The sequence below is a fragment of the Uloborus diversus genome, chromosome 10 (genome assembly GCF_026930045.1).
Source record: "Uloborus diversus isolate 005 chromosome 10, Udiv.v.3.1, whole genome shotgun sequence".
Lineage (NCBI taxonomy): Eukaryota > Metazoa > Arthropoda > Arachnida > Araneae > Uloboridae > Uloborus > Uloborus diversus.
In genome coordinates, this window is record NC_072740.1 from 99,057,523 (window position 1) to 99,129,611 (window position 72,089).

At 32.2% G+C, this 72,089-nt stretch overlaps 3 protein-coding genes across 3 annotated transcripts in view; all 3 read left to right on the forward strand.

Moving 5' to 3' along the window:
- LOC129231104 (kielin/chordin-like protein) overlaps positions 1-9,814 on the forward strand; it is a 136,171-nt gene extending 126,357 nt beyond the window's left edge. Inside the window, exons 39-42 of the mRNA XM_054865350.1 lie at positions 800-964; positions 2,057-2,167; positions 2,930-3,110; positions 9,592-9,814. Coding sequence (XP_054721325.1) covers positions 800-964; positions 2,057-2,167; positions 2,930-3,110; positions 9,592-9,788 — 654 coding nt within the window. The 3' untranslated portion in view covers positions 9,789-9,814. The remainder of the gene's footprint in view (positions 1-799; positions 965-2,056; positions 2,168-2,929; positions 3,111-9,591) is intronic.
- A 23,737-nt stretch (positions 9,815-33,551) lies between these two features.
- Positions 33,552-53,235, forward strand: LOC129231848 (uncharacterized). Its single transcript, XM_054866230.1, has 3 exons — positions 33,552-33,667; positions 48,779-48,814; positions 52,979-53,235. Exons 1-3 carry the CDS (start codon positions 33,589-33,591, stop codon positions 53,158-53,160), a joined length of 297 nt encoding a protein of 98 aa, XP_054722205.1. The 5' UTR covers positions 33,552-33,588; the 3' UTR covers positions 53,161-53,235.
- Positions 53,236-67,890: 14,655 nt separating this feature from the next.
- The window catches only part of LOC129231204 (uncharacterized), a 31,413-nt gene continuing 27,214 nt past the window's right edge, over positions 67,891-72,089 (forward strand). The window contains exons 1-2 of the mRNA XM_054865452.1: positions 67,891-67,999; positions 68,206-68,343. Of these exons, the coding sequence (XP_054721427.1) occupies positions 67,945-67,999; positions 68,206-68,343 (193 nt within the window). The 5' untranslated portion in view covers positions 67,891-67,944. The remainder of the gene's footprint in view (positions 68,000-68,205; positions 68,344-72,089) is intronic.

The window sequence follows — 72,089 nt, forward strand, 5'->3', positions numbered from 1 at the left end:
CATGAGTGGTTCTTAATAATTCAAACTTGCTTTGCCGGTAGAAAATGCGATGAATATTTAAAAATTATTTAAGTTTAAAAATAATTATGTAAAAAAAACTCCAAGGGAATAAAAATTGCACTTGTTGCCATTTATTGCATTATTTTTTTTATCACTCTTACTATTAGTATTACTTAATATTTACGCTTAATGTGACGTTTTGCTTCATTAAGCGTTTAAATGAGTCATTAATTCGATCAAGATGAATTTAATACTTGCTCCCTAGCTATGGTAAGGTAGGAATAAAAGTGACTCTCGTACGGGTTAATGCCCTAATGTCTCTGGATCGTGCTCTTGAAACTGGAATCTCCTTTCCCATTTCTCTTATGGCCTTCGTAAACTTAATCGCGATTGTTTATCGGTCAAATGCTGTTTACAAACAAAAAACCGCTTTCATATTCAGTTATTTCCTAATTTACTTTTAAATTTTTAGTTTCCTATTTTTCTTCATTTTGCATTTAATTATTTAATATCACGTTTTGATTAATTGAGTGTTGAAGTATTTAGTTCAAAATCATACTTTATTGAAAATTTAAATAAATATTTTTATAAGAAAATTAAGCGTAAGCCTCATATTTCGCTTTGTTGGGCATTTAAGCATTTAGTCTAAAGTAGTTTCGATTAAAATTATATTTAATATTTAAATATTTGTGTTCGCACACACATTCTGAAGATTTGAGTAATTTGGCTTGACTATGCTTGATTTGATATTTAAGTACTAATTTATTAAGTACTTACTAATTTGAATCATTTGTTTCAGGTTTTATGGAATGGCGATGGTTATGTTGAGGTAGTTGTTTCTGGCATTTATAGGGAAAAGACTTGCGGTCTTTGTGGAAATTTTAATAATTTCCAGGAAGATGATATGCGCACACCTACCAATGAAATTGTTACATCAGAAGCTCAGTTTGGTAACAGCTGGAAAGTAAGTTAATGCTTATTACATACATTCTTAATGATTAAAATTTTCAGAAGAAAAAAAAGTAAAATTCAGTTATGAGTGCTCTTTTTGAACTATATACGAAAATATTTTATGCAAATAACCGTGTGGGGAATAAATATTTGGCTTGAATCTTTTTGCACATGCTGAGAAAGTATAAAATATTTACGTATATTTTTGTATACGTTTAGTTAGTCCATGGATTTTTATAGATTACGAATGTAGTCTTTCCAATATTTTATTATTAATACTCATTGAAGGCATGTTTGGTCTCAAAGTAAAATAAGAAGAAACAATATTAGAATAAAGCCTTTAGAAGATTTTAACGTTAAATTTCGAACACATTTTTTAAACTAATCAATAAAAATTAAAATACCTGTAATTATCTCGTTTTGCCTTCTCCTATTTGCATTGAACGCATTGAAAATGTAGCTTTCAAAGACTTGTAACAGCAATTTAAATTCATAAACGGAGACACCCCGAACCTAAATGATTAGGAAGTCCTAATTTACTAAATAAATTCAATTTTCCGAATAAAATTCCGAATTTCCCCCAATGATGAAACTCGAGCATGGACACATACCTTCATGTAATAAGAAGATGCTTCCTGCCCATAGCCCCATAAAAAAGCAACATTGAAATACTGTTTACTAATTTACTTAATTGTCATTCAAAATTTGCGGAATAAGGATTTTTTTGGGGAAATAATAATGACCTCTTCGATATCCCATCAGAGCGCTGTCTGTAAACTTTCAGTTTATATACTACATTTATTTCTATGTTATCCTCATTACAGTTTACTAGTCAAGGAGATCAGCAGCAGATTCTGTCTATCGATTTAGTTAAACATGGCACCAGGTTTGCTTACTAGTAGCCAATATAACAATAACGAATTATTCTGCTTCTTGAATGGAATTGCTCCATTTTTTCGAAGCACTGAATTATACTTCTGATCTACTTCAGTAATCGTTTGTTATAGGACAAACTCAGAGCATTAATTTTTTTCCCAGGCTGCAGTATTTTTTTTTTAATCTTTTAATTTATAATTGGTAAAATAACTATGCTTTTTCCTAACAGCATCGAGGGAGTCAAACTGAGAGCTGCACCGATTCTGTCGATATAGACCCTTGCTCAAAAGGTGGCTACCGAATCCGGAAAATTGCAAACAGCAAATGTTCAGTCTTAAAAGTAAGTTTTCCTGCATTTGAATGAACTAACTACATGCTTTTTTTTTTTCATGTGCCGCAACAAAATAATATTTTTAAAAATAAAACGCATCGCTCACCAACGGCAATAGTAGTACATCTCAATTGCTTGAACAGATGTCATATTTGTCATTATTGACTTACACGCAGTTTACATAACTGGTGCATGGAGGTACATAACCAATAGTGACACATCATTAAAGTTTCTTTATTGAAGAGAAAATGCTTCAAACTTTAACCGTTCACTATTATGTTTACTAATTGGATTTTGTACTAAATTGACTGCAAAAACGAACCAGTAAACATAACATCGTAAATGTTTTGCATTTCGTATTGTGGTATTAATAGTATATCAGTAAAAGTACCGATATTGCGTGAAACCTTATTCTTCTCTAGTACTGTATTTTTTATTTATTTATTTTGTGGTATGTCCTTTTTACAAATGTATAAATATCATAATGTTTGCAACATACTATTGCTAACTGTTAAACTAAGGCAAAATTATGCGAAAGTAAAAGCCTTATGTTTCGTTTTCTCTCTCTCTCTCTCTCTCTCTCTCTCAAAGGAAAAACTTGCTTTAAATAATGCTTTCATACACTTTTGCTTGAAAATTTTGATGTGATCTTTTCGAAAAATTTCGTGAAAAGTGCATTACTATTTTTTTATTTTAATATCATTAGGATGTTCACAATTTATTTTATGAGTACCGAGGTGTTTGACTTTTTTTCTATTGTTTGCATTTCAGCAAAGTTTATTTGCCTCTTGTCACATCTTCATTCCACCGGAACCATATTTTGCGGCCTGTGTTTATGATGTGTGTGCCTGCTCAGAAAATGATGAATGCTTATGCGATATTTTGTCAGCTTATTCCCAAGAGTGTGCTAAAGCTGGAGTCATTTTAAATTGGAGAAGCGAAGGACTTTGTGGTTAGTAAATATAAATAGATTCATAGCTCTGAAGATTGCCTACTATGTAAATAAAATTACGTTTGTTAAAATTTTCTACAAGCGTGCTTCCAATTGGAGTCGTTCAAGCTGAAACGAACAGAAGTAGAGTGATTTTTCTGTCACAATATGACTGAAAAACCAAGTCGAATAATTTAAGTATTCCGACTATGAAAAGTATTTTTTCTACACACACGCACACAGACACACACACACACACACACACACACACATATATATATATATATATATATATATATATATATATATATATATATATATATATATATATATATATATATATATATATATATATATATATATATATATATATATATATATATATATATATTAGGGTGGACCGAAAAAGGGATTTTTTCGAGAAGCAACTTCTAATAGCAAAAAAAGTTGTGTATTGCCATGCTAAACATGGGAAAAATAATTAAAGAAATTAATATTTATGTCTTCAGATCGCGCATTGTCAACAAAGTTTGAAAAAAAAATAATAAAAAAATGTTCAATTTTCATACATATATTTTTTTAAATCGTAATGTTCAAAATTTTTGTTCTAATCCCGTTCTAGTGCTTCCTTTTAATAGTCTTTTAATATATCTTTGAAAATATATAATTCCTTTACAGTTTTAAGTTCGCGCGTAAGCCGCAAAGTTACTTGAAATCAACCAAAAATCGACGTTTTAAGCTTATTTTGTATATTGCAGTATTTCCTCTTTTATATCATTGTTATGCATGTTTTTTTACAGTAAATGTGCACTATACAGCTCTTTGCTGGAACTGCAATGAAATTATGTTGCATTAACAACCTAGAACTCACCCCAAGTAGGTGTTTGCACTTTCTGTTCCTCCCTGCAATTCCCAAGAAGACTGGACTTATTGACACTGACCTGTATACTAGCTGGACTGAGCATCGCAGTTTCCGAGCTGAAGTGATTTGAACGCCATCTTGCTCACCCCCAAGTCAGTGTTGATCGAGCGTTCTGCTACTGTTATCGCTTTGCATTTTTTCTCAAATTCACTTTTAAATCAAGATTTTCTTTTGCCATTGTTATTTTATGTTGATTTTATTAAGTTTTTTGTTGCTTGTTGTTTCATTTCTGCCACAGATTTATATTTGCTTGTTGCTTTTTCTTATTAAAGTATGCCTACCTGCAGTGCAATAAATTGCAGTTACAAACATTGCAGGCAAAAAACTCCAGGAAAATCTATTCATAGGTGAGTGATATAGAAGAAAATTATAATTTTACACTTTTAATTGCAGTAGCTAGGAGTTTTCAAGCTATTTCATTGATTCACTCTTATTTTTATTTAAATGTGCTCGGGCATTTAAACTTTTTGCAAAAACTTCGGGCAAATTGACTTTTTTGAATAAATTGTAACGATATTTCAAGCAATATCAATTTGTTCAGAATTGCTGATAAACATATTTTATTTTTTATTAATTATATTTAATATAGACAAATTTAGGAGTTCTATGGAAATACATTTTTAGTGTATAAAACATTCTTTATTTAAAACTAGGGGGCTATCGCCCCCTGCTCGCTATCGCTCGCCAACCCCCGGAACTGCTTACGCAGTTCCCTGTGGATCGCTTCGCGATCCATGCTCGCTTCGCTCGCTCGCTGTATGCCAATACATTAGCCTAGCTAAAATTTTCCGTAAAAATTAAAGTTGGTAATTGCATTTAGGTCACCATCCATTTAACCAATATGAAAATTACGTTCATAATGTTAATTTGTCTGCTTTAGCCAGATTTTCGACAGTTTAACTTTGCTGTATGTAAGATGACTGCCTTGGCAATGTGCACAACTTTACCATTATAGATACAAAAGTGTCTGTCATTGCTTTGGAGAGATTGCACTTCTACCTGTTGGTCCGCGGAAGGTATTTTATTTCCCTTCTACCACCCATTGGAAAACCAATGAAGGCATTCCCCTATCCGCCACCTGGGGACGCGCCCTCTAGGGGTTACAGGCTCCCCCGAGGGATGTATTTACATTATTTACACTCTTATATATATTTACATATTTACACTCTTATATATTCTAATCTGAGAAAACTTCCTCATATACACAATTAAAAATGTCCCGTTTGGGAGCCACAACTGACACTGCTTCAAAAGATCTTGTTCTTGATAATGCCACATAGAGCTGGCCATGACTAAAAACAGGCTCAGAGAGCACCAAACATATTTTCTCAAACGTTTGTCCTTCTTGTTGTTATTCTGAATCCTTGCCACGTCACGAACAAAAAATGGTTTAACTAAAAACGCGAAAACTCGCCAAGGCTACTTTGCTTGCACAATACTAAAACTACTATAACCCTAAACAAATTTGGCGAAATCTTTCAGCTGAGAATAAAAGGAATAAAGTAAATTCTTTCTCGGTTATTCATTTTGAACTGAACTGTCGTACTGAAGCAGAGAATAGACGACGCTCAAAGCGCCTACGCGTTCAAAACAACATTGCCGATGAACATGATTGTGGAGCAATGTGTGAAGAATGCGAATTTTGTGGTGCTCTTTATTGGCAGAAAGAGCGTAATACTGCAAATAAATATACTAAATGTTGCCATGACGGAAAGGTGCGGTTACCGGCATTGTGTGACGCACCTGATCTGTTGAAGGAACTGCTGACTGAAAATTCCCCAGCCGCTAAAAATTATCGGCAGCGAATCAGAGAATACAACTCTGGAAATGGCTCGTCTTAAATTGGATTCAAGAACGGTTTCCTGCCTTCTTTGAGCTTTTCTTTGCTGATTAAGGTTGAAATGGGCCACAGCCCGACTCAAACTCATCTCAAAAAAAAAAAAAGTTCGTTGAGTATTCTGTGATTCAAGATTTCAAAACAACGTAGAAGTTTGTTTACATGATTTATCGGCGAAGTGTTGCCAACAGAGGTTTAGAAATTCACCCCTTCATTTGCCGGCACGTAAGAGAATTATATATATAGATTGGACAGAGGCAAAAATTGTACTGTTAAATTTTTTTTAAATCAAATATTCGGTAAGCGGGCGTATCTCTTACTTATATTTTTAAAAAATAGGAACCTTTTCTTAAATTAAACAATTCTTTTCTAATCCGGGCCTTTAGTTAAAAAATAAAAATACTTTAAAAACAAAATAAGACGATGTTTCGGTTTTAAAATGGTGGGGGCGGGGGGGGGGGAGGTCTGAATCGGTATAATATTGCACTGACGAATCTCATCACGGTTTTAACACCCATTTTTCGACAGGTTTCTATTTCATTAAAATTAAAAACTGAATGTTTTTAACGTCTGTTCCAGACGAAACGATGCTAGACTTTATATGATGTTAGTTTTTCAACATGAAACGGTTTTTTCGCTTATATTTAGTGAAATAACTAAATTTAAAGCGCGCAGCTCGATACACCAATCATTAGTTTCACTTCGAGTTGGGGGTGAGCATGGCGGATCCCAAGAGCTTCTATTCGCTTCTACTTCTCCGCGCGTCAGAACCTGCGATGCGCGGTGCAGCTAGTATACAGGTCAGTGCTTATTGACAAGACTTATACATTTGTAAAGTAACTTTCATAATAATTATATAGTTTTAAACACGTTTCTACATTTAGATCAAAGTGTGAAGTTGAACTTAAGACTTAGTTTTGGCACTGATGGTTGAAAAATATAAAGGTTTTCATATAAATCCATCTTTTCCGTGTAATACCTCAAATTTATTTATGCAGATTCACCGAACAGTTCCACAATCCATTCCACTGCCCGTGCATGATATGGGAATTTTAAGAATACATACTTAAGAATACATGTAAAGTTTCTAGAAAGGATAAAATATCCTTGTTTTTCACATCATCACTGAAGCGGAGGAAGTAAACAAGTTCACCTGTCAACTAACTGCTGTAGTTCGAATCTTCAAATCTTAATATTGATGGAAGAAATTCTCTTATAGCTTTTGAAGTGTTTCTTGATTGGTAGTTTTTTGTTTTATATAGATACCCTACTGTAATCCAACTCCTTTATATTTCGCATTTAGTGCAATGCCATGTATGAATGCACCCAAAGACCAATAACAATTTCTAAAAAATAACAAATTAAGCATTTCATTGAATCACCGGATCCACGATGTTTGGAAGATTAACACACATCTGACTTGTAGATTTTACAACTTTAAATAAGTGTACAGGTCCATGTTTCACGGAAGTTTGCTCTTTTCTTTAGAATTTTAATTATATCGAAATACAGAAGTATAATTTTTAAAAATATTATTTACAAGTGTCTTCATTCCTTTAGTAGTTTAGTTTAAATATGATACAGCCCCAGCACTTCGTTATCACAACGTTAACGAAAGCTAATGACTAAAAGGTCTTAGTTTTTGTGGGAGCAAGATCAAAGTCACATTTTCCTTTCTGTATTGCAACAACAATATCCATCAAATACTTTTGCTCACTTTTTAAGTCAGTGTTCAAAAATTTCTTCCGAGCGAGTTCTGTCTAAGTTAATAATATTTAATTTTACAAACACAGTTGGTGCTTTACCCATAAATAAGTAAATGTTCCTCTTTTATACTCCGGCTGTGGGATGGGTTATTAAACTAATTAGTGAGTCGGTGGTAGGGTGTTTTTTGGGATGGGACAAGATATGGAATAATGTGAAAACCTTTATGCTCGCCATCCTCAATGCAAAAATTGAGACACAAGTCCAACTGCAAACCTTGATCGAAACTTAGAAACTTGTTTAGAGTTAGTATTATTTTAAGTTACCTTACAATTGTATGAGTCCTGTCAACAACCATTCTTCTTGGAAACTGCAGGTGGAACACCAAATGCAACCACCAAATTGGGGTTGGTTCTGGGTTGTTAATGCAACATAATTTAATTGCAGTTCCAGCAAAGAGCTGTATAGTGCACATTTACTGTAAAAAAATATATACAACTGGGATTTAAAAGAAGAAATACTGCAATATACAAAATAAGCTAAAAACGTCAATTTTTGGTTGATTTCACGTAATTTCGCGGCTTATGCGCGAACTGAAAACTGTAAAGGAATGTAAATATTTTCAATGATATATTAAAAGAGTATTAAACGGAAGCATTTAACTTTGATTTGAAAAAAAAATTTGAACATTTGGATTTTTAAAAAAATATTTGAAAATTGACTATTTTTAACCTTTTGTTTAACTTTTGCTGCCAATGCGCGATCTGAAGACATAAATATTATTTTTTTTTATTATTTTTCCCATGTTTAGGATGGCAATACACAACTTTTTTTTGCTATTAGAAGTTGCTTATCAAAAATTTCCTTTTTTCGGCCCACCCTAATATATATATATATATATATATATATATATATATATATATATATATATATAAAGCCAGAAAATCCGTGAAACGGAATGTTTAAGCCAATGACTGAGTTTTTGGAATTTAAAAAAAAATCCCAATTTATGTCTTGAGTCATAAACTTACTCTTTTCTATACGTTAACGGGAAATTGCACACTAGTCATTTTTCTTTTATTTCAGCCTGATTAATGAACATGTGTAACTTGACAAACCACTTGACTTCTCCACCGTTATTGAGGAACTTGTGAGGCCAGTTTTAAATTCCAAGATCAAGATCATAAAAGTCTGCCGCCTACCACACGCACATTGTCTTCCTTGATGAACGAAGGTCACCCGTTTCATTCTGCGTCATGCACATTCTCGCGGTCATTTTTAAGTGCTGCAACACATTCTCTACCACTCCATCCATATCTCTTGTGTATCATCCATTGCCAATAAAATTGCTCTCTCTCTCTCTCCTCTCTTTTTTTTTTTTTTTTTTTGCATTAAGAATAATCCCAGGATGTATTTCACGGCTCGAGTTTTTTTTTTTTTTTAATTTTCGCAAATAGACACAAATACGATCGTTTTTTCTTAATCGTACTTGTGTACCCTTGATAGCATACCGGCTAGCCATCAGGTGTATGAACTCCTCGAGCTTGCACCAAACGGCAACTGCGAACTGCGAAACTTCAATACGATACTTGTTTAGAGAAAAAAAAATTATTCGAAGATATTAAAAAAAACAAACTCAAATACAATTAAATATAGTTTGTCCTTGTTTCTTTATTGTTAAAGGTGTAACATCTGGAAGAAAAACACGTATAAAAAAATGCATGAAAAATTAGTGATAATTACCAAGGTAAGTGCGCCAGCTAAGGCCGAACTAAGGTTCAGAAGCTAGTATCTCGCCGATTGATGATTCATTTGGCTCCAATTTTTCTACATAAAATAACGATTCAAAAAAATCATTCTGATTTTCAAAAAAAAGTACACAAAATCTTAACTAGCAGTATAAAGATCAATAAACATACTCTAATATGCAGAAGCAAGCCCTTGTTCAACTTCTGGTTCTTATAATATAATAGTGGCAATAAAAGATGTCAATAAATCAGTTTTTTAATTTAATGTTATTTCCTTCGCTTTCTTTTTAGGTGTCCTCTGCTCTGAAGATGAAGGCTTGGTTTTCGATGAATGTGGCCCACCGTGCCCCAGAACATGTGAAAATATCAATTTACCAATGAGCATCTTAGCTGCTCAATGTTTTAAACCTTGTATTCCAGGATGTCAGTGTTCTGCTGACAAAGTTCTTTACAATGGTCGATGCATTCGACCAGAACTGTGTCCGTAAAAGCGCAAAATTTTGAATAAAATTAATTTCAGTTGAACTTTTGTCACTTCATTATTGAAACCTGTATTCTAGGTTGCTCGTCATCTGCTGACAACGACCAATATTTTCGGCAAAACTGTGTTTCACTTAATAGCGAATACTATTTCAAAACGAAGTGAACTGATTCTAGGCATTTTATTTGAATAATTGAGGCAGTGAAAAGCAAATGGATGTAAGTAGACATTTTTAAGTTTTGAGTAAAACGCTTTTAAAGATAAGGTCCTTGGTAGACTTTCATTAAAAAGTTTTTCTAAATCATGTTGTATGACAGCACCTTCCAAGGCTACTAGTACTATCTCTTGCCCTAAGACAGAGGAGAGTTTTACCTACCATTTTTCTTGGTTAACTCCAAAATTTTAATTTTGCTACTTACATCCCTTTGCTTCTCACTGTCTCAATTGGCAACTGATGAAATATCAGTTATTTTCTCATAAAAATTTTCAGGGTTTTTTTAAAATCTGTGATTATAAGTGATTTAACCATGCTGAATCAAAGTCAAAAATAAATAGGTTATTCTACTAAAAGTGGGGAAGTTTTGTGTTCCAAATTGTTGTTTTAATTCTCTTTAGTTTCTAAAAAATATGTCTTATGAATACTTTTAAATACTTTTACACTTCCTTAACACTGCAATTCCAATCGTTAACTTTTCAAAAATTAGAAATTTTTTCCGTTTAAAAATAAAATTTTTCAGTGAAATGTCGTTGATATGCCCTGTGTCATGGCTGCAATTCTTATATTTAAAAAAATCCAGACAAAAACTGATTATAGGATTCATCTCCAATTTTTTTTACGATTCAACATATGTATACTAAAAGGATATTTATCACAAACTAAATTTCTAAGCAACGTGAAAAGAGAGTGTAAACATTGTTCCTAAGTCTGTCAGTCATCTAAATGGTAAGAGATAAAAAAATCCCTTTGAAAATCGTTTCAAAAACTAGCATCGCTACTGGAAAAGAGGCGTTTTAATTTATTTCGTCAGGCAAAAGTTATATTTTCACGCTCTTCACGCATTTTGCTTATTCGTGACAACTTTTACTTCATTTTTCAGGTAAGATTTTTTTTCCCTGCCATTGGTATGGCTTAGAGAAAACCATTAAAATATAAATATAATTAAATATTGATGATATACTGCGATAAACCTTGCAATGCTACGCTTTTGACAGAAATTGAGCCTGAAAAGCTTCTAAAATAAGTTTATGAGACCATTTTTTATACTTTTTTCTCATTGCAGTATGTCTTATGCCATTGGTACGACTTTTATTGAAACATGTGATTGAGTCAAAGATCTTAATGATAGAAGTGTAAGAGTGTTTATAGTTATTTATGTTTATAAAATTCCAAGATGTAGAAGAATTTTAATTGGGTATTTTTTCAATTAACAGATTAAAATATGACATTCACCGTTAAGTTATTCACATACTTGCGAAAAACATAATTTACAATGAAATACAAACAGTTAAGCACAGCTGATGTTATATTTAAGTTTTGAAACCTTTAAAGTATTTTCTGATTTTTTTTTACAGATTTTTGAAATAAAATTAATCTTTTTGATAAAAATGCAACGCAAATGTTCCTGTTTTTGCAGAATCCCCAAATACTGTAATGAACATGATGAAAAGACAAGAGAAACCACAGTAGTGTAATACACAGGCTTAGCATAAAAGAATATCCCGGTTTTAAAAATTTATGTTTCATAAACTATTACACTTATCGCTTTTAATGATACATAAAAATAAAGATGAACTGTCCAATTTTTTGAACGTACGTAACTACTATATTAAGATTGGCAACAATGTTAAAACCAAGACTTGGGGGGGGGGGGGGGGGGGCGCTGCGCCACTGACGTTCCACAAAGCAAGATTGGCCGTGCAGGTGATGATGATTTACTCTTTATGCGTTGATCAGCCAGATCCCCAAACCTAAATCCATGTGATCTTTTTTTTTCTCATTATTTTTTTATGTGATTTCGTCAAAGACAGTGTTTATACACCACCATTGCCTACATCATTGCAAGAACTGAAAGCTCGCATTTGAGTCGCATTACCAAAAATTAACAGCGAAACACTCCAAAATGCTAGATGAGTGTCTTGTTACGAAAGGCACACACATCGAACATTTGTGAGTGACAAGAAACTTGGACAGTTTATCTTTATGTTTATGTATCATTCATGCTAAGCGTAATTGTGTATGAAATATACATTCTTAAAACTGGGATATTCTTTAATGCTTAACCTGTATTATAAATAGCCGAGTAATTCCTCAGAGTATGAAGCAACGGTATTATCTTTATAGACAGTCACCCATGTACTAACTTATCTTTCGTTGCTTCATAATGGGTTTGTAAGCAAGTACCTATAATTTTCTGTTACACTTTCGAACTAATTTAAAGAGTATTTCTTATGCGATCACTCAGCGTTTAAGAAAAATTATTCATTTGCGCCTGCGATCACATTCCTCAAAATTTGGACTGAAATTTTTAAAATTTATCCTCTCCTTTACGTATATTTTTTACTTTTAAATTAGCAAAACGTGTCACAAAGGAAGAAAAGGTTAAGAAATTATCGAATAAATTAATACCATTTACGGTAGAATCACGAAAATGCGATGGGATTGACACAACCTCAGAATTCTAAAAACTTAAATAGTCTGATAAATAGAAACGAATGTAATTTTACACTATAAAAGGTAGGGGAGACTGGGGATACTTGATCCCCACTTTAGTTTTCATTTTTTTTTCTCTGCTGCAAATTATCAATTTTTTTTTTTTTAAGTACGTGAACAAAGGTAATTTTTTCCTCTGTCTGACAGTATTTTTTTAGTTGAAATTAAACAGGTAGTTTTTTGGTAAAATATTTTTTTTTTGAAAAATTTCATAAAGGGATCATGTATTCCCACATCAAGGGATACATGATCCCTTCATGGGGGATACTTGATCCCACTGAGAAAATTCATTAGATCGTCAATTTATTTATGGGATTTAGTTTTCAACGTAATGTTTCTAAAAAATATCACCATTTCTAATTTTCTTTATTAGATTATAATAATGTGAACATAAAATAACACACATTCAAATTTCACAAGATATTTACAATAAAAAAAATGTACGCAACTTTCATGAACTTATGATGCTTTTGATCAGTCACTTATTATCCAATACAGTTGTGAAGTATTACAGTACTATTTTTTATAAATAAAACTAACATTTTTTTAAAAGTAACGTAATGACGCTAAAATTACAACAAATAAAAAAATAGAATGACAAGCACGAAAATCATATTATTTACTTTTTGTCTTGCAAAAATAAAATTAAGAGTTTCATCAATTGAATTAATTTTAAAAAAGAGGGAAGAAAAATGTAAGTATCAGTGTACTTATAAAAAAAGAAAGCTTAGCTTATATGTTTTCAAAACCTGAAAAGTCAAATGCAAACAATTCGTTTGTTGTAGTTCTTAAAGTTCCGCTCAACCCAACTGGATGTATGCAGCTTAATACATTTTGTCTATTTTTCAGGAAAAATAGATTGATTAAGCATATTACCTTTTCGCTTCAGAAAATTTATTTCAAACTCTAGAAATCCAACTTTGCATTCTATCCGCTAATGGGTCTACATAATGGGCAACTTGCTTTTTTGTTGTAAATCTAACTATAGCAAAATCTTTTTTTTCCTTCAAACAAAGATTTGACATCTATTTCAACTTGTTCAAGCTCATTCGGCTGATCAGAACATAATTTATCGTTAGAGGTTAGTTGATGTTTAGATCTTTGAGGTGTTATGTGGGTTGCAAGTGCGAACTAATATTTCAATTGTTTAGCACATTTACTGCAGTGATTGTTTAAATCTATCACTCATATTAAGATAAATTTTATTATGTTAACACAGATTTGTATGTTTAAAGTTAATGTCAACTAAGTAAACAACAGTTATATTGTTTTCATTGTATTTATATTGATATATAGATATTTGATTCCTGGGATCAACTTATCCCTCAAAACGAAGGAATCAAGTATCCCTATTATGCGATTTTACAAACAGACTTGTTCTATTATTAACAATGAGTGACAATTTACGAAAAATAGATCTCAATTATAAAGACTGACTATACTTTAACATTACACTTCGGAATTTCTTTTAAGTTGTGTTAAACGGATAATGTAAACTTCGGAATCCTTTTCTAAAAAAGTTTCCCTTGACTCATTCAGACGATCATTTCTTGGGCTAAAACAAAATGACTGAAAAAAATAAAATGTTGCCAGTTTTTATGTACAAGTGTAACTTTAATATAATTGTCGGGTTTCAAATCTCTACTTAATGATTTTGGTACATTTTTGGCTATGGGATCATGTATCCCCAGTCCCCCCTGTCCTTGAAATAATTATTTTCTGCTAGGTCAATATGTGCTTTACCGTTGGTGATTATATGTTACTAATAATTCAGCATAAAATATGTGCGGATCATTTGTGATATATGTACATATACAAGGGCGTGCACGGAGAGGGGGGAGAAGGGACACCTGTTTACCAGGGCCGGAGCCTGAAAGGGGCTCAATGCTTTTTAAAATTGGCGTGAAATATAGGGGTAAACAATATGGAGGGGGCCCGGAAAAGTCATTTGTGACGGGTTCCAAAAATTCTGTGCACGCCCATGACATATATCATTTAAAATGTTTTAATCTGATTCCAACCCTATTGTAATTACCATAATTTCTTTCACAGATAGAATTCTTTTACTTTTCCTATTCATGTTAACACACATTGTGTTACTTGCGGATGTGACCGTACAACATGTACAAACCATTCTTTTTAAATACAATCAATATTCTTAGTATTAAATTGATATTTTATACTATGACACTTTATGGTTCCTCATTTTCAGGTACATGAAAGCTAAAAGTTAATTTAAAAAAGTTTGGGAAAAAAAGTCAGATATTGGTACCAGAGCTTTTAAAAAAGTATATCAATCCCATTGGTTGAAAATTGTAATTATTTGTTGCGTAGAAGACTTTAGCAAGCATATTTACAAATTGAGGGTGCCCAACTAACAGCAATGATGCACCCTTCTCCTCCCGCCCCCCTAACACTAAAAATCCCTGAGAGTGAGAATAATCCTCAGAAAACGATAAAACACCACTACCTCCCCCCTAAAATTTCAAAGGCGTACTTTGCGCCATGCCCCCCCCCCCGGTGAGTTTCTCTGTATAACTGATGTCATTCATGAGTCAACGTTCTCTCTGAGCTCGTGACAACTTCGAAAGTGCATCAGGATCTAATGAAAAAACATATTATTATAAAAAATGTAAAAAACTATTTAAGATTTATACGTTATTCTTTTTTTTTTTAATATCGAACCTTATCTCATCAAGTCCCCCTCCCCCTCCTTGGTTGAAATATTATCTAAAGGTATGTAAGTGGAGCTAACATCAAAGGCTGACATTGACGTCGATGAAACAAAAAAAAAAAAAAAACTTCCAGGAACACTACGAGGGAGGTTTTAAGGGTTTAACGACCCATCAAATTTTATTTTTAACACATATTGCTATTTCTGATATGAAAGTTTATATTCATATAAGAAATGTTTTGACTAAACCCTCTCCCTCCACCCCCTTCCCAGAAGGTAAATTCTGGCTACATTAGTGCCTGGCGCTAAATAGAAAATTGTCTAAATCTTATTTGACCTGCGAAAAGAGCGCAAGAAGAAGTGCACTAATCTTGTGAAAAAAAAAAAAAATAAATAAGATTTGGATTTCAAAAAAAAAAAGAAGAAATGAAAAGAAAAGAAAAGATGTTTCCATTTTAAGCTGTTCTTATTTTAAATGAAGTTTCTTTATTAGTGCAAGGCTTTATTAACTGTGTGATGAAGCATTTCGTGTTTTAAGCTTTGTAAAAACAAAGGAGTTTTTCCTGTTAAAATTAAAGGGATGTTTCCTGTAAATTAATTGAGAAGAAATAAACTCTATCTCAAAAAAAAAAAAAAAAAAGCAAAATCCAGATTTATTGAAACTTAATGAGATTATCACAGATTGATGAACCAAAGAAGTGACAATGACGTGCAAAACAGAAGAAAGCAACAATTAGTTTTTAAACAAGCAGTGTAATCAATAATGTCCCAAACTCATGTTAAAAACTTTTAATTATAAACATTCATCACTCGGGTGTGTGATGTTGACCAGGGGCGTGCACAGGGGGGGACACCTGTTGGCCCGGTTCCAGGCCTATATTTTTAAAATGAGGGGTGAAATATAGGGGTAAACAATATGGAAGGGGGTCCGTAAAAGTCCTTTGTGACGGGCCCAAAAATTTATGTGCAAGCCCCTGATGTTGACTCGTTTTTAGAAATTTGGAACAAAAAACGTAATTTGTTAACGTCCATTAGAGACGATACAGTTGAATTATTTAAAAACAAATTGATTTAACCCCATTTTTTAGTCCTGGATTTTAACATGAAAAATCAGCTAAGATATAGAGAAAGTTGCAACGAGTAGTAAATGAAAAAAACAAAACTGGATCAATAGCTTTCAGTTAAATGATGCATGTCTGACAAGAGAAAACAGAGGAAATGAGGACAATTTCTTGGACTTCACCTTCATAGTACATACTGAAGTTAACTATTTCTCGTGAAATATGATTGATGATGACGGGAGCTGTCATCACTTTCAAATACATTCATCAAACTTCCAAATGAATGTTGTTTTTTTGTTAGCAAGTACACCAAAGCATGATTCAAACGGAGTAAAGTGAAGAAGGAAAATAAAAATAAATTTCTAATAAAAAAGTGAGAAAGTGAATTGAGAGAAATCAAAATATTTTCATATAAATACGAAGAAATGAAAAATTCTACCAAAACAAAAGAAGTGAAAGTGAAGTCTCAACAAAATACTGAGATTATTTCTTAACTGTATACACAGGGTGGCTAAGTTACTATACTCAAACTTTTCTGCATTTTTATTGTTTTTTTTTTTTTTTGTTACATAGTTGTATTATTTGAACGCATTTTAAAGTTTATTTAAAATATGAATTAAGCATATTAAACATAAAGTACCTTCTGATAGATACTATAAATAGGTAAAAAATAGTTATTTAATATTTAGTAACTTCGCCTTTTGCTACTATCACAGCTTGGATGCGGCGTGGCATGGTATGGTTACTTGAGTTTTCTACTATATCTATCTATCTATATATATAAAAATCTCGTGTCACGATGTTTGTTCGGGGTAAACTCCGAAACTACTCAACCGATTTTTCTCAAATTTCATATCTATGCGTCATTTGGTCCAACTTAAAAGATAGGATAGTTTTTATAATTTTTTATCGCAAATTTTATATTAGTTATGCAATAATAGTGTGAATTAATTGTTTAGTTCTAAAAATTCTTAATAGATGGCGGTGTAAGTTAATTAATCGATATAACTGTAACATTGTGTGACTTACTGCTAAAAAACACCATGATAAAAAAACTCAGAAATGTTGCTCAGAATTTCTATATAACGTTTTCGGATATTACAGGTTATTATTCACTTCCTGAGAAAATCAACTATATTTTTCAAAACGTTTCCTTAAATTGCTACAAATTGCAGATTTCACACCATTGTGAAAAATATTTTTCTCAACCAGTATCAAGATTAACTAAACGTATTTAATAGGTGTATCGGTTTCGGAGCGGTTACGGTTCGTCCTGATTGACTCAACACCCAATGAGTGCGAAAAGATATCTGGATCACGAAGCTTTGCAAGAGCTGCAGAGGAACTACATTCGACTTACTTGCTTGAGAGTCTGTCTTCGTGTTGGCAAAGCGTGCATTAATGCTTTGAGAACTTTCTTAGAAAAGCAGGAAGGTTCTAGGCTATTATATAAAATCTGCGTTAGGCTTCGCTGAAGGTGCCAGAATCATAACTGCCTTTAACGAAAAAAAACTACTGAATTCTTCAAAAATATTCCAGTTAATTTCAGGAAGGTTAATGAATTTAAGCGGAAAATAAATATTTTATTTATTTTGTTCCCCCAAGAGATTTTTAATATCATTAATTCTTGCAAAGATACGTTCGCAACAGAAAATTGCAGTGACAATTGCATCGTCAGGCATTGCTGCTACTTTTTTCAGATGGTAGACGAACAGCACATTCAGCTTTAAAGTTACCTACTAGATATTCATAACAAACAAAACGCAATGTGTAACGTTAAAGAAAAAATAAAAAACGCAGAATCGCTGTAGTGTTGCAAGAGAGTGAAATTATAATTTTCGATAAGTGTTAAGGCTCATGAGTAAAAGCATTCATTCGAAGCACATCATAGGATTGTGCAAGATTTGAACGGCAACGATAAACTTTTAGGCGAAATTGTCTGAGTACTTCTATGGATTTCCGGCAGACATTACCAGTTATTCCGATGAAATCAACGCATGATTAAAACAATCGTTTTTATAGCGTAATGTCGAGATAATGCGATTGGCCATGAACATGCGAATATAAACGCAAAATAATCTAATCGCACAAATATTTTCTAAGCAACTGCTGGGTATTGGAAACGGTGAAATTGAACTCCATCAAAATATACAGTACAACAAAGAGCCAGACAATTTCTACACTGCCGTTGAGACGAAAAGGGAACTAATTGAGAGTCTATTCCCAGATAAATTTAATTTTTTTAAAATCATAATTGCCTCTGTAATCGCGCTGGTTTTGTAGCAGTTTTAATTTCGGAAAACATTCCCGAACAGACAGGAATATTTATGGAACGTCAATTGTCGACTGTCAAATACATATCCCGTTGCATGTCGCAAATTGTATTTATTGGTCGCACAAAGTCGTTGGGAGTTGACACTTTCTAATGCAGGTTTGACATAAGGAGAAACAGTATTCGTCAACTGTTTAAAACAATTTTGACGACATACTATCCAACACAATCATCATTTTTTAAGGAGAAACTATATAAATTTCACGTTTAAAGACGTATTTCATAAAGTTTAACAAACACACAAATGTCCAAATCCAGATTTTACACCAGAGATGAATATGAAGCTTTAGTTTTAACTGAAGATTTTTGCTTTTCAATTTCAAATTTGCCACTTAGTTATTATGATATGCCGTCACTTGATAGTTGGGCCACCGACTTAGTTAACACTGATTTGCAACGTATAACAACAGAGCAATGACGCTGTCTTAGCTACAATTATTGCGAATAATGAGCCATTACTGACGACTGGAAAAAAAAGCTCCCCATTGATGCTGAACAAGCCTATACAGTTGTCGATGAAAACAAAGCAGTAAACATTCCAACTGAATTTTTAAATTCCCTCGATACACTAGGAATGCGACTTCACGATTTCCAGTTGAAAATTGGCTCAAAAATTTATTCTTTTTCGCGATTTAAACCTACCTAAATTCCGCAAAGGTACACATTTCTTCATCAAAAGTCAACAATATTGACGGGAAAGTTTAAAGGAGAAATGTATGTGTTTGCAACGTAATCGCGTCATAAGTTTCAAACACTTTTGAAAGGCTTCAATTTTTGCTTCGTTTAGCTTTCGCAAAATTCATAAATACATCTCAAGAATAAACAAGTCTTCCTTCGGTTTGGACTTGAAACATAAATATTTCTCTCATGGGCAATCATGTATCGCGTACTCACAAGTGGAAAGTTATCATACTTTGCGTATTAGAAAAAGACTGGTTAAGCAAGAACATTAAGCACAACTTAGTGCTTAGACAGTTTTCAGTTTTCAAATAATAGAAACAATAGTTCGAAGTCAATGTTATCTACTTCATTGAAAAAATTTAATTTTTACATGTTTTTAATTTAGTTAGTGTTTTTTGTAAAGAAGTTATTGATTACAAACTATAGAGAAAGCTGAGGTGAATAAAATGTAGTGTAGAGTCTAAAAGTGTATGGTGGTTTATGCTTAATGTTTATATTCGGTTATTTTACAATCAGTTTCGATATTTACTATCACTTTCAAGTTATTTTTGCTTTTTTTTGGCCAAAGTCATACTTACAAAATTTACTAAGCGTAAGTACAGTGATTTTTCCACAGAAAATTTAGTTAGTACTTACTGAATTCAATAAGTACTTTCTTCAGCCTGCACTGTAAAAAAAAATCCGAAACGTTACTGAGTAAAAAATTTCGATACTTGCTTACAGTTCTGGCTAAGCTTTGGCTATGTTTGCATTACTGCTTATAGAAGTTCCTTAATAAATCAGAATGGTGCTAAGCTTTTTTTTAAATCCCTTCCTACGTTTACACTAAAGTTCCAGAAACACGACTAGCTTCAAACAGAAAGATCTTTGAATTTTTCAAGCGGCTTCCGAGATAATTTCAGGAAGGTTATTAACTTTTATCGGAAAACTTTCCGAGTTTTGGCATGACATGTTACTGGCAGAAATTGGCCACATAAGCTGTCCATAATTTTCAGGAACATTTATGAATCGTTTTTACATTGAATCACGCCCATTATCAATCTCATATGTTTTAAAATAGGCTATACCATTTTAAGCTCTATTAAAAATATTTATTTGATTCTATCAAAATAATGAGTAAACGTTTATTTTAATCCAACTTCTTTGCCACGGCAACGCGTGGCTGGGTCAGCTAGTCTATATATATATAAATCTCGTGTCACGATGTTTGTTCGGGGTAAACTCCGAAACTACTCAACCGATTTTTCTCAAATTTCATATCTATGTGTCATTTGGTCCAACTTAAAAGATAGGATAGTTTTTATAATTTTTTATCGCAAATTTTATATTAATTATGCCATAATAGTGTGAATTAATTGTTTAGTTCTAAAAATTCTTAATAGATGGCGGTGTAAGTTAATTAATCTATATATCTTTAACATTGTATGACTTACTGCTAAAAACACCGTGATAAAAAAACTCAGAAATGTTGCTTAGAATTTCTATATAACGTTTTCGGATATTGCAGATTATTATTCACTTCCTGAGAAAATCAACTACATTTTTCAAAACGTTTCCTTAAATTGCTACAAATTGCAGATTTCACACCGTTGTGAAAAATATTTTTCTCCACCAGTATCAAGATTAACTAAACGTATTTAATAGGTGTATCGGTTTCGGAGCGATTACGGTTCGTCCAGATTGACTCAACACCCAATGAGTGCGAAAAGATATATGGATCAAGAAGCTTTGCAAGAGCTCCAGAGGAACTACATTCGACTTACTTGCTTGAGAGTCTGTCTTCGCGTTGGCAAAGAGTGCATTAATGCGTTGAGAACTTTCTTAGAAAAGCAGGAAGGTTCTAGGATATTATATAAAACTTGCGTTAGGCTTCGCTGAAGGCGCCAGAATCATAACTGCCTTTAACCAAGAAGACTACTGAATTCTTCAAAAATATTCCAGTTAATTTCAGGAAGGTTAATGAATTTAAGCGGAAAATAAATATTTTCTTTATTTTGTTCCCCAAGAGATTTTTAATATCATTAATTCTTGCAAAGATACGTTCGCAACAGAAAATTGCAGTGACAATTGCATCGTCAGGCATTGCTGCTACTTTTTTCAGATGGTAGACGAACAGCACATTCAGCTTTAAAGTTGCCTACTAGATATTCATAACAAACAAAACGCAATGTGTAACATTAAAGAAAAAATAAAAAACGCAGAATGGCTGTAGTGTTGCAAGAGAGTGAAATTATAATTTTCGATAAGTGTACTAAGACTCATGAGTAAAAACATTCATTCGAAGCACATCATAGGATTGTGCAAGATTTGAACGGCAACGATAAATTTTTAGGCGAAATTGTCTGAATACTCCTGGGGATTTCCGGCAGACATTACCAATTATTCCGATGAAATCAACGCATGATTAAAACAATCGTTTTTATAGCGTAATGTCGAGATAATGCGATTGGCCATGAACATGCGAATATAAACGCAAAGTAATCTAATCGCACAAGTATTTTCTAAGCAACTGCTGGGTATTGGAAACGGTGAAATTGAAGTCCATCAAAATATACAGTACGACAAAGAGCCAGACAATTTCTACACTGCCGTTGAGACGAAAAGTGAACTAATTGAGAGTCTATTCTCAGATAAATTTAATTTTTTTAAAATCATAATTGCCTCTGTAATCGCGCTGGTTTTGTGGCAGTTTTAATTTCGGTAAACATTCCCGAACAGACAGGAATATTTGTGAATCGTCAATTGTCGACTGTCAAATACATATCCCGTTGCATGTCGCAAATTGTATTTATTGGTCGCACAAAGTCATTGGGAGTTGACACTTTCTAATGCAGGTTTGACATAAGGAGAAACAGTATTCGTCAACTGTTTAAAACAATTTTGACGACATACTATCCAACACAATCATCATTTTTTAAGGAGAAACTATATAAATTTCACGTTTGAAGACGTATTTCATAAAGTTTAACAAACACACAAATGTCCAAATCCAGATTTTACACCAGAGATGAATATGAATTTCTTTTCAATTTCAAATTTTCCACTTAGTTATTATGATATGCCGTCACTTGATAGTTGAGCCACCGTCTTAGTTAACACTGATTTGCAACATATAACAAAAGAGCAATGACGCTGTCTTAGCTACAATTATTGCGAATAATGAGCCATTACTGACGGCTGGAAAAAAAAGCTCCCCATTGATGCCGAACAAGCCTATACAGTTGTCGATGAAAACAAAGCAGTAAACATTCCAACTGAATTTTTAAATTCCCTCGATACACTAGGATGCGACTTCACGATTTCCGGTTGAAAATTGGATCAACAATTTATTCTTTTTCGCGATTTAAACATACCTAAATTCCGCAAAGGTACACATTTCTTCATCAAAAGTCAACAATATTGACGGGAAAGTTTAAAGGAGAAATGTTTGTGTTTGCAACGTAATCCATTAATAGCGTCATAATTTTCAAACACATTTGAAAGACTTCAATTTTTGCTTCGTTTAGCTTTCGCAAAGTTCATAAATACATTTCAAGAATAATCAAGTCTTCCTTCGGTTTGGACTTAAAACATAAATAATTCTCTCATGGGCAACCATGTATCGCGTACTCACAAGTGGAAAGTTATCATACTTTGCGTATTACAAAAAGACTGGTTAAGCAAGAACATTGTGCACAACTTAGTGCTTAGACAGTTTTCAGTTTTCAAATATTAGAAACAATAGTTAGAAATCAATGTTATCTACTTCATTGAAAAAATATAATTTTTACATGTTTTTAATTTAGTTAGTGTTTTTTGTAAAGAAGTTATTGATTACAAACTATAGAGAAAGCTGAGGTGAATAAAATGTAGTGTAGAGTCTAAAAGTGTATGGTGGTTTATGCTTAGTTTATATATTCGGTTATTTTACAATCAGTTTCGATATTTACTATCACTTTCAAGTTATTTTTGCTTTTTTTTTTTTTTTTTTTTTGGCCGAAGTCATACTTACAAAATTTACTAAGCGTAAGTACAGTGCTTTTTTGATTGAAAATTTAGTTAGTCCTTACTGAATTCAATAAGTACTTTCTTCAGCCTGCACTGTAAAAAAAAAATCCGAAACGTTACTGAGTAAAAATTTTCGATACTTGCTTGCAGTTCTGGCTAAGCTTTGGCTATGTTTGCATTACTGCTTATACAAGTTGCTTAATAAATCAGAAAGGTGCTAAACTTTTTTTTTTAAATCCCTTCCTAAGTTTCCACTAAAGTTCCAGAAACACGACTAGCTTCAAACAGAAAGATCTTTGAATTTTTCAAGAGGCTTCCGAGATAATTTCAGGAAGGTTATTAACTTTTATCGGAAAACTTTCCGGGTTTTGGCATGACATGTTACTGGCAGAAATTGGCCACATAAGCTGTCCATAATTTTCCAGGAACATTTATGATCGTTTTTACATTGAATCACGCCCATTATCAATCTCATATGTTTTAAAATAGACTATACCATTTTAAGCTCTATTAAAAATATTTATTTGATTCTATCAAAATAATGAGTAAACGTTTATTTTAATCCAACTTCTTTGCCACAGCAACGCGTGGCTGGGTCAGCTAGTGATATATAAAATCGTTATTTTTTTTCCCCCAAAAAATCCCACTCACAAGAAGAAACTTACAACTTGAAATTTTACGAACACTGACGTCTATCACGTTAAAAAAATTTTCAAAAAAAAAGTAAAGTGTTGCCAGACTAAACATTAAACTTTTAAATAAACGGTAAAATGTGTTCAAATAATAAAGCTATGTAACAACAACAAAAACAATACAAATACAGAAAAGTTTGTTTGAGTATAATAATTTGTCCACCTTCTATATATTTCGTAAAGGTAGAAAACAATTATTTATTTGTTCTATAATGTTTTGGTTTCTTGGTACAGAGAAAACAAAACATCGTAGATTGTCTGAAAAAATACCCTACTACGATGTATCCTAAAAAACCTTATAATCAGTTTAGTTGAATTTAGTAATTTGTTTCAATTCCAGAAAAATAGTTATTGTTGACAAAAATAGGAATTTCGACCTCGCTCGAATTTCTCTTGTCTTATAGAAATAAACATAACGTAACTAAAATCAAATATATTATTTATTTATAACTCCCTTAATACTTTACCGTACTTCATAAGTAAGGCATCATGTTAAAGATGTTTTTTACCGCTTGCGTGAAAAATAAACAGTCAGGTCCCATTTTGGTTGTTTTGTCAAAAAAGATTTTTTTATTAAACAGTGCTGTAATTTACAGCATCCCGATATAGAGTCCTATTAATTCAGTTGGTTAGAGCGTCGTGTTAATAATACAAAGATCGTCAGTTCGAATCTCTATCGACCCACAAGAGGATAAATTTATCAAAAGGGAACGTATCAATTTTCTAAAAATGTTCAGGAGGTGAGAAAAACGAATTATGGTAAGAGCAAAATAGTTTTATCAACTTCTCTGGGTACAGAATTGAGCACGAAAGCAACTCAAATCATGGCTCAGAGTAAGAAATGTTTGAGTAAAAAAAAATAATTTGAATTTTGACATTTTGAATTCAAATTATGTTTTTCGCAATCACGAGTGTGTGTATGTAGGCATGTGTGTTTGTGTGTGGGGGGGATGTTTGTGTGTACGGGGTATGTGTGTTTATGTCTGTGTGCTGGCATAAGTGTGGGGGGGGGTATGTGTATGTGTGTGTAGGCATATGTGTTTGTGCCTGTGCGCAGGCAGGAATGTGTGGGTAGTTGTGTGTATGTGTGTGTATATCGGCATATGTGTTTGTGTCTGTGTGCAGGCATGAATGTGTGGGTAGTTGTGTGTATGTATGCGTGTGTGTTTGTGTGTGTATGTGTTTGTGTGTGTATGTGTTTGTGTGTGTATGTGTTTGTGTGTGTTGGTGTATGTGTGTATAGGTGTATGTGTGTATGTGTTTGTGTGTATGTGCGCGCGTGTGTGTGTAGTTGTGTATGTATGCGCGTGTGTGTAGGACATGGATGCAACCTGGAGACGGCTTTCGCTATAGGTGCAGCATTGTGAGGAGCCCGCCTGTCCACGGTGATGGTGCAGAGGGTGGCGGTGCGAAAAATCAAAGGAACGCCAAAAACAGTCAAATGAAAGCAATAAGCAATCGTGATTGCTCAAAAAAAAAAAAAAAAAAAAACAAGGAGATATCGCCTTCTTAATTTGGGATATGTGCAACTTTGAACGAAAACCTGAATGTTGAGAATTCTAATTTCACCAAAAGCCTAATATTTCACCTATTCATATTCTCTTATCGAAGTACATGAACCTAAAAGTAGTGGATTAAAATTTGAGGATTTTGGACATGCGTTCCTTTGGATTTAAAAGTCTTCGTACTACAGATTCTTTCCGGATATGTCTCCTTTTGTTAAAAACAAAACGTGCAGAGGACGGATTTGTTACCTTTTGATCAAAAAACCACACTTTACTCATAAATTAAATAGGATTTTCTACGTTTAGACTTCTTGAGAGTAAGTGATTTGATAAATGTCATCTGGAAGTTTTAAACATTGTCATAAAATAATTTTTTCTAAAAAGTGGATATGTTCCCTTTTGATAAATTACTCCTCAAATGTCGTTTTATGGACATACCTCCTTCAGCAGAATTCTGATCCAAATTTTCATGAATATTTCGTTTAAGCTCATTGCAGGATTCTGAACTACAATTTTTGACGAAATGCTTTTAAAAAAAAGGCATGTATTTCAATTTATTTTCTTACTTTATTGCGTATTACTTTAGTGCATAGCATATCGTATTCGTGGCCCATTACCACAGGTGGTTAGAGCGTGAAGCTAAGAACGCGAATGTCACAAGATCGATTCTCTCTTGGGCCTGAAAATTTAGTTTTTGAATGGCTAATTTTCCTCGGATACGTATTTTTATGAATATCTAATCTATCCGTTCGGGTGGTATTCTGAACTGCAGTTGTATTATTATATTACAATCATAAAAGAAATCGTTTATTTTAATTTGGTAAATAGCAGTATCATACACTATATGTGTATTGGGACACTTTCAAAATATCATATTTTTAAGGATTTCTCGAGAAATAAGAAAGCAATTGCTAAGGACTTCTTTTCACATAAAAATCTTCACTCCACACTCCAGCTTCATTTACCAATAAAAATTAAGTCTGCTATTCATTTAGGGGCGCAGCAAAAAATTGAGAAAACAGAAATAGGTTTTTGATCAGCCTTCATTGTAAATAGCTGGGAGAAAGCTATAAGTTTCAGAAATAAGTTAAACTATGTATAATTTATTTTTATATTTTTGTAAAAGAATCTCTTATATGAAATAGGATATAAAGCGTTTCTGTCAAAAATACAAATTTTGCTTGAAGGTTTTCGGCTTATAGCAAGAACAGTTTTCCATCAAATGTTACTAAACTTTCAGAATATTTGACAGCATACAAGAGAAACATAATAATAAAATTTGAAATTAAAATATTGAAAATTTGATGAAATATGAACGTTTGCAGTAATTGAATTTTCACTGCGCATGCGCGAAAGCTAGCAATTTATAATCTACATAAACCAAAGTGCAAATAGGCCCTGCAACTCGTAATAAAGTTCCAGCTCGATATACATAAAATTAAAAAAATTATCAGCGATATAAAGATCCGAATTTCAACAATTCTTGGATAGGCGACGAAATGTAAGGGGTCGTTCGCAAACTGGCAACTCTTTCTTATTGTCGTGCAGATTTGAGAACGATCCCTCACGATTCGTCGCCTATCCAAGAATTGTTGAAATTCGGATTTTTATATCGCTGATGGGTTTTTTTTTTTTTTTTAATTTTATGAATATCGAGCTGGAACTTTATTACGAGTTGCAGGACCTATTTGCGCTTTGGTTTATGAAGATTATAAATTGCTAGCTTTCGCGCATGTGCAGTGAAAATTCAATTACTTCAAACGTTCATATTTCATCAAATTTTCAATATTTTAATTTCAAATTGTATTATTAGGTTTCTCTTGTATGCTGTCAAATATTCTGAAAGTTTAGTAACGTTTGGTGGAAAACTGCGGTTTATGAGTCGAAAACCTTCAAACAAAATTTGTATTTTTGAAAAAAAATGCTCATATCTCCGTGAGTATAAGAGATACTTTCCCAAAAATATAAAAATAAATTTTACATAGTTTGTTAACTGTTTTCTGAAATTTAATTTATTCCCAGCTATTTGTAATGAAGGCTGATCAAACACCTATTTTTGTTTTCTCAATTAGTTGCTCGTCCCCTAAACGAATAGCAGATTCAATTTTTATTGGAAAATGACGGCTAGAGTATACCTTTTATGTGTAAAAGTTACAGAGCAATTAGTTTCTTATTTCTAGAAAAATTCGCAAAAAGGAAATTTTTAGTGTCCAAATACTTTTGGTCACATAGTGCATGCATTATTTCTGAAAGTTTTTTTCTTTTTTTTTGTCGATACGCCATAACTTTCAAAATACTTCATCATTTTAAAGATTTTTTTTACCACTCTCAGAGAAAAAATAAACAAGCAAACCCCATTTTGGATGTTATCGAAAATTTTCCAAAGCCGGAACTTTTAGTTCCTGTTGTTGAGCGAAAATGCTTCTCTCAGATCAGTTTGTTAATTGAATTCCGTTAATTTAAATCCGCAGTTATTATTATGTACCGGATCTTTGTTAAATCGGCACCCGAAAATTAAAGGCTAAAGTGACCTTTAATAAGTGCGTTGCACGTAGCCGGCATGAATAGCATTCTTTAAGTTGCAGTTGTTTTTTTTTTCTTTTTTTTCAATTTAAATTTCAATGTGCGCGTTCTGAGTGGAAAAGGAAATAAATTAGAAACGACTCCAACCACAGTGAAGACTATGAATACAATGCGGATATTTTCCTTCTTCATAAATTGTGCCATTTTCACGACCAAAGTGCCGTTGTTAGACCTCCGAGGTCAATTCCGCATAAAAAGTGCTTATGAAACCAGTTTTCTCGGAAATTACTCCCGTTTCTTGAATATCCACCTCATTCACGATGTCATTGTTTCCGAACTTGAATAACTGAGGTTATCAATGTTGCGTAATTCGGACTTAAATTGAGTTTACTAGAGGCTAAAATTGTGATGATCCTTTGAAAACTGAATAATCCAGGTGTAGAAACAGTTACGGCTTTCTTCCGAAGATCGGAAGCGCTTTCTCTTTCCTGGAGAAGTGAAACAGCTGTCCCTTCCGGGAATGTTCAGGAGGGCATTGGCCCCTCAGAAATCTCATGCAAAAAAGTTCTCATGCAAAATTTCTATGCCACAAAAACCAGATTTTTCAAGCAAAGACGTTTTTTTGGGATTTTACTTCTTAATAGTTTTGTTAATAGTTTATCGCATTTAATGTACCAAAATTTGAACGTATTCTAACTTAGTTTAAACATTAGAGTTAATTGAGACGGGTCCAACTTGCCCCGTCTTCCACTACTCCACAATATGACCTTATAATGGAAAAGGCTCTGTTTTCACTACTTGAGCCCTTTGCATGTTTAAAGATTTTCAGATTAGTATTCTGTTATATGTTATTTCCTTATTATGCAACTATACTATTATTCTTAAGTAGGGGAATGTGGGGCAAAGTGAAATAGCGGGGCAAAGTGAAATGGTGAAATGTTTACTCCACTTTTAGTGCCACCTATCTGGAAATATTTTAACTACGTAGTAACACATGTACTCTATTTCAGTCAAGAAAGAGTTACCTCTGAAAATCAAAGACAATGGTAATAAAAGCAATTTTCAAAAATTGATACTCATATTGTAATATTTTGTTCTGAGTCAAAAATTATTTTTCTTATTATTAAATGATAAAGTTCTTGTTATTAACATTTTAAATGTTTATTGATGTCTACTAATATTCGGTGCAGTATTTATTTGTGTTATATTAAGCGTAATTTTTTTGAAACAAATTTTTAACAAATTGAATTTTTATTTAAGTGCATGCGGCCAAGGTGAAATAGCTCATTTCAATTACTTATTATATCCTTTATCAAATCACTTGCGTATTTATTTATTAATTCTTACATTTACATTCCTTCATTAAATAATTCCCTTATTTATTCATTCATTCACTTTTTTCGTATTCATTCACTATTTTATTCACTCATTATTTTTTCCTTGCATATTGATTAATGAATTAGTTTTTTATTTGTTCATTTTTCCCTTATTCATTCATTCTTTTAATTACTCATTCATTTGATCAAAAATATCTCTAATAATAAAATAAAAAATATTTCATTCGAAAAATATTTAATCTTTCACTTTGCTCCATGGAAAAAAAAGTGAAATTTTTCCACCTTTCTTTTGGAGGTACAAAGTTACTGGCAAAAATAAAAAATAATAATTTTTCAGAACAAGTATTACTATAAAATATATTGTTTTTTTTTTTTTTTGGTAATCCGTAAATTTTAGAGCAAAATTCCAATTTGTTCATATTGAAAAAGTAAGTGGTCTTAACGATTTCACTTTGTGTGTGTGTGTGCCCCACATTCCGCTACTTATTTTCATTATTCTCTTACCATGACGTTAAAATTTTCGATGAAGATCATGAAACATTTGTTAATATACAAAGGCGAGTCTAATGACCCACAGATAAGTCACCCTTGATATTCACTGTCATTATAATGTATCCTGAAACTTGTAATGAACTTATCGAATAATTAGGTAAATGTACGGTTGAACCAGACGCTTCTTCATCCTTGCTAAATTTTTATCTACTGTAGAAAACGAAGCTTTCGAGAAAAATGTGAAAGATGAAGCAGAAAAATTGCATGAAAATCGCCGGAAACTGGGAAGAATCTACAATATCCTGGTTTTCAATTGGAGATTTCTTAAATGGAACAAGTAAATATAAAAATTAAACAAAAATTTGAATTCTCCATCTGGTTAAAATGAACACAATCTCGGCTAATAACGAAAAACTTGAATTGGCCAATATTCCGGAAGTATAACATAGCACAGACTCGAGTGCTAGTGTACCATAGCAAGATCACCATTTAGAGAACCAGGAAGCGGATGTCGTCGAAACTACTACACGTAATCTAACAGAGATTAGCGATAATCGAACTGCAAGAAAAATCAGGAAGTACTAATGAACTTATGTATGTTTGAAATAACGTCAAATATAACATGAATTGTCAATATTAAGTAAATATAATCAAAAATTAATTTCCGAGATCTATGGATCTCAAAGAAACAGCCTAAATGTTCCGTATCTGCTCCGCAAACATAACTTTTGTACATATGACTAGAACAATTATTTTAAAGACTTAGTTGTGCATTAAGTTATTAAAAATATTTTTAATCTTTTCATTAATTACTTAGGTACAAACCATTGACACTTATTATACACAAATAAACGAAGAATCACTTAAAAATAATGATTAATTGGTGGTAATTTTAAAAATTTCAAATTATCCGACGCAATTTGTAAAATTTTAGTTCATAATTAGTTCATAAAACTAAAGCTAATGCAAAGCTAAAAAAATATTCATATTAGAATCGCTGATTTCATATTTCCGATTCCTTAAAAAAACTTCAAGCCTAATTCTTCTAAAATTTTCTTGAGAGGGTACTTGAAACGACATCTTCTTTAAGGGCGTGATCTAACGCAGTGATTCTCAACCGGTGGTCTGGCGGACCGGCATCAGTCCGCAGAAAAATTTGACCGATCCGTATAGCTAGTAAACATTGAAAAATACTCCAAGGAAAAAAAACGTAACAATTATATAGTTGGGCGACACTTTTTTTTAAATTCAATTTTGTGATTAATTTCCGTAATTCTCTATGATTTTTTACGTGTCTGGTTACTTTTGTATATTTATTACACAATAACTACTTATCTTTACATTTTTGCTACTGTTCTTCAATTAAAAGTAAAGTTTATTATTTAGTGCTGTTATTTTTATTTGTAAAAAAGAAGAAAAAACCTCACCGGTTATAAAAATTTTTAGCACGCTATTTAGTATGTTTCTAACAGTCCCCGCGTCGATTTATTTTCTGCAAAAAAAAGGTGGGGAGGGGGGCGGTAAAAAGACTTTACCAGTCCGAAATATAATGTTTTTCACAAGTTTTATGTATCAGCTAAAAACGTCTTCTAATCGTGGATCGCAAATCAAAGATTTGTTTTTTTGCAAAAAGAAAAAAAAGAGTAGGAAAAATAAAGAGCAACTTACTAAGCGCAGAAGTTGTACCTACAGCTGAGCTCAAAATGATAAATTGCAGTTTAAAGTTATGTGTCTTCATGTCTTTGATTCAGATGAAACTTTTTCGTAATTTTTAAAAAAAATATATCCCATCGAAAAATGATCATAAAACATTGTATTCAGGTGAAATATGTGACAAAGAACCATCTGGTGACAATAACTCAATTTTGACAAAAATTGCAGATACGACTTTTGTGCTTAGCACTGCAAAACATTGCCGGTCCGCGGAATTTTTGCTACGACTTTTGTCAGTCCATAGGGGGTCAAAAATGGTTGAGAAACGCTGATCTAACGCATATCTCTCTCAGTGCAGTGATATCCAATGCTAAATCTCTGAGTGCAGCTACGTTCCATATTTAAAATTCTTTTAGACTTTATTCATTTGTTGTTCTTTTGTACCATTTTATTATTTTTTTTTTATTGTTCAGGGACCGGCATATCAACCTCCTGTATTTGGAGAGGATGCTGTGTGTATCGTGGTGGGAACACGATAGCCGAAGCACGGTGTCGATAAAAAGCATTATACATGCCATTTGCAGTTAGTGGCAATGGCATGGCGCGGTGAACATCGTCCTGTGTTGTGGAGGAGAATATCCATAGTAGTGGTATTTGATTACTACTCAGATTACTACTACTAATACCTTTTCTGTACCAATATTTTGACAAAGCACTACATTTGCTGTTGTAAGCCATCGGTCCATAATGAAGCTTTCCTGCTGATTTGATGGATAATATTTTTAGACAATTTTCAGGACATATCGCTATAACATATTTGACTTTTATTTCCAAAACTAAAAGCGATTTTCGACATATTCTTAAAATTATTGCTGCATGCCCTAATTAAAATACGCAAAATTATACTTTTATAATTTAAGACCTCGGTGCCAGGATGGGACATGGGACAGCTCCATAATTTCAAAACTTTAAGAATCAAAACAATATTTTTGAGAGTTCATTTTTAAAGATTTAAAAATTTGCTTCTATGAAACCAATTTTAATTACATTTTAATGATACATAAGGTTACATATGTGCTGTTAGTTGTTATGTATTGCAGCTGTAGACTTATTGCTCCAAATATAGTCCAAATGCATTTTGGATTTTTGATTCAAATAATATTTGGTTCTAATAAGAAAACTATGGAAATCGTGATGAAAAAAACACTTTAGTTTCAAAAAAAAACCTTGAGTTATTGAGGAGCTGTAATGCCATTCCACAGAAAACGAGCACTTTGTCCTGCACGTGACGTCTCATATTTTCATTAAAAATAATACTTTTAAAATATTAATGAACAAATTTGCTCTGCTTAGTAAATTAAAAACTTATGTGTGATTTCTTAAACATAAAACTTCGTCATTACCCTTCAAAATTATTACTTTTTAATGAAATATATGAACCGTCAAGTGTGGAACAAAGGGTTGACTGTTTCGTGGAATGGCTTTGTGCCGTTCTTCTCCTGAAACGTAACCTGTTGCAACTCCTTTCCTTTTATATCTGATGAAATATGGGTAAAAGATCTCTCGCTGTGGTACGGAATAAAATAAAATACTTTTCTTCGTATATTTCCATGTAAAACAAAAAAACTTGAAAAAAAGGAGCTGTATGCACTGAGTAAACGATAATGCTTTACTAACTCTCGTTTTAGTAGTCTAGAAGAAACTACAAAATAAAAAAATCTCTTAGGTTTTGGAGTACAATATTAACTGTACCTACTTCCAAAAGTCAAACCATTAAACTAGCAAGGTTATATATCTTTATCTATTTCTAGATTCTATCAGCTAATGGTCGTCTCACCAGGAGGAGAAATACAAAAGCGATAAAAGCTAGTCTCACACACTATTGACATCGAATTGCTTAAGATCTAATGATATGTATAAAAGGACTCTCTCAAAACATGTAATGGGATGTATTCCCGCTGGGACATACTTAATCTACAGTAAAACAAATGTCATTAGTGTTTTTATTGAGTAACTTTATTCCTGAGTGTTTGAATATCCTGTTGATCCATCCTACCATTGGTCGAGGTGAGGGTGAGGAAAAAGTTATATATTGAGTTTTCATGAAGGTATCTTTCTCATATGCCGTAGAACAGATCTTGACTTTCTCAAATCTTCACTATGTCACTCTGTAAGTTGACATCTGTAGTCGCAATCGTAAGTTTGATTGCTGTATATATTGCCATTGTCATGGCAGGAGGTAAGTTCTGAGTTTTGAAAATCGAGTCAACAAGTTGTTATAGATAACATATTTCATCAAATTTAAAAGAGCTATCTTTGTATTTTTAGCTTTATTACTGTAACTTTGGTTATAATTTAGAATATTTTTTATAAGTTACCTCAAAAACTTAATTTTAACTTATACAAAAGAATGTTCACTACACACTATACATCGACTGTTAGCTGGGTTCATTCACTGATTTTTCATTGATGCAGAAATAAATAGCTAACATTTAAAAGTGTTTTATCGTTTTTGTTTACAATTAATCACATTATCAAGTACAACATTTAATTTTCCTTGAAATAATTATTTAAATCATCAAATTTAAATCACATCTCAAACTGTAAACAAATGTCACAAAACCCATTCTTCCACTTATCTTTCCAAATAGCACCATTTACATGATCATCTCCTTTTTTTTTTTCAAATGTTCCATTTCCCATTCTTCAACTCACCCCGTTAGTCTAGTAACAGTAAATATTTTTAACTTTCCGCCAAAGCTTGCGATATTTGCTTTCATTTGTTGTAGTTCGAGGGCAGACGTCGGTTGCTGCAATATGTGCGATGCACGCAAATACTCAGTACATATGGTAGGGGAATGTGGGGTAAAGTGAAATGGTAAAAAAAACAATATATTTCCAGTCTGGAGCATCACCTATCTAGAAATATTTAAACTACGTTCTTAAAACATATACACTGAAACCAGTTTTTGAGCAATTTTTTTTTTTTTTTTCTGTTTGCGGTATATGAAAATTTCAATCAAATTGGGACTGAATCGACTAACTCTGCCGCGTGCAGGTAAACGGCAGTATCTGCAGACATGTGTTTTCGAGATATTTGAAGAAATGTGTGGTGGATTCAATACTAACAATAGCAAAATGTTGGAATCAGAAGTTTATTTCGCACCTTTTTTTGGCGGAAACCAAGTAAGCGAGTTTGTACAGTAAAGAAAACGTACAATAAATGACTGAAATGAAAAAAAAATAAAAATGAAAAATTTTTCAGTTACTGCCCTTTACCTGCACACGGCAGATACTTATCTTTAAAACGAGTGCTAAATAGGATAATTTTGAACGATTTTTTTTTATGCGGCTTTTTAATTCGGTCCATCTCTACCGCACAAAAGTGTAGTTGATTCCAGAGAAAAAATAAAAAGCTCAAAAGATCAAAAAGGTATATCAAAATACAAGTCATTTTCAAAATTTGATACACATATTCGATAACATTCTGTAGTTTATCAAAAAAAAAAATGTTACTGTAAAATTATAAAATTTTTGTTATTACTGTTTTAAGTATTAATTGAGACCTACTGATATCTAATGCATTTGTTTAATACTAGGCAAGTTTGATTTGAAATGTTTAATGCAATTTGTCAAGGGCACGCGAGGCAAAGTGAATACAGCAAAGTGAAGCAATTCATTTCCTTTTTTTCATTCATTTCTTTATTATATTCTTTGAATATTCATTAATTAATTAAGTCATTTACCTGTCCTTATTTTGTAATTCACAGATTTATTGATTCATTCACTTATTTCCTTATCCGTTTCCTATTTTATTCACTCATTTATTTTTTTCTCATATACTAATTAATATATTTATTACTTTTCCTGTTTTATTATTTATTCATTCATTCGTTTATTCGTTCAATCATTTGATGGAAAATATTTTAAATAATCAAATGGGAAACGTTTTTAAGAAACATATTTCATTTTTCACATTGCACCAAATAGGGAACAAAGTGAAAATTTTCCACTTTTTAATATTTTTTTCGAAAATACCAATTTATGGTCAAATTTGAAAAACTATGTTTCAATGCAAGTTTAATGAACAGTTTAAGTGTAAATTATATCATCTATTTTGTCTCAGATTTTTTTCAGCTATCATTTAAAAATAAAATCTTAATCGTAGTTTGTGAAGGAATTTAGTTGCAAGCTTTTTAATGGACATTTTTCGTGTCACGTTAATGTTTTAAGAGTGCTGACACCCCTTAAAAACTACAAAATGCATCAATAAAGTTATTAATATCGTGTTTATGTCCACGAGCGCTGTTAAGGAGGTGCACTCTCACCCCCTTGCTTTTAAAAATAGAATTAAATTAATTTAAAAAGGACAACCTACAAAAGTATTTTTTTAACTACAAGATACATTAGGAATAATATTAAACTCAATGTCCATGATCACCGGAAGAGCTTGTATGAAAGTGCACTTCCGCCCTTTGGCTTTTAAAAATTAAATTAAATTGATTAAAAAACATATAATTTATTTATTTTTTTTTAATATTGTTATTCGTTTGATAATTATTTATGTTTAAAAAAATTAAATTCAGTCTAAACATAGAATAAACTACAAAATACTTAAACTACGAAGTGCATCACGAAGAATATTAATATCATGCTTATGTTCATGAGTGCCAGCATGGAGTGCATTGAACTGATTTTGAAAAGCTTCTCCAGTTGGATTTCAAAGATAAAATCAATTAAAAAGGGACACACGGCATAATAACTTCAAAATTACAAAATACATCACGAAAATTATTAATATCATGATAATGTCCGTGAGTGCTCTTAAAACAGTGCACGTTCACCTCTCTAGCTTTAAAAAATAAAATAAAATTAGTTTTAAAAAGACGGAACCACAAAATATTTTTATACGTCGAAATACATTACAAAAAATACTAATCTCACATTCATGTTCATGTTCACCGGCAAGGGTATGCATGGAGGTACACTTTCATTCCCTGACTTTTAAAAGTGAAATTTAATTATCTTTAAAAAAATAATAATAATTTTTACAAATATTATTACTCTTTTAATAATTATTAATATAAAATAAAAATAATTAAATTATTTGAAGCACAGAATAAACTACAAAATACTGAAGCTACAAAGTACATCACGAAGAATATTTGTCTATTGTTTATTCTCATGAATGCCTGAAGGTGGTTGCAAAGGGTGCAGCGCCCCCCCCCCCCCCCCCAACACTCCTTCCCTTGACTTTTAAAAATGAAATTTGATTAGCTAAAAAGGGACAAACCTCAAAAACTTTTAAACCTACAAAATACACAATGAAAATTATTATCATCATGCTTTTGTCCTTGAGCGATGTTAATGAAATGTACTTTTCCCCTTTTGGCTTTAAAAAATAGAATGTAAAATACTGAAAAGAGAAAAACTAAATAATAAATAAAAAATCTAAATTATAATAAATAAATTCATTAATTTAAACGTAATAAAACAAAAATAAATAAATGAAAAGGTGAAAATAATAAAATAAAAATAAAAATAAATAAACTAAAAATGTTTAAAAATAATCATAAAAGTAATTAATGAAATAAAAAAGTTTTAAGTACCATGTTTTTAAAATAAACTAAGAGGTATAGAATGATTTCTCTTAGCTTCATGTAAATTTAAAACCCTGTACAATTTCAAAACTTCTTACAGCTTGTCTAGAAAATTTTCGATTGTGAGTTTTTATGATAGTGAGTTTTAATGATTTAGAAAAGAACTTTAATGAAAGCCTACTTAAGATCTGAATTTTAAACGCGTTTTGCTCGAAACTTGAAAAAGTCCACTTCTATTTCTTTGCACCTCATTGCCTCAATTGATGCATTTGTAGTTTAATTAACAAATTTTATCGCTCTGCAAATAGCGATAATTGAGGTATAAGTTTTTTCATTGATAACCTTTCTTTAAACTTATAGTTATATGTTGTACATGCGTTCCATGTTTTTCCATTTAAGGGGTCACAGTACCTTTCAAGCAATTTTTTTTAATTTAAGTAAATTATATTTTTTGTTGAAACCATAACATGCTTACTTACTTTGTAATCAATAATTTTTTTTAAAAATTTTAAAATATTGCTTACTTTTTTTAAAAATTCAAACATTTAGGAAAATTCCTAAGACTTTTTGTTTTTAAACTGATATAAAAAAATTTTTGCTAAACGATCACAATCATCATCTCTAAAAATCTGTGCATTCATTTGCTTTTGTGCTTAATAGAAAAATTTTTGTGATCAATTACGGAAAAAATTCGTAATTTTTTTCAAAAAAAATTTGGTTTTTAAAGGTATAACATGCTCTAAACAGATTATTATTTTGAGTAATTTATACAATGCTTATCCAATGCACAGTTTTGTTAAATATATTATCTTAATTGTAAAAAGTATTACTTTAAAGCTGTATCTTTAATAGAAAAAAATCCTTAGGGATTCTTATGAAACGAAAACACAAAAAAAAACGATCATCGAGAAAAATCAATTTAAAGTTTTCTTTTTGCATAAGAACAACACATAGCGAGCATGACCTAAAACCATTCATCACTTTTTAAATATTTTAACTAAAGCAATGAAACTTTTCCCCCTGTGTTTGGCATAGTGTTTAGTTTCGAAATAAGCAATAAAATTTTTTTTGATCGTTTGGTCATTTTTGAGGTACTGTAACCCCTTAAAGCTTATAAGTATTTTAATAGCTATTAAAAACTCACAATCTCAAGTTTTTCAGAAAATCTGTAAGAAATTCTATAATTGTATAGGCTTTAAATTTACATGAAACTTCGAGAAATTATTTTAGACTTTTTAGTTTATTTTAAAAACATGGTACTTTACAACTTTTTCATTTCATTAATTATTTTCTGCGCTTTAGTATTGTGTGTCTGAAATGTCCTATTCGATTTTACATACTCCGATCAGACAGTGACTGAGATTTTTAAATTGACGGTGACGGAGTTCGGTAAACATATTCAATCGATAAAATAAGCTTAAACAATAAACTGCACCATAAATAACATTGTAACCTTGCAAAACATTTAGCCGTATTTAAATGCCTATGTACAACACAAGTTCAATGCAAGTAGAGTATATTTTACGTGGAAATATAAAAAAATATCGTACATTTATTTCTCTGTGGATGAACTGGAAACACATAGATTATTACAAATATATAAAAGAGATGAGCTAAGCTGAAATAAAAACATATCTACTAAAAAGTTGTAATTCTACCTCACATTTTATTTGTAATTTCCGGCATTTACATTGAAAGTTCGCCACAACCTTGAAATATCTCTATCATATACAAATTGCTATCAATATGTATATTGCGTTAAGCATTTTAGGCTCATTTTAATAAAAGCATTGTTCAACAATGACCCTGATCAGCAATGAATTTTCAATTGAAGGCTTACCTTCATTTTACCATGAAATTAGTTGAAAATAATAATTATGATTCACATTCTATTTACCTTGTAATATTAGAAAAAAATTTATCTCATGCAGAGAATTTTTTTTCAATATTCCAAGGTTTCTAAGGATATTTAATTTTAATTTGTGCGAGCATTTTTTTTTTTTTTTTTTGTGGTCTCCAAATTAAAGGATTTATGCAAAAATGTAGATTAATATTGGAATAAACTAACAACTAATGGTTAATTAATCAACTTGATCACATAATATTGCATTTTCATCTGGTACATACAATTTTCAAAAGATACCGAACACAGGAAGTGTGTGAAAATTGAGTTGCAAGATTCCTCCCGAACAGACAAGAACCAAACCAAGTTAATAAAAACATGTTTATAAAATAGAAAAATTAATCAAAAATAATTAGTCGTTTTTTTTTTTAAGGGCGGCGCGGGTGCAACGCTCTGCGTATGATTCTGCCGGCGCCGATGGCAGTGCGTAAAACATTTCTTCACAAAATCAATGTCTCGGCAATAGGACTGATATAATCAGGTTGCTGTTGTAAGGTCTCTCCCTTTCCTGCTTTTTTACTTCAGTGTCAATGGTCCTTTCAGAGATATTTTTCGTTTTCTTTCTTTCCCTCATTTTTAAATAGTTGAAAACAAGGAATATCCTGTCTTTCAATTAGATAATGATGTTTTCTCCCGCTTTTTTTTTTCTTCAAAAATTTCATCAATAATTATGCAAGCCTTCCAGCTTGGAACAAACATAAAATGAAATTGCAAAACAAGATCATATCTAACTTTTAGAAAAACTTGTCAAACGTGGAAGTTGCATCTAACGCTTCGGTGCAAAATAATTAAATTTCTCACGCAATCTGAAATTGGAGAATCTTCCGATGCATGTTGTGAGTGATAGTTTAAAAAGTTTTAATAAAATCAATACACATAATAAGGTAAATGAATAGTTGTGAACATGCTTAAGTGTTTGTTTTTAAATTAGATACAAATGTTGTAATTCTAGTTCATTTGAAAACTATGTAAAATACGATGTGCCATAAACATTACCAGGTGTATTTTACATAGGCTCTAGAAGCACATTTCAGGCATGGAAAATCGAAAATACGCCTCAAAAATTTAGTCAAGCGCAAGTTCACCCTTCGTGCTTTTCATTAAAAGTTTAAAGTCGTGGAAAATGGGGAAACAAATTAATTAGAACTTTTAAAATAATACATTTGAATGCCTTCTTATTTTTTAATTCAAAACATCAGACGTTCTACCTGCTATTTTCCATTTCAGTCTTAGAAAGTTATAGTGTTTTATGTACTAGTTGATCACTTGGGAGTGCCATCACCCTCCTGAACAAGACACCCCCCCCCAAATGAAAATTAAAACCATCATCTTCTGCATTAAAATTGCCTGCTTTTCAACTAAATAAAAGTGAATAGCTTTCAAACACGTTAATTTATCTTTGAAATAGTTTCTTTATTATAAGACAATTCATAAGCTACAAATTACTATCTTAAACTTTTATTATTAATTAAAATATGCTTTGTTAAGGTAAACATTGGCTAAAGAATCTGCTATTTAGGTTATAATACGTATTTGTTTATGTTTTTAAATCCACTGTTAGCATTGGTTAATTAGTATTCTAGCTTGTCCACATTATCCCCTTTGCTTGTCCACATTAGCTCCATGATATGGAGCTAGTGTGGACAAAAACAACCTTTTAAAAAAATATTAAATAAGTACTCTGCCAAATGTTTTAATGTATGTTAAAGCAAGCGCAAAAGTGCAAATTATTGTAAAAAAAAATACCAGGTGTGTTAGAAACGGCATTTAGTATGTTTTTTTATCCAAAAATGTAAAATTTGTCCACACTATCACCCTTCTCCCCTAAACCATATAACAATAAAAAAACAATAAAAATACAGAAACGTTTGTTTCAGTATAATAGTTTGGCCACCTTCTGTAAAGTAACATATATTTTTAAAAAATACTTTTATTTCAACAAAAGTATGATGCCCCAATTCTTGCTACCCCCTTCCTCCCCCTTGTCATAAACTCACAATTTTACGAACACCCTCCCCCCTCAAAGCATGACATCATTTCTGAACGATATTAAAGCGTTTTTTTTTTAATTTTTATGTTGAATTGATAATTTATCTCGCCTAGTACCGCGTAAAGTTTTTTTACGTCAACTACCATGGAAAACGAGACAGAGCGGAAGCTTTCTGTATAAAAGCTTCTAATTATAAAACTGCCGGTTATGACCCGTATTAACCCGCATCGTTTGAAATAACAACACGTGGCGTTTGACGCAGACTCGAAAAACACACTGCATTTATAAAAGTTATGCGTCAGCAATGAATTAGCAAAAAAAAGTGATTTTGACCTGACAGTTTTTTGTTTTTCTTTACTGCAGCTATTTTCTGAAATCCAGACGATATTCCGTCTAATCCTCATCCTCAAAATATGATGCAGATTGTGGAAACAACTGCAAAACCAATTTCTGAAAAGGGATGCAAGAGGTAGAGGCACCCCTCTGGGCGGTCAAGAGAACTTTCAAAATCTTTCCATATTCGACTAATCTTCTCTATTGGTTCTGCAAAAACTCGGGGACATATTTGTAATATCGCCATTTATTAAGTTTTGAATGTTCCTTTTCATTAGACAGGGGAGGATTATGGCGCAAGTTGCGCCATCAATTTTTTTTTTTTGGGGGGGGGGGGGGATTTTTTAAGTTTAGTTATTCATTTATTTAAATTTTTCTATTGATTTGTTTTTAATTAAAATTATTTATTTTATTTTATTTTACTCTGTTTACATTTTATTTCATTTATTTATTTAGTTTGTGTGTGTGTGTGTGTGTGTGTGTGTGCCAGTGGCGTAACGCAGAACTTTTCTAAAAAAATAATAATTACTATTATTTTAAAAAATAAATGAATAAATAAATAACATTAAAAAATAAATAATCAAATAGAAAATGTTTTAAAAAAAAATAAGACAGAGCTAAAAAATAAAAAATAAAAAAGGAAAAGGGGGTTTGGAAAAATTTGGGGGGGGGGGAGGATTTGCGCCAATGAGCTTGGGAAGGATGGGTACCCCTGGTGCCCACCTAGGGGGGACGGGAGGTTTTAGCGCAGATTGCGTCATTAAAATTTTTAAAAGGTGTTTTGATGGTTATTTTTCTGTTTTTTGGGGGTCTCGCTTTTGGTGGGGTCTTTGTGGCACTTAGGGGGTGCGCCCTTGCTCTTGAGGAGATGGGCACCCCCTGTATTTGATGTATTTATGTATGCCTACCCGTATTTCATCATTCGGCAAAATTTAAACCCATTCGGAAAATGGAGAATTTCCATCCTCCCAAAATTTTTGAATCGGGGTGCCCCTGTCGAGAGTTTGAGTCTGTTAGATTCAAACACGGATCCAGGGCGTGGATCACACCTTCTTTATCCTGTAAACACGACCAAACATATCCTAAAGCTACGTTCGTGGACGTCAATTTAAAAAAAAAAGAAATATAGAGATAGTGAGTTAATATATGCGATGGATATATGCTACCAACTTTATAACTAATAAGCAGAATTCAATTAAGCTTCAAAAAAGTGTGTGGATTCACATCTTTGAAGTTATAAAATGTTTCTGATATTAAACTAAGTATCAAAAATTAAAAGCAATTTTTTTGAAAGGAAACGCTTTTGACCTAGTTGTTTTGTTTATCTTATCAGCAGAAGGAAAGATTTCTTTTCAATTTCTGTCAATAAGGAAAATCATCCTCATTTCAACAATGTAGAAATTATTTTAAATAAACAGGAAAGAGTTATTTAAACAAATCTGAATCATTGGCTTACTCTGAGCTATTCAAACACCGTTACCTCAGGACTTACTTATTTTTTACTGTCTCCATTGCTGCGTAATAACGAAAATGAAAGTGTATAAAAATGTAACTAGTTATACAGTCGAACTCGCTTATAACGAGCGCAAAGATACCGCGATATTCATTCGTTAAACCTTGTGCTTGAAAAAAACGAGTTCGTGAAAAAAAAAAGCATAAAAATTCATCAGAATTGCTTTTTTTCTTCTTTTTAATCTCTGTAAAGAAAAGCAAAGAAGTTAGTTATTTGCTTTAAACTCTCTCATTGTCTCTTTCTCGTGTCATTATTTTTTAAGAATTCACATCTACACACATTTGTAACTTTTAAATGCTTCTGTAGTCCACAAATTAAAAAAGAAGTGATGTCATCCCTTATTCTTAGGATTTATGATTTGTCACTAACATTCGGAATGTCAAAGAAAACTTACCAAAAAAAGGATAAACTCAGCTGTGCTGTAAGTTAATAGAAATTTTCTGAAACACAAAAATATTGCTCGATTTAAGCAGGATTTGCTCATTAAAAGCGAATTATGTTCCACAGGCTTAAGATTTTACCAACCAAATATTTCTGATTTCCTCGCTATATCCGAATTCTCGTTCAATCAGGGCTCGTTATAAGCGAGTTAGACTGTATTTATAACTTCCAGCAATTGCATACATACATTAATACATTGATAAAAGAAAGTGATTACAAAATGAAAGCAAAATGATCATTCATTATTAGAAAAATCATGAATGAATGCAGCCTTTTTAAGTACAACGTTAACCCACCTCTATCGTGAATAAACAAGGCGATACAGGCGAGTATTGAGACATTGATATTATTAATTAGTATTGATACAATAAGTCTCTTACTACGTCATACGTCATCTCGTACCAGATAAAACAGTTACTGTAAACGCACCACTAATCCGATTAAAATTCACAGGCTGTCCCACTTACCGTCCCAAGTGATCCCAGATACGTCCAGTGATCCCACGATGATCCAATGTACAATTCAATCAATAATAATTAATATACAGAGAAGCACCGTTTATACGTTTCAATTTTATACGTTTTTATCAATTATACGTTTTTTAAATTGATCCCTGCAGAGTCTATTACATTAGCTTATACCTACTATACGTTTTTTCATTAGCACGCTTTTTTCATACAGTCCCTTCAAAAACGTATAAACGATGCTTCACTGTATTAGTAGTTTTAAGAGTTAAGGATTTGTTTCCAATTTCAGAACAAGGTTTCAAATGCATCAGTGTCCTAATTATAGGTAGTTTTCATCACGTCTTTGGATACATTATGTTCACAGACAAACACAGGCCACAGATGTGAAAGACAAGTAACTGAAGTAACCACTGTAGCTAAGAAGCCCAATCATTTAGCAACTTTGAAAAAAAAAATTAGAATAACAATTTTACATATCTTTTTAAAAATTTACTTTTGCAACATCTTATTCAAACATCTTAGCTACTCACAGTTGTGTTGCAAAGGGCAATATTTGATAGTCTCTCCTGAGTGTTAAATGCGAAAAATGCTTTTCACTGTAATTCATGTAATAATGTTGACATCCTGCTAAAAACGAATAACCTGCTAGATTTAATTAACATAGATTTAATTACTGATTTATTTCAAGCATTAATACGTGATAAACAACTTGATGTAAAATGTCAAGAAAAATCTGTTTGAACTGCGCAAGTAATATGATTTAGGTTAATAAATGTACAGATGAAAATACTGTAAGGTATGAACAATGGAAAGACAAAAAAGGAGAACATGAAACTGATGCGATGAAAATTGATATTAGTAACTGAAAAGGATGAAAATTACGTGTTCGAAACGTGAGTTTGTTGTGAAATTTTCCAAGAAACTCAAAACAGTACTAAAAGCATGTAGCCATTATTAAACACCAATACTATGTGATAAGCAGTGTCACGTCTGAGGCAATCATTTATTTTATGCTTAAATACGATAACTAAACAGTGTTTACAAACAGTGCTATTAGTTTAGTTAAGATCTCTCTTTATATAAGAAATATTAGCTTGATTTAAGATTTTTAATTTTTTTAAATAATTCATGAAATTCCTGCTTTTTCTGAGAACTACCCCATTATTGTGTGTAGGTAAAAATCCATTGTTTAAATTTTTTTTAAATATAAAAAACTACCCAGTAAGCAAATACTGCCTAAGTAGTTTATATATATATATATATATATATATATATATATATATATATATATATATATATATAGAGAGAGAGAGAGAGAGAGAGAGAGAGAGAGAGAGAGAGAGTGTTCTACCTTGGGACACTTTTCATATTTTAATTTTTAACGTCAATTATTTGAATCAAATTTAAAATCTAAAAGTCACATTAAAATTCCCCAACATACTTCTATGCAATATATTTTTTCTTTTAATTCAAACAGTTTGAAAATAAAATATTGCCAGCCATTTAAAGCAAAAGTTCCAAGCTGTGCCAAAGTACAACATCCTATTGTACTTTGGGACACATGCTGCTGTGCAATGTGCAAAGGAAACAGCCATATATTTGAACCAATTTTGCACCAGAAAACAAAAAAAAAAAATTTTCCCATGGTAGTGAATTAAATCATGAATAATTAGTTGTGAATTATTAATAATGAATTATGAATTATTATCTAACATTAAATGTGTTTAAAAGACTAAGATTAGAACATTGTTCCATGTTCCTAAACATATCTTAATTATTAAGAACCATGCATATGTTGTACCTTGGAACGTGTCCTAAGGTACAAAATGTTGGGCTGTCTCAAGGTACCATCACCAAAATGATGGTCAATCAGGGGATGCACTATCGTTATTGACGTATAAGCAATTTATTTAAAGTACTACTCCTTTATAACAAAATAAAATTCAATTGATTAAATTTACAAATACAAAGACAAAAAATGAAATTAAAATGAAGAAACTATTTACTTTGGAGTCATAAAATTTTCTTTCTCTCACAAAATCGTCAATTTCACTCATTTGATATTGATTTTTACTATGGCACCATTTAGTGGTGACGGTTACTATTAGAGATAACAAAAACATGGCTACATGGCTGCTAAAAATAGATTCTTAGAAATTAGCAGTGTCGCAAGGTACAACACTATCCCCTACACACATATCACACACACACACACACACACACACATATATATATATATATATATATATATATATATATATATATATATATATATATATATATATATATATATATATATATATATATATATATATATATATATATATATATATATATATATATATATATATATATATATATATATATATATATATTATAGCTATTCACAATATCATCAATATAGGTATAGTAAAAATAGATTGGAGAAGCTTCAATTAATTTTCTATTCCAAGTTTCTATTAAAAATGTTTCGTGAAAGAATGAAAGGTTTTAAAAAAAGCATTTTGAAGACAACATTTTTATTCTTAAAAACCTGACTTTTCTTTTTTACGATTTTGTAATACAATATCATTTTATTAATGCCTAGCGAATGTTTTGTAACTACTAATATAAAAACAAAAATCAATTATGAGAAATTGTTTTAGACTGATTCCCCTCAAACGTACCCAAAGCAAAGAGAAAACTAAAGAGACCTGAAAACAGCAGCACTTGTCGTGTACTGAAGAAAATAGTCATTGCACTTTCGATGAAGTGTACTTTACACATGTGTTTTGCAAAAACGGAAGCCACGTTTTTAAGGAAAAAGTGAATAGACTCATCAATCGTGTCTTGCTTTTCAACGAATAGCGGAAATTGAAAACTCCCTGCAAACAAAAATCTCCGTAATTGCTACGACAACGCAGGCAAAGATAAATCAAGTCTACTTCCTTTTCCATTTCTTTGGAAACTAGCAATAGTAAAATTAAAATTTTCCTATTTGCTGCCAGTCTATACATTAATTAGACATAAATGGAAAGCGCGTTCTAGAAAATACGAAACTCTTCTTCATATAAAACTTTTTACCACCTCCCCAAGGGAATGATTTTGTTGCATGATTGGATATATCACGCGCACAGAATGAAAGAGGACGCATCTCAAAATAGCTTATCATATCAAATGCGTCCCCCAATGTCATCCCGAAATAAAATTTTGGGGAGGGGAAACATTCTCAATTTATCAAATAAAATTCCATGTTTGCTGATTGATAAAATACGAGTATGCACTCATGCCATAAATACATAATATAAGGAATTAGGGTATCATTAAAAAAATTTAAAATAAAAAATAATCTCAATGTTGCAATGGTGTCTTCAAATTTGCCGAATCGTCAACAAGATTCGCCAAGTAAAGAAATCTTTGAGAGGTCACGTGACCTCCTGTGATCTACCATTTTGACGTCCGTATGCCCCTTCATTCTACTTGAGCAGTATGTACAGCAGGGCTAAAATTTTGGTCACTTCTGGACTTTTTTGTTATTATTATTATTCATACGCTCATAGAAAATACTGCGTTTCACAAAATGCAAACTCATATATATCACTTCAAAGAAAATAAATCCCATACATAAAACACAATTCAAAAATTTTCAATACAAAAATGAATATGCGGACTTCAACAAACAGTTCTGAAGTGGTTCGTCATGCTTAAATTTTCTGGCCAATATTTGTTTTTAATTCTCGGATCCAATCAAATGTTATTAACTTAGAGCAGAATATGAAAAATTTAGGGTTGAAACAAGTCATTATTGTGCTTTATTCTGTCGAAGGAAAACATTTTGTCTTGGTAATAAAATTGTAATTATAGCCGATTAACTTTTTTCGTGTTATAAATATATCTTTTTTTTTTCCAATGTCAAATTCAGTTTAAAATGACTGTATTTCGAACAAAAAGCTGCATTATTTAACCTAAAATACTGTAACAATGCTCAGAACAAATTATCACTTAAGAGAAAGAGACATAAAATAAAACAATACAATTCGTTCAATATGTAGCAATAATAAAATGCTGCACTATAATAGTGCTGTACAGTAGATACAGTAGTAATATTTTACCTTAAAGAATGAAGATGTTGATGATGATCTCTGCTGCGTGATCAGATCATTATTCTAATATATTTCTAAACACAGTTGTTTCATCTTTTCTTTTATAACATTTAAATCTATGGTAACACCCCTCTTCCTGGTTTCTTAAATCCACAATACAAGAGCAGCTTCCATTTTCATAATGTTTACATTTTTCTTAGACACAACTCAGCGATATTGAAACTAACTAAATTCTAAACATTTACGGATCTCCTTTTCTTGATTTTTAATTGTACATCTAGAAGATTCACTCATACCTAACTGTCAAACTACTTTCGACGCACTTTTTAGATGTTCAAGCAAATCGAGAATCTTTACCTTTTCTTTAAGCTGTCTGAAACTTTTTCTTTTAATTTCCATCTTCACAAACTTTAGATGAAACGGCGCGCTTTGGTGCCAATATATTTCATCAGCTTTCATATTTAAAATGAAAAAAATAATGATAGTAATGAAAGTGCGGAGTGATTATTTTTGGTGACACTAACGTAGCGATGTTTAATTTGGTACGGTCTGGGAACTTCAGCTGTTAGTGGTGTTAAAGGGATAAAAGTTCATCCACGAAAATAACGCCAATAACGAAACCGATACTTACGTACCGCTATTCCCTTCCGAAAATTTTCGCGTTGCGGGCGAGAAATTCGCGTTAGCTATAAAATTCGTTACTCATGAAAAACTCGCGTTATAGTCATTTCTCTTAAGGCGAATCACGTTGTAGCGCGAATCGACTGTATAACCTGTAGCAATCCTAATTTAAAAAGCAAGTATTCAGTTTTCTTTATAGACTAATTAAGTTATCCGAAGTGATAACAAAAGGCGACAGGAACAAAAAGAAATGTGGCAAATGCGATAAAGCATCAAACGATAGACAATAAAAAGGAACAAACGAAGTCATTCATTAACGCCTGTTTTATTGAAAGCGAGTCCTGTTTGCGTGACAGAATTCTATTCTAACGATGTTAATTCTGTTTTATTTTTCCTTTAGGGAGCTGTCAAAGCTATGGACACTCTTGTCTTGGAGGTAAGATAAGAGAAAAATGAAATTAATACTAACAGATTGTTATTTATTACATATAATAAAAAAAAACCTGTTTCTACTGAATCAATGCGTCTTTTACGTCTGCAGAAAGAAAAGTTTTCTCTGATATAAAAAAAAAGGAATCCGTCAGTGGAAATATTTTATTCTTATTGTAATAAAACTTCATAAAATGACTGTTCCAAAATATATTTGAAGGGTTCACCTTTGCACTATATTTTTAAATTGCTTACATTTGTCTAGAAGGCTATATAGGGGAATGTGAGACAAAGTGAAATAGCTGAGCAAAGTGAAATGGTGAAATACTGACTCCGCTTTTAACGCCATCTATCTCTTAATATTTTAACTATGTAGTAACACATGAAGTCTATTCCAATCAAGAAAAAGTTACCTCTGAAAATCAAAGAATATGATAATAAAAGCAATTTTCAAAAATTGATACTCATATTGTAATATTTTTTTTTTTTGTAAGTCAAAAATTATTTTGTTATTATTAAATGATAAAGTACTTGTTAATAATGTTTTAAACATCTATTCACATCAACTAACATTCAGTGTAGTGTGTATTTGTTTAATATCAAGCTTAATCGTGTTTTAAATAATTTCCACAGTTATTAAAGTGCTTGTGGGGCAAAGGGAAATATCTCATTTCGTTTACCTATTCAATCCTTTATCAAATCACTTGAGTATTCATTTATTAATTATTTCATTCACATTCCTTCATTTAATAATTCTTTATTCACACTCATTCATTCATTCACTTATTTTCTTATTCATTCACTATTTTTTCACTCATTGATTTTTTCTCGTATATTAATTATCTAATATATTTTTTATTTGTTTATTTTTTCCTTTTCTTTTATTTATTCATGCATTCTTTTATTTTCTCATTCATTTGGTCAAAAATATCTTTAATAATCAAATAAAAATATTTCATTCGAAAAATAGTTCCTTTTTCACTTTGCCCCATGGATAAAAAAGTGAAAATTTTCCGCCTTTTTCTGGAGGTCCAAAATTATCACCAAAAATTAAAAATAATGTTTCGGAGCAAGTTTTATTGTAAAATATATATATATTTTTTTTATGAACCGTAAATTTAAGAATTAAATTTCCATTTGTTCATATTGAAAAAAGTTAATGATCTTAACCATTTTAATTTGCTCAACATTCCCCTATATATATATTAGATAGTCCGAGTACTTTAAAAGAAGAAAAAGCATGCATTTGTTATTTCAGTGCAGTTCCAAAAACTCGACTCTCCGCGCTTTAGCCGGACTGAAGTCTCCGCACGAACAACCTGTTACGCACGTATTCCAGATTGCCGGAATTTTCAGAAACTCTGCCACTTTTTCGTTCACATTAGGTCAAGTTTTCTACACTTGACTTCTGCTGTGCTTAGTTTAAATGTAGCTGTACATAGAGAAATATCAAAGTTTCTAACCAAAAACATTCGTCTAAGTAGGGCATTCGATTATTCGGGGAAACTTAATATGTAAATAAATGTTGCTTAATTTAACTAAGTATATATTTTCAATTGTTAAGTGTAACATTTCTTAAGTAAATTGAATAGAGGACAAAATAAAGTACTAGTTATAACTATGCGACAGATAAAGTATAAAAATATATGTGAGTAGTTTAATGCTTACATTTCAAAATCAATGTTTCTGGTTTTCGTAACATTATTTCTAGAAAACATCCATCATAGTGAGTTGTTAGTGAATTTTTAAAACCTATTTTGAGGAAAAATATTTGTAACTTATCAAACATTTATTTCATTATGGAGGAAAATGATTCTATTAAGCAGGGAACTTTAACAGTGAGTTTATGGAACACTTTTCGGTTCCAAAATGTTTGTTCTTATTAAGGAAATACTTTTTTATCCGTCACTCGAGTTAGCGAGAACCGACCGAACCAAAAACATAAGTAAAGCAACTATGTTTTGTTTCACTCAACTTTGCTAAAAGCATTGAATTACATACAAAATGCTGTGCATCTGTACAAAAATATTTTAAGCGAATAAATAAAAAAATATTCGTCATGAAATTGATAACTATTAATGCAAATCCCTCAGAAGGACCAGTAATAGTGAAGGGTTAAAATTTTTTTTTCTAAATTTCAATCTAAGGTACTATTTCGTTTGACTTTACTTTTGACGATAGTACAACGATGCAATTGCCTAGCAAAAGTTACCTTGGAGAGTTGAAATCAAAGACAACCTTCATTCAATGTATAAAGTCATTAAAATTTGACTTCATTGCCTCATTCTTTTCATTGATATTTAACATGATAAAAAAATAATTGGAGGATCAACAACAAGTAATACAGGAAAGCTCAACACTCTAAACTGTTACCTGATAGGGTAATTGTAACTATGCGTAACGTTCGAGAATACGACAATAATCTAACTGCCGTTCATACTGACAAAGTAAACTTAAAATTGGAACGTGCAGATCAGCGTTGATTCAATGTACAGAGACACAATAAATTTTATTTCATGGTTTAGTATTTTACATATTTGATGAGCTGGAAAAAAAATGTGAATAGGTAGGTTCTATGTCAGTTATAGGTTCTATATTTTCGTTACTCTCAAAGGTTGAAGTCAAAGAACTCATTGCAGGAAACAAATTCTTGTGGGTAATTTAATTTAATCTTGAAAGTTTTATAGTTGCATGTTGGAGTATCGCATGGATCACTTAACCCATCAAAAGAATGTACATATAAACATTTCGTAACAATGCATACTTTTCGGGCTACTTTCATTTCAAAAATACATCAGCTCAGTTTATTATTTTTGTATTTTAGGTGCTGAAACTACCACTTCAAACGTCTAACCTAGCATTTCATAATTTAGAGTCAATTCGAAGTAAAAAGAAAAAAAGTCAGTACTATATTTAAAGGATAAATTAATCTTTTGTTTGTAAAATATTATGATAGAGAAAAAAAAAACAAGATAGGGCAAACAAAAACTGTCCTCATAAATATCTCAATTAAACATAGAAAATAGAATTGATCTGCTAAGAGAAGGTCTCGTTTTGAACAGAACAGTCCCGTTTGCAGATATCCTGTCCCGTTGTCTTCCCACATAGTGGCGGCACGCTGAAATGCCGCATTTTCCGAAGTTATTGGAAGTGTTTCAACCAAAAGTCGCTGCGAGGAATTGTTTAATCGTTTTCATATAAAAAACTTGAACTATAATTTGTTTTCCTGGCTCTAATACACCGGTAGAACGCTGACGAATAATTTCTGATCTAGCAAAAAAGCACAGTTGCATATCGCAGTTCTTAAAGCAAAAAGTTTAATGCAAAAGCAAATTGCATGAAATCCTGCCAAGAATTTTATTTTTTGTTGAAATCAGCATTAAATGTACTTAGGCACATTTTCACATTTTCACTTTAAAAAATAAAGTACTCTTAGATTCTTTTTTTTTTTTTTTTTTTTTTTGAAACGTTCTTTCCTGTTTTGTCTGTATCAAGCACAAAGTAAAAAACACGAAAGTATTTTTTTTTTGAGCAATCACGATTGCTTATTGTTCTCACTTGACAGTCCTTGGCATTTGGTTCCTTTTTCAGCGTGGAGCAGGGGCCTCTGCAGCACCCCCGCGCACCGGCCTCTGTTCCTGAGCACTGTCCCCCGGAATCCGCTTCTCCTTGTCGGTAGCGTCCATAACCTACACACACGCACGCTCATACACGTGCACACTCATATACATACAAACTCACACCCACGCTTACGTGCATACACCAGGCCTACGCATCACACACAAGCCTACACATGGACATATGCCCGCCTACACACAACCAGACACATAACCGCCCAGGAGGAGGGGCAGGCTAGGGGGAACAAGAGCCGTTTCTAGAAACAATAACTCCAAGGAGTAGGGTCTTGTCGCAACTCGTGATTGCGAAAAACATAATTTGAATTCAAAATTTTAGAATTCAAGTTAATATTTGTTAATTTTTTTTTCTTTTCTTTTAATACACATGCAGTTGCCAAAGTTTGTTAAAAGTCCCGTTTTGTGGGGGGAAATATGTGGTCACCTTATGCAAAGATCAACTCATTTCAAATTCCTCCTTCGAAAAGTATAGCTCTTAGGTCTCCAACACACCAAGTATTATTGTTTTCACTTTTTCTAGGAATTCTTGCTTTCAGGTCACGGCAAACGCAATGGGGAAGCAAAAGAAGCAGCTTACGGCCTACATTTGCTACTGCAGCAAGCGCTAAGAGACCGGATGCCATTTTATGACTACAGAAGTCCTGATCGTGAGGCATACGACTTTTTAAGTGGTTTCTCCGACAATAGAAAAGATCTGGATAGTAATCTACAGAAATGATACCTGCCGACGTCTGTGAATGATGAAATGTAGAACGCTTGTAATGACACTTCTGTTAACAATAAATGCTTAAGAATTCAGATTATTTTAAGTCTCGGATCATTCAAATACTTTCGCTTAGAGCTTATTTGTCACTTTAACCTTTAGGGCATAAAATTATAAAAGAAAGTATTATAAGAGAAAGTTTTTTTTTTCTTTTTTTCCAACTTACATTTCCATTAGCAGTAGTTATTTGTTGTTTATACAATATTTGTTACTTTCAGAAAACTTATTTAATGTTTTTAAGGCAAAATGATACTTATTTCGATTCAAAATAATGCTTTAAAGATTTATTTCTCAAACTTACTTTTTCTGCACCTAGCTTACTTAGGACTTAAAGGCTACATTATACACCTGCCTCCCCCCCCCCGGAAAAATATGTGCATATTTAAGGTAACCTCAATAAAGCTGTGAATCCCGGCATCGAGATCGTTGAGATCTTGGATAATATTCGTGCTATTGCCCATCGAGGCTTGATAAATATAGTATACTGCATCGCTATAAAAAAAAAAAAATAAAAACTCCAAATTGTTTTCCAACATAACGATACTCCAACTTGTTTATAAACATAACGACTGCATTGGCTGATAACAGTTGTGTTCTTATTTCCATTGGATACTCACTTCCCTCCCATTACACACTTTACGTTTATTTTTTGCCCAGCAGGTAGGGAAGCTAAAGACTTGCCCCTTGAAAATACAGGGTGTCCGAAAAGTCTTTGACACATTTAAAAAATTCATAGAAAACCAACAAATCGTCTTATGAATTTGCGGTTTGCACCATAATACTTCACAGGTTCAAGAGTTTTTATGACATAGGGAAAAAAATGAAAAGGGGAAAAAAAGAAGAAGAAAAAAGGCATTTCGCAGCCAGGCTATCAGTATATGCTATGCTTGTAATTCTTCGTTTAGTAATTTTCATTCCTTTTTGCGTTTTCCCATGTCAACAAAAACGATTTAAAAGTTACTTTTAAATCGTGTGTGTGTGTGTATGTCTTTTTTGTACAAAACTTTTCAAATAAAATAATAATAATAATAATAATTAAAATAAATAAATAAAAACTATTTTTAAAAAACAAGTTAAATAAAAAATATTTTTAAAAAACAAATTAAGGAAAATATATTTTTTTAAATAAGTTTCTAAAAAATAATAACAAAAATTTAAAAAATAAAAAAGAGAGCTAAAACATAAAAAAGGAAAGATGGTTGAGAGAAATTGGGGGGGGGGGGGATTTGTGCCATTGAACTTGGGGGGGGGGATGGGCACCCCTGGCCGTAGTCGGGTAAAAACTGTAGCAGCAGAAAAGAACTCTTTGCAAAAATCACAAACGAAACGAACCCTGTACAAAAATCGAAGCTGAAAACCTTTTGTACAAAAACACGAACTTCACATATTTTAGATATGACCGAGGATATGTTGATTACATTTCATTTTCCAATTTTTGAAAACGCTTATTTCCAAACAAATAAACGTGGCAAAACAATTCCTTTTTTTTTTTTTTCTTTCTTTCCTTTTTTTTTTTTTTTTTTCAGCAAGTAGGGGGTAAACTAATAAGTGAATTGTCTATTTTTTAAATAGAAAAAACGCGAGTTTTTATGCTTTTTATTCGCTGTTTCACTAAAATAGTCGCCGTTTCCTACAACTGACTGCAAAATAGTCGTGCTTACCCATATTTTGGCTAGAATAGTCGTCATGGTCCTCTTTGCTTTAAGATAGCCGTTTTAGTCGTTTTTAGTCACCCCCCATTTCTTAAATTACAATCGTACTAGAGCTAAATATGTAAAGTAAATGAATTTAGAAGTTTTTTGATTGAAAAAAAATTTTACTTCTCTGAACATTCTGAAAACTTAAATTCAATTTGAGCACTATGTATTTATTTCCTTACTTATCTAATGCTGAATTTGTATTATTAATTTTCATGCAATCCTGATTGCAGATCATAATGAATATTCTAAACAAAAGCACTATTGATTTCTGATAAAAAAAAGTACCACTTTCCCCCCTTCCTTTTATGACATTGAACACAGTTATTACGATTCATTAATTTACTTTTGCTGATTATGTAACACTACTTTAAAGATTTCACAGCTCTGTAAAGTAAAGATATTTTTCGTTTATTTATTTACATAACTTTCAATTTTCACGAGTGAATGCAGCTAGTTTAGATATGAGCTTCATATTTTAAATAATATTTACTTTTTCATCTTAAAAGAAATTTCAAATGACCATACATTTGTGTTTTCAGTGCAATTCAAAAAGGTCCTTGATGACATCAATTATTATGTCTGAACCTTGATCTTGCTCTGTTGGTAGAGCACAGTTTTTAACAAGAGGAAATAATGCATTAAAGCATCTCTGAGTCACGTTCGATTGTCGCGTGTCCTATAATTGCCCCAGAATTTCGCTTCGTATGGTTGATCTTGCAGCGAGATAAGTTTTCTTCTACTCTTGACAAGATCCTCCCTCCCCCCCCCCCCGTATTACGACAGTGACACTTGACTCTTCTTTGAACACCACAATACACACGAACTTATGTTCTCATTATTGATACTGAAAGAAAAGTTCATCCAGATCTAAACAAACCTACTTTCTCTTATGACAACATCTATTTGCACACATCAGGCATCTCCCTATTGTCTGAGGATCCGAATTTTTTCAAATCTAGTTTTTTTTTTTAAATAGTTAAAACAATCGTAAGTGAATTCAGCAATATAGATGCAAACACACACACGAAAGTGCTTTAATATGCATAAATTTTTATTTTCCTCAACTTAGGGGGGCAGTGAGGGAGGGGTGGATAATCAAACCCTTGGGTTTCGCACATATTACTAATATAGTCGTTAAATCGCCAGGAACATCTCCGTCCCATATTTTACAGATGTGAAAGTCCCTCGTTTGACTTTAAATTTATATTCAGTAAATTACCGCCCATTAGCCAGGGCTAAAGCAGAAATACATGAAATACACCGCCAGCACAGTTATTTCCAGCCGAGGACTGCAGTTTCGTGCTTATTAGCACCCATCAGCCCGGCATAGGAAGATTAATGGGCGGTAATTTACTGAATATACCATGCCTTGCCATCAATCTTCCAGTTGAACCGAACCATTGCTTCGGTCACTCGTCTATTCTGTGCTATTTCTATTTTAGCTACCAGTTTGTTTGGCACTCTTGGCTTTCTTAAGAGGTTTTCCATCTCCAGCTCAGTCACTTTCCTATGCCGAGCTGATGAGTGCTAATAAGCACGAAACTGCAGTCCTCGGCTGGAAATGACTGAGCTGGCGGTGTATTTAAATTTATATTCATAGCTTATATGCGTTGTTTCTATCAAAATTATATTCATAAATAGGTAATCCAAAAGTACCATTAAAAATCTTTTTTTTAACCAAATTTTGACAAGCGACTTCAAAAATATTCATTTTAGATATTTATCGAGTTAATTTTATTTTTTCTTACTTAATTTCTGCTTTTAGAGACATTTTTACGAGATATGAAGCTTTCTTTCAGTAGTAATAATATTGTTATTTTACAATATTTTTATTCTTTTATCATTATTAATCATTTACTATTGTGAGAAAGTAGGTTGAAATTAGTAGGAAAAGCCAAAGTTAGAAAACTGCAACTCAACATTATTTTTGGAAAAAAATCTTTTAGAAAGTCAAATTTTTCTGTACCTGTATAAAATGTACACAAAACTATAATTCACATTGAAATTTAATGTTTATTGCCTTCCAAACAAATTTGGATAAGCTTAAACCAAATACAGCAGGGCACTATTTGAATGGGGTAGTTTAAAACACTTTGCCATGAATCTAATCAAAATTAACAGGAAAGATGAAATCCACAACTTAGAACTTAACGTTTTCAGTAATATTCCACACATGGGCGTTGCCAAGGCTCACGTTAGGGGGGGGAAGAGTAAAGAAACCCCGACGGGATTTCACATTAGTTCACCGTGAGACCGTGACCTCCCAAAAAAAACTTCGACACATTTTTACTGATGATTCGAAAAATTAGGAAACAGTGAGAGTTTTTTGCAATTATAGGCGTAGCCAGGGCTCACGTTAGAGGGGGAAAGCAGGGATTTGCCGATAAGAAGTTACGGAAGGTAACTGTGACCTCCCAAAAAACTTTCATCCGATCAATATTGACTAATGATTTGGAAAATTAGGAAACAGTGAGACAGTTTTGCATTTATGGGCGTAGCCAGGGCTCACGTTAGAGGGGGAAAGCAGGGGTTTCCCGCTGGGAGGTCACGGAAGGCAACTGTGACTTCCAAAAAAGTTTTCATCCGACGAATATTGACTGATGGTTCGAAAAATTTGGAAACAGTAAGACAGTATTGCAATGCTGCAGTCAGTTTTTCAACCTTTTTTTCATGATGCCTGAAGTCTCTGTTTATATATGTAGGAATGTATGCATGCTTGTATTTTATTCATTTATTTTGTAATTATTCAGTAAAATTCGGAATTTTATTCAGTAGTTTAAGAATTTTACCCTCCCAAAAAGTTAGGTACGGGACACTCCTTGAGGCAAGGTTACATCCGTCTTCTAAATAGTAATTAATACTAGACATACTAATGCAGTATACAGGGTGTTCCGTTTTTACCTGCAAAAATCTCTATTTTCGCAACCGTTAGTCCTAGATGCATACTTCCAATCAAAAAAATGTTCAAAACAAAATGTGTTTTTTTTAAACTGCAGACAGAATAAGTTTCAGAATCATTATTTCATTTCATCCTTGAACTTTTCTTAATAATTAGAATAAAAACGATTTCTTAAAGGCATGTTTGTCTACTGTGTTACACGAAGTTAGTGAATAAGTCAACATATTTAAATCTTATTTATAAATGACTTATTTACGAGGCATTGATTCATTAACTGTATTTACTTACTTACAGAAAAATGAAAGTAGAATTATTTAAATAAAATTGACTAGTTGGCAGACATTATTCGAATTCCAAAATGTCACGCATGATTTGTAATGTCAGAGGGGGGGGGGGAAGTGTGTCCATAGGGAAAGTGGGACTATATTGAAAACCAGATGTTTTCTCTTTTTTAATTAAGACATTTAGTTATTTCTTTTTTGGAGACATATATTGAGGTTATAGCAAGTAATTTTCTTTTATATCTAAAAACTGGAGACAAACTAAATGACAGAAAAATATATGTTTTTGTTCGTTCCATATGGAACGTAATTTTATGCTGTTGATAAATTTCCTTCAAAAATCTTTTTTATCCGGCGCAAAATAATTTTTAGTACAGACAGTAGGAGTGCTCACCTGAAGGGGACGGGGGGGGGGGAGGGGGGGCTCATGACACAGACTGCGCCATTGGAAATCTTAGAGGGATTACCGTTTTTAATGAATTTTCCTCTTTTTTTGATGGAGGGAGGGACAGGGGTTGCCATTACTCTTGGGGGGATCGGTATCCCTCCAGACTGAAAGTGGATTATTCAGATAATAGATCTCTATAGAGAGGTAAAAATTAAATTGAAGTTTTTATTGATTATGAGGCATATTCAGAGGTCGAGTAAAGTGAGGCCACGATTAGGCTGAAGTGTTGCATACATTGAATCCTTTTGCATCTAAGTTAACGTTTGTCAAAGATTAACGCTCTACGTTTTGTAACAAATGATAAAACCTAAATTTTTTTCTTATTTTTCATAAACTTAGGAAGAATTTTAACTTGAAAAAGCCAATTTCTTTTACATTTTTATTCTCTAAATCAGGCCCAGATCTGCGCACACTGTTATAACCAGGTGTTCCAGACGAGTGAATATATTCCCTCTAAGGTGAAAGCATGGTACCTAAGGTGCAATACTGGCCAGGAAATAGAGCAGAGGAGCCAAAAGAACATGCAATCACAGAAAGACTTGCTGCGCATGCGCTTTTGTCTTAGACATGCATTCAACCACTTCAATATGGCGGACAAATGGTGGTTGCAGCTATGTGTCTTTCACATTGAATGAAGTACACTATTGGATTAAAACACAACTTTTCTAGGATTAATTATCCGAAAAAACAAGTAAGTACAGCTTTTGATCACTTTGTAGCTTTTAGGGCTTTCAAACATAGTTAAAAGTATTTAAAAGTGCATTTACTGCTTTTCAGATACCGTTACTGTCGTTTAGGTTCAGTTTATTGTTACTGTCGTGAAATTTCCATTATTCAAAACGCTAATAAAAATATCTATTATTATTTTCTTGAGTACTCGATAAGCAGCATTTAATCACTAAAATAACCAGCTAAAATTATCAATAATCAACAAGTGAGGACCAGAACAAAAATGATTCTTGTGCTTCGTAGGATATAACAGACTTAGCATGCGAAAACGTAAACAGCAAAAAAAAAAAAATCTTTCTCCGTCTAGCTTTTTTTTTTTCTCCTTTTTCATTCAAGTGTTTGAATCAATAATCAACAAGTGAAAACCTTAGTAAAAATGATTCTTGTGCTTCGTAGATTATAACAGAAAGCTAGCGAAAAAAAATCTCTCTCAGTCTAGCTCTTTTTTTTTTTTGCTTTTTTATTCAAGTGTTAGAATCTTTTTCCTGTTAGCGGTTAATGTCTCGATAGCGTTAGAAGTTTCTTTTGGTTTTTAAACTATGGAAAAACTTCTTGTGCATTTTATTTCGTTACTCCTGATTAACGTTTATGAAACGATTTTGCATTTCCGTAATTGTAATATCCCAGAATATTTTTGGCTCTTCGTGTAAATAATTCATAAGTACCTCTACACTTCATTTTCGACACGATCATGTTTTAATAAATGTATAATTTCTCACATTATTTAAATAATTACTCGTCTTTAAATTATAACATATTTGTGACAGCTCTTTGATACCAAGTGAAGAGGTAGATATTTATTGTTTTATCAACTTTTAACATTACTTTGTAAAAAAAAAAGAAACTCATCAGAACGCCGAATTTTTTTCACACGTTTTTAACGGCCCCCGAGTTATTATTATTATTTATTTTATGAATTTTTAAGAAATCGATTACGATTTCATTGGTCCGAAGAGTTTTTCATTTGCTTTTACCGGCCCGTGGGTCAAAAGAGACCCACACCAGAAACACTGAGTTAGAGCACTATCAGATAAATTAAAGCAATGAGCACTTCTTAACTATGTTGAAAACTCTGAAACATGATCAAATGCTGTAATTACAAGTTTTAATCATTTCCAGTACTGAGTTCAATGTGAAAAATGTCCAAAACGTAGAATATCATGAGTCAAAAGAAAACTATTAAAAAATAAATAAATACACAACTGTATTCAAAAACGGACACAATACGGGGAAGGGGGGGGAAGGATCTACAGTAAGGGTGCCATTTCTCTCTCGGAAGGTTCCTTTTTTTTCACCCCGGCTGCCTATTCTTTAAAAGGTGCCTGTTTTTCACCCTATTTAGAGGTGCTAATTCGGCTCCGTATTGGGTGCCGCTGGTGAACAAGCGTTTCTCCCCTGAAAGGTGCCGAATGCATCCTGTAGTTTTAACAGTGTACCAGCAAACCCCGCAGTGCGGGCGGACCCACGTCCTTACGATGCCCAACGGTCCAAGAAATTGAAAAAAAAAGACGAAAAATTATCACTAAGACTAATTAAAGTTGCAATTTACACTGCTGGCATCTGAGTAGGGGTCCTACAGATTTTGTTGTAGGGCCGTCGCCAAAGAGGGTGAGGGGAGTCTCAACCTCGCAGCTATTTCATCTAATCTGCAAAATCAGTTTAAGTCGGCATTTTCAATGTTTCGGATTTTCAAAGCTTTTGTTGACTGAATTTTTCTTAAAAAAAGTTAACATATTTATAAAGTTACAAAATCACATTTTGGCCCGCCTTTTTATATTTAAAAAAAATACAGCTGTTGAGTAAGGAAAACTAAATACTCCCCTCTCCTACGACATTCCAAAGCTAAAAGATTTATGACGAATTAGAGACACGTGTAACAGTAAGCACTTAGAAATTTAAAAAAAAGAAAAACAATATCTTCCACTTAAAATACTCTAAATTTTTAATCAGTATTTAAACTATACAGATGGTATAGAAGGGTCATTCTAAGGAAAAACGAACGTTTTGTGCCGCACGTGACAGCTTATACATTTAATTTAAAATAATTATTTAAAAGTTTAAGGAGCAAAATTAAGAAATCACAAACGTGTGTGTGATTTCTTTAATAGAAACATTTTGCTCATTACCTTATGAAATTATTACTTTTTAATGAAATATGAGTTCTTATGAGAGGGGAAAAAATGGCAACTTTTTCGTGGAGTAATCCAATAAGTAAAATAAGAAATAACAATGTTAAAAAATAGAGAGGGCCGAGACTTTCTCCCCCGCGTGAAATTTTGAAAAATAAACATAAAAATATGCATTTCGAAATCTTATAAGAGATAACTGGAACTATAAAAATATCAAGAGAAAAAAAGTAAAGTTTTTAAATTTTGATACTCATATGCAAATTAATATAATGCTCAGTAAAAATTGTTTTTGGTTAGACAAATTAATGACAGCAATCGACAGAGAGAAAGAGCGAGGGAGGAGAAAAGATAATGCATTGTTACTAGTTCACATCGGCTTTCGGTACAATTAGTTTTTGATCACTCCTCCAATCCACCAACAAATACAATGAATTAAATATAAAATGATCAATAGTAAAAAATCCTTTAAAACAAATGGCGTACAGGTTTAGAAAATAAGTAACAAGAGAGTAACATACTGCCCATGGCTTGCCAGACGTCCTGGTTTTCAATCAAAATCTCGGTGTCCCGGCCGGTTGACTTCATGTCCCGGTAAGAGATAAATTCGATTACAGATGACCAAAAGATTCAAAAAATAATTATCTGGAAAGGATTATCCAAGAAAATTACTTTAACATTCGTATCACTGATTTAAAAAATTAATATCCGATTGGCTTGTGACGATTTTTACAACAAGATTAAAGCCAAAAAAAGACTTTCTAAAAAAAGTCCTTGCCAATGAATAGTAGGGGAAACCGGGGCAGGTTTTCGCGCTTTTTTAAAATTATTTTTTATATTTTTTATTTATTTACCTAAGTTTGAAAAAACTGTACTACACCATTCAGAGAAACCTTGGCTACAACGTGGAATTACTTACATCAATTAATTAAGCTTTGTTTTACAGAAAAATAGTTTTAAGTGTTGTAATGTTACGAGCGAAAATGATCCCCGTGACCGGGGCAAGTTTTCGCATACCTTATTAATAGACAGGGGCAAGTTTTCGCAGGCACTTATTTCAATATAATTTAGGAAATCAAACAAAATATTTTCAAGGTAGGTTATTTATTGATTTTCAGTAAATATACAATTAAAAAAACTCATCACCAACTTGACTACTTAATAATTTTAATACATGTGGGACTGTTAAAAACACTAAACGTCATCGTCACTGTCACAATTAATGCATACAAAGAACATAGGGTTTCCTTTGATGCAAGACTCGTGGTCCCATATTTTTGCAACGAGTGCACTTTACCCATATCTCTTTAGCCTTAGATTAACTGTACAATTCTAAGCAATAAATGCAAGCACAGTCTTCTTCTTCTTTATCACTTGATTCTTCGTTTTCTTCGGGCTTGTTAGATTTTCCAATTTGTCTCTTAAATAAACTCTTTTTTACATTTTTCTTATCTTTCTTTTCATTCTTATTTTTCATTTGTTTTCTCTGCTTAGCTTTTTGCTGCTCTAGTCTAAGCTGCTCTTTGACCGGAGTGTCGGTCAATATGGCTGACTTTCTCTTCTTTCTTCCTTTGCCGGTCTGTTTTCTCGGACCCGCTTTCTCCAGAGGTCTCACTTTTTCTGGGATGGGACAACCTACGTTTGGCTGTGTTAGAACTTGAGTATCAGCCTCTTCGTGCTGCCCTGTTATAGATCTGTACACCTCTGCCTGCACTGGGGCAGGTCTGTCGGTGAAATAGGCTGGCATGTAGTCGGCATCTTTCAAGATATCTGGGTTCAAGGAAAAAACTACACTTTTCATACTTCTTCCTTCTTTTACTTTGTTGACAGCTTCTACCATAGTCTCCATGGTGTACTTGCCTCTTTCAGACTTCTTTTTGTAGTGTCGTACCATGACAAATCTGAAAACCCAACAAACAGATCAATATCAAGTCATAATAATCAAGTCATTCTGTGAACATATCAGTTTAATGCTATTTTTATAAACACTTAGGCCTATTTTGTTTTAACATGTATCTCTCATGAATAATTGAGATTGTGATTTATTGTTTGTGTGTTTTTTGTTTAAAAATATAAGTTGTCAAATAGGAAGCTTACCTTTTCATGTGTATTTAACTATTTATGCTTCATTTAAGAGTAAATAATGTAATAAACATCGATAAATAGTAACGATTGAAGGGGGCGGGGCATATTTTCGATGCGACGGGGCACGTTTTCGATGCGAAAATATGCTCCGCTTGGTGTTCGAAAACGTGCCCCGTCGCCATGTTCTTCCTTTAACTTCACGCAGACGGTCAAAAAAAGAATTTTATGAACAAACTATCACATCACTGGTAGCTCCTAAATGTGCTCTTTCGAAATATTACAACAGACAAAAACTTAACTTAAGACGTATATGTTTGTTTTTAGTTTAAATGAGGATATTAAAATTTACTTACCTGTATAAAAACAAGTGAAATTGACGTTACGCAGCGATGTGAACAGCCATCCAACTGAAATTCTCGTAGTTGTCGTCTAGTGGCGCTGCCTTTCAAATAGTCTGGTCGATGCTTCGCTCTACCGGCAAGCTTATGAGTTAAAGTCAAATCGAAAACGTGCCCCGCCCGAAAACCTGCCCCGGTCTCCCCTATATGTCAATATTGTTCAATCTTTATTTCTCGTTCAAAATGTTTTTTCTCACTAAAATAACTTGTAAGTATTAGCATACTAGAAGTGAAATTTTAAAATGTATCTACTTTTGTCGTTTCTTATAAACCTTTGTTTTAGATTCATAATTAATGACAATTTACATATGGCATTGAGAATGAACTGCCCTGTAAAATATTCTAAAAGCCAGCCAGGGGTATGTACCCTTTTGAATACTCGCGACACTAGGGGTGGGAGAGGGGAGGGTGGCATTCCGGTGTCCCGGTTGAACATTTCAGAAATCTGACAAGCCTTATAGACCATTTGGGCAGTTTACAATTTATTCACTTGATAAGAAAAAATTGAAGCACAGTTTGCTTAAGAGTTTAAAAGACTTATCTAATTATTTTCAAGGACTCTAGAACAATTAAAATTGTTTAAGACCATTCAATTGCACTTCCCAGTCTCTGAGATTTTAGTACTTGATTGCATAGTTTTACAGTATTGTTGCAACTTTGTAAGAACAGCTATTTTAAGTCCAAAAGCTAAACTATACATTTCTCATTGCAACATTTTTTTTTCAATTATAAGTAGTTCAGAAAACGAAAAGAAATGTGTAATATTTTTTTTTCGTGCTAAACAGATTGACAATATGCAGTAGAAGTAAGATAAAAGCAAGTAATAATGAAAGAATTTTCAAAATACTGCATTCGGGATTAAATTAAAAGCAAGATATGAACCATGTGAATCACAAAAAATTATTTCAAGTAATATGTTACAGAAATTTGAGAGTGATGATTGTTACATTTTTCATGCAGGATGTAACAAGGAGCTGAATTTGACATATTTTGGTATTCCCCGCCCCACCCCCGTGGCCCCACCCACTAATTAGAAATTGTTAAAATGCATGGTTTGTCGCCACACTTTTCGAAGTTCTCAGGGTTTTCAAGCACTTGAAAATGAAATTTACATTTTCAAATACTTTTCTCTTTTTTTTAGGAACGAATCATGCACTACTTCGAGAGTTGGGGTCCCCAAGAAAACGGGCCCTAAGCTTTCGCTTGTTTGGATTATAGGTAAATCCAGCAATGCTTATACATGTTGCATATAAAGCCGTCCTTACCCTTTTATGGTGAAAGATATTTTTCGGTCTTGAAAATTATTTGCTGAAAGCTTGGTGAAAAGTACGTAATCTCTTTCTTTCAATGCCCAATAATTCTACAGTAGAAACTCATTGGATTAAAGTTGAAGAAATACCTTTTGGTTTTAAAAGAAAAATAAGGAATAGCAACGTTTAATTGCAGAAAATTGCAGCTTACTGCACGCACGTGTTTCGGTTTTACTAAGATTCCCGTTTTCAATGCACTTCAGGGATAGATATCTGATCCCTTATCTCCTGTCTTTTAAGTTTTAGAGGAGTGAGATAGGACAGAATGGCTTCTACTGGATGTCCTGTATTCAACGGTACCTGTACTGACTTGATAGACATTGCCTGTCCTTAGGAGATAGGATTGCAGACACGCACACAGACGAGAACAGGTTTTAATAGTATAGATAAGTAAATTTAATTTTTCAAATTTTAGTTTAGTGGTACAAATTAAAATAACTTAATAACAAGTATGAATTGACATTGTTGCATTTATAACATGTGAGCGACAATTTTTTACTCCAGATGGGATTGTCACTATTCTTGCACTTGTATCAGTTAAGTAACCTCTCTCTTTTATTGCCTCCCTCCCCCCTCCCCACGTTCCTGGTCAGGGTTCCGGAAAACAATGATAACTCATTTACATGCTGCAATAAAAAATATCACCCCTCACTTATTCACGTCACAAAAATCTTCTCAATTCATTTCTCTAGTCAAGTAATGTTAATCGCAAGAATTTCACTTGTTCTGTTCTACTTCTATGAATGCATTCCCTCCCCTTTCCCTATTATTCAGATTCCAAGAAAACCTTTCTCAACTGACTAAAATAATTGAACACTTAGGGCCCATAATGTACTCCAGAGAAAAAGAAAAACACCATGACATGTTTTCAAACAGTTTGAGCAAAACTTTTTACCTTTAATAGACATGACTGACGCGAAAAGCATTTATCTTTTTTCAAAAATTATGGATTTTTTTTCATTACGGGGGATTGAAATAACATTAGTGGTTTTATTTTGTACTTAAAACAAAAAAAAAAAAAAAAATGAAAGAAAAGAAAAATGCATTTTTCCTGGAATTAATTTTCATGATAAGAATGCTAAGCATTGGTAAGTAGTGATACAGAAACTTTTAAAATTATGGAACCTCAGTAAGTTGGCATCCGCTTGAGTCAACATGTTTTCATGTTCTCTTGGGGTGTTCAGTTATCGAGACTCCATTGCAACAGGTAAAAGTTTTTTTCTTTTTTTTTTTTTTCGCATTTGTGCCTTTAAATGTAATCAAGGTATTTATTTCACTGTATTCCTCTTTCAAAAACAATATTTACACTTTTTTGTTTAACAACGCGGCAAAAAAAAAAAAAAAAAAAAAAAAAAAAAACGGACAAGCAATTTTCCATGTAACTTTATAAAAAATAAAGAAATTAACAAAACACAAACAATAATAATATGAGTAGATCTTTAGAAATCAATAAATTTCATTGGTTTCAAACTGGCCGCCTTTTGCAGTGATACAAAGGTGCTACTGCTTATTGAAAATTTCAGCCAAAAGCCGCAAGTCTTTTACCTTTGAGCAATCCTATTCCCTCTAAAGCAATTGGTTTAGAGAATCCAAACTTTTGGCTAGCTTAGGATAGACCTTCGCCTCTAAAATAGGGCATACAGTGTAGGTCTATCGAGTAGAGCGTCCACTTTACGGATGATATCATATCAAAAACAATGCGCATTACACCACACATGTCTTTTTGGCCGTATGAACTGGTGTGGAGTTCTGACAATAGTTTCTGAAAATATAACAGCTTGAGAGTTTTTCAGTTTTGTTCAATAAGCTAATATACACGCATGATATTTTTTTTCCCTTTGCTTAAGGAGGGAAACCAGTTTAGACGGGTCAAAAAATCAATTCTTTTAATGTCATAATAGTAAACCTATTCAAGAACACGTTGCCAAAATTTCAGTGAAAAATTCTGATTAGTTCCGATGCTATGAGCACTTAAGTGGGTGTGGAGAATCGAATTTTTCAAGCGCGTTTTTGTGCAAACATTTTTTTCAGCTTGTGGGCATTCTAGCTCAAACAGTTATTTATTGGCCAATCGTTCTGAAAATTTGTGTAAATATTCTTTATTTCATTATACTCTGTACGAATCTAAATCTGGGATGATATTATTAATAAAAATATTTTTTTTCAGAGCAAGGAGTGTGAAAAAAAAAAAATGCTAGAAAAATATGACATTGTATTCAAACACCTCTGTAACGTGCAATTTTCAACTTTCCATTTTGTCAACCAATTTGCAACAAATAGGTTCATAGGAAATATGCTGTTTACGAGAAAGAAAAATTGTAATGGTATCAGATAAAAATTGTGTCTTCGGTAATGCCCAGCAGCAACGAGATCTGATGGCGACCGCCCATGGACAGCAATTTTAACTCCACTGACTTCAAAAAATTACAACGTAAGTACACTTCAAAAGATGAATAAAATATCCTCCAAGTTGAAAAAAAAATCTGATTATTTATTTCTTGTTATTCGATTCGAATTCACGAAAAACACTAAGATTTCGGCCTCCTAAACTAGTTTTCCCTTCTTAAAACTTGAACAAAACGGACAACAGGCAATCGCTATCTTATCCTATTTAGATTCTCTCACCAGATGGCGTGTTGCACTTCCAGTTCCGAAATTTCTTTCTCAATAAAATTTTGCTGAGACTGTTTGGCAGCACTAAACTTTTATGCATTTGTGTTAGTTATGAAGTGATGGAAGCGCACTTGTTTATTTTGGTATGCGATGTTTGCCTCAGTTTTATTCATTGTTGTCCTTCTTCTCAGCTTTATTGCTCAAGGTATAAATAATTTTGTTTCCAGTACCAAGTGATAATACTTAATAGATTATCTACACTACAAGGTTTTTTGTTTTTTGTCTGAACTGTATGCTTTCGTAATGATTTACGATGCTCTTTCGTCATGTTTCTCTGTTGTGCGATTTAAATTATCGTGCAATGGAAAAAAATCTTTGAGATTTTCATCGAGATATTTCATGATATTTTAGGTCACAGTCACGTAGGCCAGCCCTGTAACAGCGTTTTTAGAATATGTTTAGCAAGTCATTCTTATTGTGATGAAAATAATATCTGCAGATGTGAACCAGAATATCCTGTCAATATATCCTTACATTCCTGCAAAAAAGGTAAGTACCTAAAATATTTCATTTTGCTTAGAAGCAGATTCCAAGTTGTAGGAATACATTTAATTGATCAATTTGGTTATAGTTATGTATAAATATCGCATTGACACATGTACAATGTGAACTACTCAAATTTTTTTTTAAATACACAAATCGTTAAACGCATGTTCTAAATTATAATAGCATGTTTTTACAAACTTTGAAAAGTTTTGGCCTGCAAAAGAATAATGTTGGTTAGAGGAAAAAATCATAATTCATGAACACATTTACTGAAAGTTAAAGAAAAAAATGTATTTTCCCCTGTATTGGTGATTGTATATGTTAAGCACATAATAACTATATTTGGAATAGATACATTCATATGAAATAGTTTCAAATGCTATAAAGTTGATGTATATTAGTTTTGTTTCAATGTAAAAGATTAGTAGTAGTAATGAATGACTTTTTTTTTATGTTCCATAGAAGTAAGCTTGTTGGAAGTATATTCACCCTTTGTAAACTAAGTTTTTCATATGGTTAGAAAAATTCTTCCAGCTTTCCTCCAACCAGATGAAATGGAAAAAAAAACTTTTTTTTTTATAGATGTGAGAGATAATATTATGTGAGATAAATATTCTTCTGTTTTGTTGAGTCTGAAGACTCACTAAATACATAAGCAGTATTAAATTAAGTGCCTCATGTAGATAAGTCTGATAATTTATCAAACAGAAACAAATTCTTGGTTGCAAGTTACTACTTGTAATCCTGTTATTGTGCAATTCTTCAGAAAAGCAGACAGTTTGTCCCGATCGTCACAGCACATGTTAGAGTTTCCTATGTGGTCGCATTTTTTGCAAGATGGGAAAATACTATCTCAATTACAAAAATCAAATAGCCTGCTATAGTATTCAAATTTTCTCAGTTATGTTTCAGTTTTTAACTCTGACGATTAAGATGATTTAATTTCATGATTATTTATATTTTAGCTGTTCTAAAGTGTACCAAAACATACATTTAAAGTGTTTTCTACCAAATTGAAGAAAAGTGCTCGATACCCTATACTGAACCGATCATTTTCTTACTCATTTGAAGTTTCAGTTTTTTCCCTCATGACAATTGAAAAATATTTTTCCCTTGATTATTTTGATTGATTAAATGAACAATTGTGTTTAAAATTTATTTGCTAATCATTTCATAATATACAACTTGTCATAAGATATTAAAAACAGTTATATTTTTGGTTTTTGTTTCCTTTCGAATCTAAAATGAGAAGAGCAGTTGATTCTCTCAAATTTGCTGACCTAAACTACAATGTCAAAAATCTGCTAAGATTTTGGAGAATGCAAACTATATGTATCAGAATTTTTTTAGTCAATTAAAGCAATTACTGTATAAGTAAAACAAAGAATTTATGGGTAGTATATATGTTCCCCATACAAATCCACAGTTGACATCGGATCTAGACCAAATTTGGCAAGGAGGTGCTTGGGCACCCGAGAAGGAACGTAGGCAATTTTCGAACGTCTCAAAGGAACCCATATGTTCAAATCTAATTTTAGGACCCAAAAATAGCATTATGGCAATTCCATGATAAGGTAAACCAGATGATCAAATTTTCAAAATTAAAATTTCTAAACAAATAAGGTATCATTTTCAAAGTAATGAGTTGTATATTTTGAAATGCCTGTCTAAAATTTGATGACTTCAGTTATAAATAAGTTACAGGAGGTTAAACTAAGTAAAACTAACTCAACATCTTGAGTATTTTCAAACCATATTTGTTGACTCTCAAAGAAGTTCTATTTTTTCTAAAAAATACATACCAATATTATGAATTGAGATAAATAACCATTTAAAGATACAATGTATTGCTGGTGATGTTGCAAAAATGGGTCAAAATATAATTCATTTTGATTTATTAAAGAATTCCTCTGGGGTATATCAAGTGTTTTATGTCCAACACCAAAATGTACAATTAATTATGTGGAGCCAATAATTTTAAAGCTACATACATGTATTTTTGGGTACAAAGCAAGATTTTCAATCTCATTGATGTAACCTATTTTAATTTTGTCACAAGTGAATATTTTTTATTAAAATCTAGGTGTCGGACGTAAAAAAATTTTTAAGTCCGACACTGTTACATTCCTTTAAACAGCATATGTTTTCAACTATGTTTCTCTTATTTTTGCCTTTAATTTCAAAGTTAAAGCAAAACATGCATAAAAAACAACTTAGTGAATTCACTATATATACTACATATAGGGTTGAATAGAGTAAGTACAGTAGAGAACCAATTATCCGGGAAGTTCGGGACCATAACTATTCCTGATAACTGAATTTCCCGGTTTTCTGGATAGCTAAAAAGAGCTTTTGGCTAATTGTTTATAAAACTTAAACTACTATAATAAATAGTAATACGTATTAAAATGAGAAGAAAACAGTTCAGAAATGCTTATAAATATTGAAACCCTCAAAAGATTTCGTAAAAACAAAGAATTTTGGAAGTGAGAGTTTTTTTTTAATCCTAGAAAAAAGAATTTACCTTTTTATGGTATAAATCCTCACACTCAGTCTGGAACAAAACAGTAATGACACCTAACAGATACACACCAAGTTGAAGTTTACTTTTAATTATCGTTCAAGTTTAAAGAAACTGGCATTTTCCTATATTTATTCATTAAAACACAATTGCTGAATCTAAACCGACACAAAATAAGCTCTCCTATAAGGTATCTTGCACGAAAAAACAGGAATCTATATAACGTGGGCCGCTAACAAGTAAACAAGTTTGAACAGATCTAAGATTGCCTTTGGGTTGCCAAATACAGGTTAGTTTAGCCAGGGATGCCATGATTAAAAAGTTATTGCCTCATTGGTGAGAAAAATATTTCAATTTTGTGTAAAAAATAGGATGTCGCCAAATGGGAGGGGGTATATCACATCTATACCAAAACTAGTAGTGAGAGAATAATTTAAACACCAAAAACCTTAAGTTATTTAATGAGACCTGAGACCCTCACATTCATTTTGAAAAGGAAAGAAAAACATCAATTTTCGATGTTTTAAAATAAAAGAGAATGAAGGGAAGGGCAAGAAACAAGTTTTTGAACTTAAATGTGCGATTCTTCTACTATAGTGTATGAGAGAATTTGTTTTCATGAACACATTTTTTTTTTAATTTCACTTTTTGTAAAGGTTAGCGATTATTGATAACTATTGCTTTTGCCATTAATTAATACCAATTGAAATTTAATTTATGATTTCCTGCAGCCTTATTACAGTCTTGCGTTTAACGATTTCTAGATCCCACCATCAGCTATGCGGAAAATTCTAGAATCGCGGCGTTTCACAGGCTTTTGCGACGGCACTTCCGCTCTAAACGGTTTTAATTAAAGGCCATTCAATAAAGTATTGCATTATAATGTGACAATATTCATTTCTTTAGTTTTCAGTTGGAATAAAACACAAACATTTCAGACTTACGTGTGTACTTTTTAGTTCAAGAAAATATTCCAGAAAATTTTCCCTACGTTAAAGACAACCCTTTGAAGTTCATTTTTGTAAACATTTTCCCTGGTTATAGATGAGTAATATGGTATTTATTAAGAAACCATGCATTTTCTTTTAGTTATTTTTAAAAAATGCTTAGTTTTTCAAAAATTGCCAAAAATGAATATTTTCAAAAAATGGCGGGAAAATCGGCAAAAGGTTGCCGGTTTTTTGGTTCCCGGATAAAAGGTTCGGTACTGTGGTACCCTTTATGAGCA

What these genes read in the sequence shown, in the direction of transcription:
- LOC129231848 (XM_054866230.1), top strand. Translation starts at nt 33,589, where the DNA reads ATGTCACTCTGTAAGTTGACATCTGTAGTCGCAATCGTAAGTTTGATT. An exon ending in TGCCATTGTCATGGCAGGAG is followed by an intron (nt 33,668 to 48,778) that starts GTAAGTTCTGAG and finishes TTTTTCCTTTAG; the next exon opens with GGAGCTGTCAAAGCTATGGA. An exon ending in TGGACACTCTTGTCTTGGAG is followed by an intron (nt 48,815 to 52,978) that starts GTAAGATAAGAG and finishes TCTTGCTTTCAG; the next exon opens with GTCACGGCAAACGCAATGGG.